Source organism: Miscanthus floridulus, chromosome 3, assembly GCF_019320115.1.
Source record: "Miscanthus floridulus cultivar M001 chromosome 3, ASM1932011v1, whole genome shotgun sequence".
In the NCBI taxonomy this organism is placed as follows: Eukaryota; Viridiplantae; Streptophyta; class Magnoliopsida; order Poales; family Poaceae; genus Miscanthus; species Miscanthus floridulus.
The window spans coordinates 106,066,614-106,134,446 of NC_089582.1; the positions used below are offsets into that span (position 1 = coordinate 106,066,614).

Below are 67,833 nucleotides of genomic sequence, written 5' to 3' on the forward strand. Positions count from 1 at the left end.
AAGCGATTAAAGAAACACGAGTACTTTAAAAGGCCTCAATGGTCACAAGCGTTACGATACAAATTTAATTCCTACTCTATTTACATGGCCGCTTGGGCCCAGGTCAAGGCTCAGGACCCCCGGCATCGGCAGACGGCGAGGGAGGGACCACCTCCTCTTCGAACAATGTTGCCAGCGCTGTGCCAGGGCCTTCCGCCGCCTCCAACAGCTTTGTCACCACCTCGTTGGCCTCATCGTCATCATCGGGCAAGACGTAGCCAACGCTGATGGCTTGAAGGTCAACACCGACGTAGTGCGAGGCGATGATGGCCAGTGCACGCTTGACGCCCGTATGCAGCGCTCCTCGAAGCTGCTCACACACTTGACCGCTCGGTGCAATCAGACGGCTCTCAAGGGAGCTGCCTGACTGAACCCCCTCGACCACCAGGGCCTCGCAGGCGGCACAGGCAGCACTTTTTAGCACCTCGTGCAACCCGATCTCGGTCTCGAGCACCGTCTGCACCGCGCTAGAAGCCTCGGCTGCCCGGGTAATCTCTGCCTCTGACTCTACACCATGGAAAATGGAATGGGGTTGAGCGAGAGAAAAAACAAGCTAAATAGGGACAGAAGCCTACGGAACTCACCCTTGGCCTTAAGCTCCCAGTGTCGGGCCTCGACCCGAAAGGCCTTGGCTTTCTCCTTCAAGCGCTGAGCCTCGACCCGAGAAGCCTCGGCCACCCTGGAAGCTTCACTCCCTAGCTCTGCGTCACACGAGGAAGTTAGGGAATGAACATAAGAAAAAGCAAATAAAACGGAGGGACTAGGACTCACTCTCGGCCTTTCCCCTCCAAACCATAGCCTCGGTTCGCGAGGCCTTAGCCGCTGCAAGGGCCTCATCCAAAGCGTCTTTCATTAGCTGGTGCGCATTCTATTCCGCCCCTAGCTGCCCGGCAAGAGCCATGGCCGAGGCCGTAGCTTCTACGGCTCGAGACCTGAAGGCATCCCGATCACTGTCCGCGCGGGTGAGCTCATCCTCTAATTTCTTGACCCGCGCCGCCAGAGGGGTGAGCTGCTCCTAGGCCATGGCCGCCTCGACCTTCGCGTCAGCACTACGAAGACAGAGGTCCTCCACCTCTGCGCTCTGCGCCGATAGGAGCTCATTGGCGCCTGCAAGAAGGCCCTTCTACCGCTGAAGCTGGTCCCAAACATCCCTCTCCCAGTGAAGGAAGACTGACTTCCCAAGAGATCAGGTCTCAAGCTCCTGGGGGAAATAGAACAGAGGTCAATCCCTACAAAGAAAGCTCAGAAAAAGACCACCGCATGGCAAAAGAAAGCACGAACTTGGGCGACTCTGGGCAAATCGTTGGCGACCACGGACAACGCTGTCCGTAGAGACCGCTCTGCCAACTGGTGGTACTGCTCAAACATGTCCTAGCGACCGCCCTCGGCCACGTCCTCGAGGGCAAACAGAGGCTCTACCTCAGGATCATCCCGGCTTTGCCACCGGACACGTGGGTGGTTCCACCCGTGGGGCTCGGGTCGTACCCGCGCGAGGGCTGAGCTTCCCTCGCCTAGGGTTGGAACCAGCTGTTCCACGACACCGGCCACCTCAGCGCTGGCCATCTCCTATGCCCAGGAAGTATCGCCGGAGGAGATCAGAAGAATCTCCACCTCCTGGGCGCTCTCCTGCATCGACGGCGGGCCTTGAACCAAGGGTGCCACCAAGGCCTCCGCCGCCTTCATCTCCACTTCCTGGGCTAGCAGCCCTACCATGATCACGTCAGCGTCAGTGGTCCCAGGGGCTTCGGCCTCCGCCATCATGGCCTCAGTGGTCTCGGGGGCTCCAGCCTCCACCATCGTGGCCTCGGCGGTCGTGAGGGCTCTGGTGCCCACCGCAGCGGCCTCGATGGTCCTGGGTGCCACAGCCTCCATCGCCCCGGCCTGTGAAACCCCGGGGACCTCGGTCCCGGTGGTCTCGGCAGCCAAGGGAACCTCAGCTGCATCTGACCCACAGGCCTCGCCATCACGAGGCGGAGGCGCTCCCTCCCCCTCCTGTGTCAAGGCCGCCTTAGTAGCCCCTCCTTGGGTGGCCGGCTCCTTCGGGTTGGCCTTCGCCGATGCCGTGCCACGTTGTAGTGCGGCTTGTGCCTCCACCACCCAGTGGGCGGTGGAGCCAGGGTTAACCTTGAGCGCTTTAAGGGGCGCCAAGGTAGGCACCTCCGTAGGCCGCTTCTGGCTAAGGACAAGATGATCACAGGGTCAGCACAAGACAAAAGAACAAACAGAAGGCACTGCGACCCCACCAAAAATACACCTACCTCGAGCGGGGCGGCAACCACTTTGCCATGGTGACCCTTATCCACAAAGGCGGTGGTGGCGGTAGAGGCATGGCCTCCGTGTCCATCGGTGCCAGTTGGTCCTCAATGGACCCCGGTGCCCCCTCGGTCCTCAGCGGGGGCAGTTGTGTCACCTCCGCCGCCACTTGCTCCACCGTCGCCGCCGAGACCACTAGGCTAACGGTGCGTTTGCCCAATGCCCGCGCCTCGGGTGTGTCGGGCTCGGCCCTGGAGCGGGCAATTGCCGACCCCAGGTCTGCTCCTCCTCCTCCTGGGAGCACCGGGCTGCTGGCCGATGCCCCGGGCACCATCTCCCCTACATTAGGGAGATGGTTCAGGGGACCCCGCCCCATCTCGCCCTCGTTGTCCCCATCCAAGGCCTTCGTTGACAGCGATGGCGATGGGGATTCCTCCAACGGGAGGCCATCCTTCGTTTGCTGCCGGTGGCGCTTATCCAATTCCTCACGCGCGAGGATCTTCTTCGTGCACTTCGCCGCCTTGGCGTCCTTCCTCTTTTTCTACGCCTCGGCGTGCGCCCGGTTGATCGCCCACCGCCTCACGTCCTCGGGAACGGGCAGCGGAGAGGCGCGCACGTCCCTCATCCCCTACAGGAATGGTGAACGCGCATAAGGGAATGAGAAGTAAGGAGAAACGGAGGAGGCTCGGGGGCTATAGCGGCGCACGACTTACTAGCGAGAGGAACCCTCGCGACAGGCGCATCGCGATGGAGGTCAGGTTGCCGCCCCTCAGCTTTGCCTCCACTACTCCCCCACCCGATGAAGAATTTCCTCATCGGAAAGGGCGGAGGAGGACATCTAGATGCCCTCATTGGGCTCACCCGGCCTCATCTCGAACAGTCGCCGCCGCCGAGCCATCAACGGCAGCACCCTCCGGCGGTGGAAGGCAGCCATAGTAAGGCCATGGCCCTGTAGCCTTTCCAACCCCTCTAGAAGCGGCTGCAGCTTGGGCTGATCCTCCCTCAGGACGCCGTACTTCCACCTCTCTGGGCAGCTCCCCATAATCCGCCCAGTGTAGGGGGGAAGTCCTCCATCGTCGTTGTGAAGATAGAACCAGCTCGTGTACCATCGGCGATTGGATGACGCGAGCTAGGCCGGGATGTAGAGGTGTTGGCGGTCCTAGTGCACTTGGAGAGTGCAGCCGCCGACCCTCATCACTTTCCTCGTGCCCGACGTGCCTGTCGGCTTAGTGGTATGCCCTGCCCGGAAGAGGTGGAGCCATAACTCCTAGTGGGGAGCAATCCCCAAGTACCCCTCACAGACAGCGACGAAGATGGCCGCTTGTGCGATGGAGTTGGGGTTGAAGTTGTGGAGCTCCACGCCATAGTAGTGCGGGAGCGCCCGCATGCACCGATCTGCTGGGATGCCGAGGCCACGCTCATGAAAGGAGACGAAGCTCACGACATAACCGTCGTGAGGCCTCGGCTCTGGCTCGCCGTACGAAGCGATCCACTCTGGCCTGTTGGGGTCCATCACCGGACGAAGAAGTCCACCGTCAACGAGCGACTGAAGCATCTCCGCGGTGACGTCAGATGGATCCCAAGGGTCTGCCTCAATGACAACGATGTCGCCGGCCCTGGATGCGGTGGAGGGATCAAATACGGCGGTGAGTTTCTCTCTCTCTCTCTCTCTTTCTCGCTCTCTCCCTGGCTCACTCTTCTCCCTTCTTCTTCCTGACACCCGCTGCTCTAGCGATGGCTCGTTGGAGGCAGAGCTAACACAGGCAAGGTAAGGTGAGGAGGGGCGAGGCTCTTTGAGTATTTATGCAGGGTGAAGGCGAAATGGACGGGCGATGAAATTGGGGAAGTTTCCCCTAGATCCAGCGCGGTTAACCCCGATCCGATTTTACCGCCCACATGCCCACCTTTTTTCTCATTAATTGCGGGAACAGTTATGTCCCATCCAGCACATCGCGCCCGACCACTACGGCAGCAGGCATTGTTCTGCCTCCCTAGAAAACCACCTCAAAAGGCGCGCCAGCCGTTGCCAAGCCAATGGGGAAGATATCCCCCCCCCGCCCCATTCCTTTCAGATGAAGGAACCGGGCTCTGAGCCTATTATGGTCTAGGGGTTCGAAGGGTGGGCCCCTAGGGGTTTCGACAGCCACCCCAGAACAATAGAGTCAGGGACAACCATGGGCGAGCCCACAAGGGGCCGAGGCCCAAGCAAGCGAAATGTTTGGGACGCCCTAAGTCGTGTCCGAGACCGGTAGGGAGGTCTCTGAATGGGATCCCACTGTAGGGAGGCGCCGAGCCACCAAGGCCCAGTGAACGGCCTTGGCACCCACTAGAGAAACCCTCCGGTACTCTTGGAGTGCGTCTCCGAACCGCTAGCCGTCCCCTAGCGAACGGGGCACGGGCCTCCACTCGGACTTACCCAATAACAGCTCACCGGAAGTGCCAACGCTCATGCCCACCGAGGGTAGCCGGCACATTCCACCCCTCCTTCTGAACGAAAAGGAAGTGTGAGGGTCGTACAAAAAGCCAGTGGAACCCCTGATGGACCTCTTGCTCCGTGCAGAGTCTAGGGGGCTCTTCCTGCAACCTTGCCGAGACCTAGCGACCCTGGCTCGCACTCGAGGGGGCTCGGCAAAACAACCCCTCCTTCTAAGCGAAAAGGAAGTGCGAGGGTCATACAAAAAGTTAGGGGAGCTCCCGACGGCCCTCTCGCTCCGTGCAGAGGCTAGGGAGCCCTTCTTGCAACCTTGCCGAGACCCCGCGACCCAGGCTCGCGCCCAAAGGGGCCTCGGCAAACAAACCCTCACGCGCGAGGGGTGTACAAAAAGCTAGGGGAACTCCCGATGGCCCTCTCGCTCCGTGCGGAGGCTAGGGGGCTCTTTCTGCAACCTTGCCGAGATCCAGCGGCTCCGGCTCGCACCTGAATGGGCTCGGCAAACAACCCCTCTGTCCGAACAAAAAGGATATGTGAGGGTCGAACAAAAAAGCCAGGGGACCCCTGACCGCCCTCTCGCTCTGGGCGAAGGCTCGGGGGCTCCTCCTGCACCCAAGACAAAGACAAACGACCTAAGCCCACGCTAGAAGTTTCGTTACAAATACGATAAAGGGCACCGAGCCCGTTATGGTCCAGGGGTTTGAAGGCTGGCCCCCCTGAGGTTTCGACATCCACCCCAGGGCAACAGAGTCAGGGACAACTATGGGCGAGCCCATGAATGGCTAAGGCCCAAGCAAACAGTCGCTCGGGGCATCCTAAGTCGTGTCCGAGATTGGTAGGGAGGTCTCCAATGGGATCCCACCGTAGGGAGACGCCGAGCCACCGAGGCCCAGCGAACGGTCTCGGCACCCACTAGAGAAACCCTCTGGTAGTCTTGGAGTATGTCTCTAGACCACTAGCCATCCCCTAGCAAATGGGGCATGGGCCTCCACTCAGACTTACCCAATAATAGCTCACTAGAAGTGCCAACGCTCGTGCCCACCGAGGGTAGCCTAGCACATTCCACCCCTCCTTCCGAGCGAAAAGAAAGCGTGAGGGTCATACAAAAAGCTAGGGGAACCCCTGACGGACCTCTTGCTCCATGCAGAGGCTAGGGGGCTCTTCCTGCAACCTTGCCAAGACCCCGCGATCTGAACTCGCACTTGTGGGCTCGGCAAATACGATAAAAACTCCACTCAAAACACAAAAAAAGCCCCCTAGAGGAATGACTCCACTCCTCCAGGGCATCGGGGGCTACACCCGGTGGGTGCACTCGCGCGCACCCACCGAAACCTCAAAAAGCAAAACACAATCCCTATAGGAGCGGCTGCAAGCCAAGTCTCGACAAACCCTCAGGGAGAGTGCACGCACTCCCCTCGAGGCTCGGGGGCTACTGTCGGGTACCATAGAACAGGGTACCCTGAGCGTACACCAAAAGAGTCACTTAAATCCCGTCAACAACGAAGCCAGAAGGTAAGCCATGGGTTCATCACCGGTCCCGTCCGAGCCCACCGGCTCTCCGCCTCGCCTGAGGCCTCACACGGGAGGTCTCGGTGCCCTGACGAAATCTCCGCCTCGCGCGAGGCCTCTCACAGAAGGCCTCGGTGAGGAGCCCAATCTATGTCTCGCCCGAGGCCCCATGCGTATAGCCTCAAATGAGACAGCTATTCTCAGTATCGCTCGAGGCTGGCTTGTCAATAACCCGTCGTTCTCGCCTCGACCGGTCTTCCCAACAACATGTCACGTCCTATTAATGCGTCAACCACTCCTGCGATCTCAGCCGGACGGTGGCTCGACACCACGGAGTGTCCGACGGGACAAGAAGTCGCATCAACACCATACCGGCTGAGACAGGGCACGGCGAGGATTACCGGCCACTGTATTCTGGCACTGTGCCCACAATCAGTGCCTGCACTGTGCCCCGCAATCCTCGCCCCAAAGACAACGCGGCATGGGAAGTCTGGCCTGGGTCATCATCGCCTCCGAACCAATGTACCAGATCGACCGCTCCCTCCAGGCTTCGGCACTCTACGCCAAGGTCTCGGCTATCTCAGGATTCACGTCTGCTGAGACCCCCCACCGTGGTTTGGCCTCGGCACCAACCGAGCCTCGACCTCACGCGCAGTCAATCCACAGTGACCTGCACGCTAACCGCCGCACCCGCTCCGAGGCAGCCCTAGAGCTCCCATGACGCATAGGATCGGATGTGACCAGCTCGTCGCCCCAGCGCTCCAAGGATGGACCACTCCGACGACCACACCGCACAGGAACAGGCTACAGGGCTTGGACACACCGCCTCTGTTCACATGATGTCGTATAGTTAGCACATGTACTACCCTTGTCCTCCCTTCAAACTATAAAAGGAAAGGACTTGGGCCATTTCTGGGGGGGAGAGAGGCACTCACGAAGAACAACACCTTGTTACACGCACATTTCCCTACCGCCTGAGAGCAACGTCTCAAGCAGCCCACATCACTTCCCGCCGAGACCTGGGACTAGCTCCCTCTCTCACAGTGCTTGTAACCCCCTACTACAAGCACTTCGGTGCAAGAAATACAAGATTGATCTCTCAGACTGGACGTAGGGCACCAATTGCCTGAACCAGTATAAACCTTGTGTCTCTTTGCATCACCATCCGGGATTGGGAACACGCAGCATAAATTCACTAGTTGGTTGAGGATCCCCCGGTCCAAAACACTGACAATGTGTTACCATCGTTTGTTCAAACACTAGTCACAACATTATTGTACATGTCCTTAATGAGGGTCACGTACTTTGATGGGACTTTATGTTTGTCCAAAGACCACCATATAACATTTCTTGGTATCTTGTCATAAGCCTTCTTCAAGTCAATGAAAACCAAGTGGAGGTCCTTCTCTCTAAACCGCTCCATAACATGTCTTATTAAGAAGATTGCTTCTGTGGTTGACCTTTTGGGCATGAAACTAAACTGGTTTGTTGATATCTGTGTCGTTCCTCGCAGGCGCTAATTGATGACTCTCTCCCATAACTTCATAGTGTGGCTCATCAACTTAATTTTCCGATAGTTAGTATAACTTTGGATATCTCCCTTGTTCTTGTAGATTGGTACCAATATGCTTCTTCTCCACTCCTCAGGCATCTTGTTCAATCGAAAGATATTGTTGAACATCTTGGTTAGTCATATTATAGCTATATCTCCAAGACATCTCCACACCTTGATTGGGATACCATCATGGCCCATTGCTTTGCCCCCTTTTATCATTTTCAAGGCTTCTCTGACCTCCGATTCTTGAATCCTCCACACAAAGTGCATGTTAGTGTCATCAAACGAGTCGTCCAGCTGAACGGTGGTGTTCTCGTTCTCACCATTGAACAATTTATCAAAATACTCTTGCCGTCTATGTCTGATCTCATCCTCCTTCACCAAGAGTTGTTCCCTCTCATCCTTTATGCACTTGACTTAGTTGAAGTCCCTTGTCTTCCTATCGCGAGCCCTAGCCATCATATAAATGTCTTTCTCTCCTTTCGTCGTACTCAAACATCAGTAAAGGGAGGCATTTCTAATAACACATCCATAAATGTTTGAAGGCCTAGTGCAGATTGCCTCTAAGAAGTTACAGAGGCAAATTCCAAAGTGCCTCTAAAAAGTATTCTAGGCACCTAGAAAATGTCTTTAAATGTTGATATTAAAAGGCATTTTAGAAAAACACCTCAAAAGACCTTTTACTTTCATGTTATAGGCGGCGTTCTAAAAAATGCCTCAAAAGGTTTTTGAAGGCGATTTGATCACTTTTGGAGGCATTTGTAAACACCTTGTATAATGAGTCATGTTGTAGTGTGAACTATTTGTCTTTGTCTTTTACCGTTTTCTCACGTGGAACCTTTTATTTTCTTAAATTACTCATGTGACTAATTTACTCTGAACTCCCGATAAAAATGTCAGATGAGAAGCGGATGCGAAGTCCCTCTTGATTGTGGAAACCTATGAGTTGTTGAGGGTATTTGGTAAATTTTTAGTTTAAGTAGTTTTTGACCAAACTATTGGAGGGGATTTTCTTTCCTTTTTGCTAAAAACTTAAAATAGAGAGTTGTTTACAAAACTCGTAGAGATGCTCTTATAGCCCTTTCCTTGTGCATCAGTGTGTGTCTGGCTGCCACCAGCATTGCTGGTTATGCAATTTTTACCGAGTCCAAATCAAGTTCGCATTTAGGACCCGATTGGTTCGCTTTCAAAATTTACCATACCAATAATATGATAAATCATGATTTTGACTAGTATTTGGTTTGCTACTAAAACTTGCCAATCTCTCACATTCGGCTTGCCAAATCTATGACAATATTACCCAACTTTTGGCTTACCAAATCTTTGGCATGACAAATTTTGGATATCAACCAAGCAGGCCCTTAGTTTTCTCTTGGTGATGAGATCTATTTTTCAAAAAAAAACACCATCAAAGTATCTCAATTTTTTAGTTCTTTGGCCTCTTATAAATTTCAAATTTGGATCACATTGTTCCCTTGCTTGAGGATCCGTAGTTGCCTTTTTTACCTATACAACTTATATCCTCTATAGCCACTGTGGCCTCAAGCAACTGTTGGACGACCCCGTCATCACGCCGACATCCATCGTTACTTCACATCTTCCCATATAAATTATGGAATCATCACTTCGGCCTGTGCTACTATATACTGTATTGTTATCAGCCATGCTGTGACCACATCACTGTTTTCACTCGTCACTGGCTTTTTACGAAGAAAATGGCATACTATGCATGTTACATTGCTCGTGAACTTATTCTCATGTATGCACATTAGGGAATTGATAGACCAATTGCATGTACGATATCAAAAATCGATAATACTTTTTTTTATTTGCTTCATAATTCTGGGCAGTGGAACATGTTACTCCCCTAGGGCACTTCCTTGAAAAGCCACCAGATCTGAGTTATGGTTGTTGGAAACGACAAATTTTATTTGGTTGTTTCCCTTTTTATCGACATCAATGGTCATGCCAAAAATTTTCAACATGAAAATGTTGAAGAGTGACTCGATGAGCTTAGGGCTATGGCGAGAGGACATGCTAAGATGGTGAGGCATATACCACTATAGGGGAAAAAGTGGCCTAGGATTGAAACTGGTCGAATGATTATTTTTATGTGCATGTCAAGACTTTCGGCCTGTTCGCTGGTTGGTTTGTGGGCTGGTTTGGGCTGGCTGGTGCTGGTTTGTTGTGAGAAGAAAACACTGATGGCTGGCTAGTTTGGGCTGGCTGAAACCAACAAGCGAACAGGATGTTTGATGTTTTGTTTGGATAGCTCTTGTGCATTTGCATAAAAGTCCAATCGTAACACAATTCTATAGCATTATCTCTTTTCCATAATTGGATTCTTTATTCATTTTCCTTCTATATATTTTTATGGACCTAGACCATCATAGTCTGGACCTATAGGATCAATATGGTATTTTATATCCCTTATATGAGTGAAAGAGTTTATTTCCTTAACGTTACTTAGAGTAACACGCCAACTTTTATTTAGCTTTTTTCCCCAACACATTGGAAACGGACTACTATTTTCTTTAATTTTAATTTTGAATTTGGTTATTCACTAACAATAATATTGGCGATATCAAATAAGATTTACTAGAAATGTTATAAAATACTATTGCCTGTCCAAACATAGATATGTTATGATGTGATTGTTTAAATTTATGATAGATCACGACGAGAAAATTTATTTTTAATTTGCCTCTTTGATGTCGTATGTGGTACTTCTTTTCTATGATTTAATTAAACTTACGATAATTTGGTTTAGGACAGATGAAAATCCCTTGGAGTATATCCTGCAGCAAGTAGTTCAACAGACTGGCGATGTGTTATCCCCAAAAAAAAAAGACTGACCATGTTCTTGAACCCGAAGCCATTGGTAGCCGCCGTGGACGAGCCACGTCACCCCAAAATCCCCATCCTGCTTTGACTTTTCTCGGAAGACTCTTCCAAGGCCTTGTTTAGATTCAAAGTTTTTTCAACATGATGAATAGTACCACTTTTGTCTTATTTGGTAAATATTGTCCAATCGTAGACCAACTAGGCTCAAAAGATTCATCTCGTGATTTTCAACTAAACTGTGTAATTAGTTATTTTTTTACCTATATTTAATACTCCATGCAAGCATCCAAAAATTAATGTGATGAAGAGAGAGTGAAAAAACTTGGAATTTTGATGGGAACTAAACAAGGCCCAACCCTCGAAATGCTGTCTATCACTCCGGTCCCTGTCACTGAGGTCAGCACTCTAGAGCATCATCTGCAACGTCAGCACCACTCCCATCGCGCTCGGGCCGCGCACTAATCGACGGCCCGCCCGTGCCCGAACCAGATTTTTTAAACATTCTAGAGCTCCTCGCATCCGCACGTTTTCCACAGCCCGGAGCTTCTAACCGGAAGTGGAAAAAGATCCATGGACCAGTCTCGTTCCGAGCTCCCACCTGGCGCAGCTCTGTATGCACCGTGTCGCCGTGTGGCTGTCGATGGCCGTCAACCTATATAAGCGCCTCCACCCGCAACTTCCCGCTTCAGTTCAAGAAGTTCAAAGTTCAAACACCCTCCAACTCCAAGCCTCAATCTCTCGAGCTCGGTAATGACCAAGAAGCTCATCTCCGCCATGGCCAGGAAGCAAGGTTTCAAGGAGCAGCACTTCAATGATCAGAGAAGACAGGCTTCGATTCATGGAGACGCCAAGAGCGTGGTGGGGTTTGGCCGCGGCAGGCTGATCTCCCATGAGCAGGAGGACGCCATCATCGTCGCGGCGCTGCGGCACGTGGTGTCCGGGTACAGCACGCCGCCGCCGGAGGTCGTCACGGTGGCGGGCGGCGAGGCGTGCGGGGTCTGCGGCATCGACGGATGCCTCGGCTGCGACTTCTTCGAGGCGCCGCCGGAGCTGACGCAGGAAGCAGCAGTGAACTGCGGCGCGGGGCAGATGGTGGCGACAGCAGCGGCGGGAGGGGGGCACCAGCAGAGGCCGCGGCGGCGTAGGAAGAAGAACATGTACCGCGGCGTGCGGCAGCGGCCGTGGGGGAAGTGGGCGGCGGAGATCCGCGACCCGCGGCGCGCGGCGCGCGTGTGGCTGGGCACGTTCGACACCGCGGAGGAGGCCGCCAGGGCCTACGACTGCGCCGCGATCGAGTTCCGCGGCGCGCGCGCGAAGCTCAATTTGCCGGGGCACGAGGCGCTGTCGTCGTTCCAGGGCCACGGCCATGGCGGCGACACTTATGCCACCGCGGCGGCGAACACCGAGACGCAGACACCGATGCTGACGCCGCCGTCGCCGTGCAGTGCAGACGGCGCCGCGGAGGCGGCGCCGGGAGAGTGGCAGCTGGGCGGCGTGGACGGCGGAGCGGGGGACGAGGTGTGGGAAGGTCTACTACAGGACCTGATGAAGCAGGACGAGGCGGACCTCTGGTTCGCGCCATTTTCTGGCGCTGCATCTACTAGTTTTTGAGCTCTTGTACTGTACACACAGGTGTGCAGCGGTTACTGACAGGATCTCAACTAGACTGACCAGCATTCTTTCGTTGTGTACTGAACTAAGCATAGCTAGGTGGATTAATTTGGAAGAGGGGTGGCATTCTTTTGTTGTGTATTGATTGGTGGATAGAGAATTTTTTTCTCTCAATGGATTTACTTGGGACACTGTGTTGATACACTGAACATTCTTGTACTCTGGCTGGTGAGATTCTTTGACGAGTTTACTGCTTGTCCACTGTACTCAGTATATGGTTAAGAAAAAATACTGAAAAAATCGTTTTTTTATAAAGAAATAAAAAATCATTGACCGAGCCATATATAACTCGTCAGAGGCCAAACCCCAGGTCAAAACAAACATGGTAAAGGAAAGTAGGAAAGTGCTGGAGTCAATTGCCCTGTTCGCTTAGCTGATAAGTTATGGTTGAAAGTACTGTTAGCTGATTTGTTGTGAGAGAAAAATACTGTTCGTTGGCTGAAAAAAGTACGGCTTATAAGCCAAGCGAACAGGGCGAATGTTAATTCATTAAATTTCTTTCTTTCATCTGGCATCCTGTACTTACCTGTCTTTTTCTTTATCTCATGCTTTGCTCTCAGAAATACGAGTATATTATATGCCAGATGGCACTCGTCTAAGCATTCCATTGTTCTCTTGCGTTGCGCCCTGAAAAATCTTGTGACGGATTACCAGTGGCGATACGCGATAGTGATAGGCTTTTGCTACTGTATTGTATCCAGAAGAAGAAGAAAGGCTGTGGTAAACAAGAAAACGACGGGCCAACCGCGAGCGCCGAGAGTGACGAGTGGAGTACTGGAGTGGCGCAGCCGAGCTGCGCGGGCGGGCGGCGTACTCGTCAACTCGTTTCCAAGGACCGAGCCAACCGCCGGCACCTACGTGCAGCGTAGGACTGCCTGCCGCTGCGCCACCAGCCCCACCAGACCAGAGAGCGGGCAGCGCGCTGCGGGCTGCGGGCTGCGGGGAGCCAGTACGGTCAAGCGCGCACGGGGGGTTTTCGCTTTCAGCCGCGGGCTCCGGATAAGCACCAGCAGCGGTAGCCGCGCGCCGCCCGCGGCTCCAGCTGCGCCGTGCTGGGTCCGCATCGTCAGACGAAACGGAGAGGAAGCGCTAGTCTTGGACCTTGGACGGGACGGGACGCCGCCGTGCTGCCCGTTCGCTGGTTAAGTTTTTGACTAGTCATTCAGCCATGCGCTACACAAGTGGCTTCTGGATTCTGGGTTAACTTTCTTTCTACGCTTCTCAATGGCACCCGTATGACTTGTCCACTAGAATAGTGGGATGGTGAGTGGCATGCATTCCCCCATCTGATATCTACCGCACTTTGCAAACGCAGTTTTTTTTTTTTGCCCTCGCATTGTGCGCCAGTGCACCACACGGTTTAGCATTGAGATGTGTGCACACCGTCCACCGCCTCGCCCAGCCCACTGGCCTGCCCTGCACCGTGCGGCGGACGACACGCACGTTGTTTCGTGTTTGTTTTCGACTCTGCACAACAACGACGACGACGCGTTTGGGTCGAAGTACTACTTTCCAGTTGAATTCTTTACGCCACGCATATATATAGGCGCTTTAACGAGGATCTGTAGTCTTTTAGTTTTGAGAATAACTCTCAAATGTTTAGGCACCGTCTTTGACGACGTTGCATACTAACTCCGTTGAAAAAAAAAAGATTCTAGTGCATTCCCGGTTAAAGTAACTAGAACTTAATTAAATATATAGATAAAAATATTAATATTGCACCAAATAAATACATTACAAAAATAAGTTTCATTACAAATCTAATGGTATCTATTTAATACTATAAATATTAATAGTTTTTATATAAATTTAATTAAACTTAACATAACTTAATATAACAGCACTGTTTTAGAATTATATCTTTTTTTAAGCAGAATTATATCTTTTTTTTAGAGGGGAGGGAGTATGTTTTTTTATCAGACCTTTCCTTGCTGTACTAGTAATTAGCGCCCTGTTCGTTTGGGCTTATTTGACTGATAAGCCATGGCTGAAAGTACTATTTGCTGGTTTGGTGTGAGAGAAAATACTATTCGTTGGCTGATAAGCCATAACTTATAAGCCAAATACGACCAAGCAAACATGCCGTAGAACAGTACGCGTGTCTTGCTATCACGTTTAGTCACAGAACTACGTGATTGAACTACGTGATTGAGATGTCTTGACGGCGGCAGTCGCAGCAAGGCATGGCATGTGTGCGTGTGGATCCAAGGCTCAAGCGCGGGCGCAAGAGCTAAGACTATCTTCAACAACGACACCCAAAATACAAGACCCATTCGTCCTTTGGGTGGCGCTATAGGCAAAATGTTTAATATCTCTTCGGTATCTTCTCCAATAACAAGACTTCTACAAATGGGTTTTCAGGAGAGATGATGCCCATATTTGGGTTGTGTCTCTCAGACAACCCAAAATAGGTCTTCCGTATAGGTACTCTGTTGAAGGTTGATTTTGAGTCTCTTATTACCCATTTTGAGTTTAGGTGCCCATATGAATTCCTTGTTGAAGACAGTCTAAGAAGATGCACGTGCATGGGCCAGGCACATGAATGCAATTGTTTTTCCTCTAAGGGCACATGCCCTGCTATTATGAACCACAAGATTCGCACTGAGATTCGTGTCCAATAAGATTCTATTATCTCTCTCCTGCTGGGCACAAATCTCGCTGGACATGAATCTCAGTACAGATCTTGGGGTCCACAGCAGCAGGGCATATGCCATTAGGGCAAAATTTACTTTAACCAGGCAAATGCAAAGCCGGTCGTAGGTGGTCTGGTTTGTATATTTTTTTGTGCAATGTCACCAAGAGTCGGATCAGACTTGTTTTTCCTTTTTTGGTGAGGGCCCGTTTAGTTGCCAAAAAATTTTGCATAGTAACTGTCACATCGAATCTTACGGCACATGCATGGAGTACTAAATGTAGATGAAAAAAAAACTAATTACACAGTTGGTCGAGAAATCGCGAGACGAAACTTTTAAACCTAATTAGTCCATAATTAGACACTAATTACCAAATACAAACGAAATGCTACAGTAAGCCAAAATCCAAAATTTTTTTGATCTAAACGCACCCTGAGATCGAGTATGCATCTCAGATGGGGACGGGACGGGACGCTACGGGCGGGAGGCGGTATGATATGACTCACCATCTGTCCGTATGAGTTGTCCACTCGAATAGTGGCATGATGAGTGGAAGTGGAGTGGTAAAGCTTCCCATCTAGAGTAAACACTAGCCACACTTTGGCGGACATTTTTTTCTCAAATGGGGATGTTTATACGAAGAAGAAAAACGCTAAAAAGCGTGAAAACATTCTGATAGAATAAAAAAAGTTTGGCATTGATGATATGGTGATTTCTTGTGCATATGCGAGGTCATAATATTCCTGCCTCTTTTACTTTGTTTCCCCCATACAATTTCAATGACATGGTTGCAAGCATAGGAGGTGGGAAGAAGCAAATAGGTCAGTGATTTGCGGACGCGAGATAGTAGGGCATACAATTTGAGGGGAGGTTGATGTGATGCATGGAGGCAGTGACTAGTAGTGACAGTGCTCGAAGAAGTAACAACAAGTGGCAAGGCTAGAGGGGGGTGTAGTGACTGGTGGTGGGGGCACACGCAGGGGCACTGGATTGTGGCAGATATTGCTCTCAAGCTCTCTAGGGTAGCACACGATTTTCTCCCCTCTAGCTTCAATTTCGGAGTGTATTTTGGGCCTATGGGTCCATATTTCTCCCTGGCTCTCCCCTAACCTAGGAGGGAGGGAATATTGCGGAGCAAAGGTGCTGCTCCATCCCAAAAATAGTCGGGGTTACCTTTGGTTTGCTCCCGTCCTTCTCCATACGGCAACGTCTAGCTACCACTTCTTTTCCTTCTCTTCCCAACTTGACCCATGTCTGATTTTTCTTCTTCCCTTACCGTCGAGAAACCACATGCCATGAAGGGAGATAACGAAAAGGGATTTCAATGAGGTATTGCACATTGCCTTTCTCCTATCTTTTTGATTGATTAGTTGAGTTGTTATATTTTGTTGTTCGAATTGACCTATCTGTATTTAGTTTGGGCAATTTTTTTGCATGGATTTATCTAGCATTATTGTGCATTACGGGTGAGGGGTGATGTGAACTTGTGTTTTGAGAAAGAAGTCAATTCTTCTCCTCCTCACAAATACAATTGTTTTAATCATAGGAAATTTACTCTAGGATGACAATTCTAAGGACAAGAGGATTGCAAACCATTATTACTACAAATTGAATGTGCACGTGATTTTCTTTCTAAACAAGAAGCACACTGTATTTCTAAACAAGAAGCACACTGTACCATTATTTTGCGCGTTGTGTGTTCAACTTTATTCAACTAGTTCCCACAAAATTTATTGTGATGATCCACGTAAATAGTTTATAAATTTATTCTACAAACACAGACCATATCAATAAAATATATGATTTTACTCGGGTATAGCCAAATAGTAGTAATCTTAGTTCAATAATGGGTGCATGACCATAAATGGCCGTAATTCTTGTCTACGGCCAGCCATTTTTTTTATCCTGGCAAGCCATAGAAGAGTAAAATTGTACATATAAAATATTTGAACTCAACTAGATAGACCATTTTTTATTAAGCAAATGGATTTTTGCCTAGTAGTAACAAAAACCCTAACAGTGCGTTTGGATGTAGATATTGAGTCTAAGGAATTGGCATTGGTATTGGATAGCTCCAAATGCCGCTGTTTGGATGGCTTGGAATTTGGAATTGGAAATCAACTTCAATGCCAAAGGGTATTCACCACGCCTGCGCCTCCTCACACTCAATACAGAGCTGTGACCCTCTGTATTGGGGGGAATTGGACATAGCCCGAGAAAACAAAGACACCCGTCTTCTTCTTCCTAGCGCTGGCGATTTCCTCTTCTTCCTCATGACCGGCACCCCTCCTCTTCTTCTTCTTTGAGGCCGGCGCCCCTCTTCATCCTCATGGACGGGCAGCGGCGTCGCGAGCTTGGGCGAGGCAGACAGGCGGACAGGAGGTGGCACGAGCTCGGATGGGCGGATGATGGCGGCACAAGCTTGGATGGCCGAGGATCCCCCATCGCCATAGCCAAGCTCCGGCGGCACAAGCTTGGACGGCCCGAGGTCTGCCCACCGCCGGCACACTTCTCCTTGGAGCTCCACTAGCAGCCGGCGAGCTCTACCCTTCCCACTCGAGCTCCACCACTGTCGGTGTTTCGAGTTACCACCGATGAGTAAATTTTTAATATTGCGCGTCTGGCTCGGATGGTGTGCTTAGAGGACATGAGGTTTATACTGGTTCGGGTAGAATGTCCCTACGTCCAGTTCATTGCTGCTGCTCGTGTTACTAGCACTAAAAGTTTGTAGTAGGGGTTACAAATGGGTGAGAGAGAGAAAGGGTCCCAAGTCTCTGGTAGAAAGAGTGAACGGGTGATGAGAGCTCGATCGCTGCTCAGCCGTGTGTTCGTGTCGTGTTCTTGTGTGTTTATCTGGCTTGAATCAGATCAGGGTGATTCAATCGGATGTGGCCTGAATCACTCCTTCCCCTTCATGGGGCACCCTACTTTCTTTTTATAGGCTAAGGGAAAGCACGGGTTACAGCGGAGGGAAAGAGAAAAACCAGAGAGAGCCGAAGGCCTTCAGGATCGCCTGGTCCTTCTCCTTTAGGTGGGTCCCACCGACCTCATAAATGTCAATAGGGACAACACCACATCACCACCCTGTCCATCACTGGTGCCATGCGTAGGCATCGTTTGCCGGTCATGGCGCTCCACTTCGTCCTAGCGGACGTCGTGGTGAATTGACATGCCTATTAGTATTCATACGAGGGGTAGGCAGAACAGCACCGGTACGCCCGACGTTGTTGTTGATGTGAACCCTCCGGTATGGCCCGTCATGGCCGTGGGTTACATCAGGGCATGTCAGTCTCCTCCCTAGTGTCAGAGCTTTTGACCCAGGCCCATACACTTGGACCTAGAATGGTTGGCGACGACATGGGTCTCCGTCGAGCGAGGCAGAGCCCACGGTTAGAGGTTGGGCGAGGCAAAGCGCAAAACCCGAGGGTTGGGCGAGACAGAGCCTATGGCCTTAGGGTCGGGCGAGGCGGGGTCCTCCCCTAGAGGCCAGGCAAGGTGGAGCCCACGGCCTTAGGGTCGAGCGAGGCGGAGCACAAACCTAAGGGTCAGGTGAGGCAGAGCTCGTGGCCTTGGGGTCAGGCGAGGCAGAGCCCTCCCCTAGAGGCCAGGCGAGGTAGAGCACAAACCCAAGGGTCGGGCAAGGCGGAGCCCATGGCCTTTGGGTCGGGCGAGGCGGTGCACACATAATCAGGGTCAGGCGAGGTAGAGCTAGCGGTCTTGGGGTCAGGCGAGGTAGAGCCCTCACCGAGAGACCGAGCGAGGCGGAGCGCAAACCCAAGGATAGGGCGAGGCAGAGCCCACGGCCAGAGGTTGGGCGAGGCGGAGCGCAAACCCAAGGGTCAGGCGAGGCGGAGCCCGTGACCTCGGGGTCAGGTGAGGTGAAGTCCTTTCTAGAGGCTCCCCAGAGGTCGGTCGAGGCAGAGCCCACACATCTTGGGGTCGGTTGAAGCCATAGGCGTGCTCTTGATTGTTTGGATGAATTAATGTTGATGACCATTGGCCCCTCTATTTTGGGTACTGTAGTATCGGTCCCCGACAGTAGGCCCTGAGCCTGTGGAGGAGTAGAATACTTCTTTGGAGGCTTTTCTGAATGGGAGGACTCTGAGGGCCTTGGCCTTCTTTTGTCACCCATGGTGTGACCTAGGGACGGTGATTCCCTTTCGTTGAGATTGTACCCCTTGGGGGTATAGCCATGAGATCTGGTAGGTCTGAAAAGGTCTTTCCCGATTTCGACCCCTATGAGGGTCTATCGTTCTACGACCGAGCATCCGACCTTTGTGCGAGTCCAACTTTCCTCGAGCCCCCGTCCATTATAGGGGTTTGGTCGAGGATCGGCTCATCTTCGTGATTGTCTTCCCTGAAGCATTTTTTCGATAAAAACGGAGGGGCCGAGCTATGTCATGATTTTCCTCTATGGATGAATCATGGTGCTCGGTGAGCCATTAATGGGCTAGTCCGAGTGGGGCCTCGACATTCTGTTCATGGGGATCCAGCTAGGGTCAGCTGGTGATCGGCTCTAGATTCTCAGCGATCAATTCATATAGTTCTCGGGTCTATTCGACTGGTCTCGAGGGCTCTCTGCCTTTCTTTAAGGAAAAACCAAGGATCGAATCTGGTCAAGACTTGAATGTGGGTCGGGATGCCTGCGACACTTGTGCGCTCGGGTACTAGCCGCTAGCAGGGCCATCTTTTTCCTCCCCTTACTCTAAAGGTACCTGGAGCGGTTGTTGAACTCGTCGGTGGGCCAACCTTTGGACTCCTAGGCCTAGATGGCCCGTAGGAGCGTCTTTAGCTCCATATCCCTTTTACCTGTGATGGGTCGTGGCCCATTCAGGAAGGTGAAACGTTCGGCGAGTTTTCTAAGGGAATAGACATATGTTACGTGTGCATGCCTCGCGGTGAGTCATGGTGGCAGGTCATGGCAGGCGCGGAGATCTAAGCAGGCAGTTGGTTTCCTCGCGCTTGTCACCCCTATAAACCAAATGGTTAGCCCCCTAGGTTCCATACGTTGCATCCTTGCCTCCGTAGCCACACCGCCACCATCGCCTAGGTTTCCTGCCTCCGCATCTTTGCCGCCGTTGAGCCCGCATCCATCTACCCTCATCTCTAATGGAACCATGGTGCCATTCTGACATCACCTTCCAGCACATGGAGGGCCTCATCTGTTGTGGTCTTCTCAGCGCGCGGACCTCATTCGTGGAGTGGCTACTGCCTGGTGAGGAGGATTTGCCATTGCCACCCAATGGCTATGTGGTGTCGTTCACCCACTTCCACGAGTGTGGGTTCACGACCTCGGCCCACAAATTTCTTTGGGAGCTACTGCACTACTACAAGATCGAGCTGCAACATCTTAATCCCAATGGGATCCAGCACATGGCAGTGTTCATCGCCCTATGTGAGTGATTCCTAGGGATTAGCCCCCACTTTGACTTGTGGAGGCACTTCTTCGCCGTCACCCTCCAAAAGAAGAGGGAAAAGAGCGACAGGCAGGAGCTGCACATGCCAATGGGGTATGCCAGCATCCAACTTCGAAACAATCGGGTCGGCGAGTACCCATCCATGCGATTATCAACGTCCAATAAGGGGTGGCACTCGTAGTGGTTCTACCTCAAGAACGACGCTGTCGGCCCTCTGTCGGAGTTCACCAGTGATCGAAGAGGCCTCAGAGCAGTGGAGGAAGTGGGTCATCCCAAAGAAGGACAAAAAGAAGATCCATGACCACATCACCTCCATCCACATCTTGAAGGATAACAGCCTAAAGGGGTCAGGCGTCATTAGGGCTTACCACGTAAGGAGGGTGGTGCCATTGATGATGTGCGTGCTCTCGCTATATGCGATGGTGCCTGAGGCGTTGTTCGACAGAATGACGCTCATCGAGGGGATACTCCCCAACTCCAAGATCACGCAATGCATCAAGGAGGTGATGGAGCCTTTGTGGGACGACATGGGTGCTGCCCTTGACTTCATCTACCCAGTGTCGGGGCATCCTCTGATGCGACCAGAGTCAGGCTACATCATCTTTGTAAGTCCCCTTTTCTTCCACCTTTTCTTCAATCAATTTCCTAACCCCTTGAGACTAACTTTGATAGGGGTGGGACCAGCCGAGGGACCTCATTCTCATGGATCATCTAGCACTACTGTCGAGGGATTCAACAGTGAGGACGGTGAATCACGTCGAGGGTGAGCGGCTGAGAAAGGCGAAGGAGGACAAGAAGAGGAAGAAGCAGCAAAAGCTATAGGCATGGGAATGGGGGGAGGACATCGACAATGATGATGATGATGACGATGATGAGGTAGCCGATGATATCGAGTAGGACAACCTGGAGAACAAGGATGCGCTAACAGGTATTGGTTCATCCTTATAGGCATTGGGACCCTTCCTGTCCCATGGAGGGAAGGGTATGTCTAGGGAGTTGATGGAGGCAGAACATACCATCGGCTTGCCCTAGGAGCCAATAGGGGCGGGAGGCTCTGCCATCGTGTCTGAGGTGCCAGCAGAGGCGAGCGGCTCCGTCGTCGTGCCTCAAGAGCTAAGGGGAGCAGCCCCCTCTGCCCAAGAGCTGGGGGTAGGCTCAAAACGACCTCATTCCAACGAGGTGGAGCGAGGGTCGGGGGGTTCGCCCCCCAAACGCATCTATCGCTCGATGGTGCTGAGGTGAGCTATCGGTTCCTCTATTTTTTCTATTTTGGTCGAATTTCATCGTGACTTATGCTTTTTGTCCCTTGTAGCATTGGCATCGTGCCTATTGTGCTCATGGCGCCGACCACAGCGGGCGTGGTGTAGCCAGTCGTGACCCTGCGATGCCGGTGGAGGTGGCGGCGGTCATGATAGATGGGTCACAGCTAGGCATAACCATAGCGGCACCAAAGGCAATGGCGTGACCCATGCCATCGACGGCCCAAGCAATGATGCCTGGCGTGGGTCACCAGAGGGGGATGCGGCTGAGGAATCCCAGGGAGTCATGGTGCTAGGAGAGAGGTCGGCATCCGCGCCGCTGATCCCTTCCATCGCTAGAGGGGGTGTCCCATTGGGGACATCATGGCGAGAGGGGTGAGCAGCGCTTGGAGCCGGTGGGGAGTCATCCCTAGCCCTGACATCGGTGGGCAGCAGATCGCCCACACGGGGCGAGCCCCTGTTCCGGTGGATGAATCCACAAGATCCGACATTGACGCTCTTCACCCTTGATGATGTCGCCGAGAGCATGGAGCGAGAGAGCCTCGACATAGGGATCATGTTCGTGCTCAAGGCCCTGAACCACACCACGGGCGCATTGCATGATGCTGTCATTCTCTTTGGTCAGGTATTGTTTCATCCTGCTCTTTACCTTTATCTTCCTTTTTTATTTTTGTATCCTGATCATCATCTTCCTACAGTCCCTCATAGTTCATAGCCAGGGAAAGTCTTGGTTCCTTCATCAATAGAAGGAGACCTAGGACCACCTCCTCGAGGAGATGCGGCTACATGGGGAGGTGACCGCTCAGCTTGTTGCCAACCAGTAGAGGGTGGCCGAGCTGAGTCCCCTCGCCGAGTCGGTGGCCAATCTTTAGTCATGAGTGGCCGAGGCCTGTCGAGATGCTGATAAGGCCAAGAAAGCGTTTGAGGTGGGACACCAAGACCCACCAGCAGATCCTTAACCTTCTGGATGAGGTAGAGAAGGAAAGGGATTTGAAGCTAGGGGCCAAGGAGAAGCTCGTGGCCCTAGAGAAGAGGGTGAGCCTGGATGCCACAACGGTCGCTTGGCTACGCAAGGAGCGGGACAAGCTGCTCCAAACCATAGAGAGGATCCACTCAGAATGTGGCGTGGCTCATGAGGAGTGTGACTAGGATTTTCAAGAGCATGACCAAGGCTACCAAGAGCGCGATGATGCACAGCATAAGGTCAGCTCCCTCTAGGCCAAGCTCAAAAGCGCGATGACCCAAAAGCTAGAGGCTGAGAGCATTTCTACCGGGCTGGCCATGGACCTCACCATAGTGAGGAGGAATCTATAGGCAGAGAGTGATGAGCTTGGTATCTTGAGCGCCGCCCTTAGAGTGGTCTGTGACGACCTTCAGGTGGTGTGGTTAGAGGGGACCAGCTCACTCATGGCTTGTGCCATCAAGATCATGGCTCGGGTGCGCTAGCTCAAAAGGAGTGCACTTCGCATCGGGGTCAATTAGTCCTTAGTGATTGCTTGTTCTCATTATGGGGACAACATCGATCTAGAGACGATGAGCCACGTCTACATGCCTGGCTATGAAGTCCATGAGCTGGAGGAGATGGAAGTGGTGGTGGCTCCTCTTTCACAGGACCTGGCAGATAGGATAGAAGACATAGTTCTCCCCTAGAGGGGCTAGTTAGTTAGATAGGTCAGACGATCATTTTTTTAATAATCGAACAAGTTCTGACCCCTGTATTTTGTTTGAACAAGTCTGTTCTTTTATTTCAGTGTGAACAAGTTTGTTTTTTCTCCTTTTTATGTGTGAAAAGGGGTTAATGCGTTTCGACCTTCCGTTTGTTAAGATCGTAGAGCTCGGGGCATGGGTGAACAAACTCTGATCACGCTGGTGAGAAAGAGTGCCATAGCCGCTAGGGCATAGGTTTCTTGCAGTCCAACCAGCCTTACTTAGTCATTTGTTTCCGCAAACCTTGCTGCTATGTTTTTAATGTGAGGAAGGGGTCAGGCACGATGATTGTTTCAGAAAGGGTATATATACCCTTATTAGCCCTCGAGTGAGACCTGACCCCTTGCCATTGCTAGGGTCGGGTATCACTAAAGATCAAGGAGAGGATAGCGAAACTAGCAGGAAAAAACATCTCTTGTTTTAGAAATGTTATTCTTAGTTTTCGCATGTACCCCCTCCTTAGGATTTGAGCCATCATTTTGCGACTGCGCATTCAGTCTCCTTACAAGTCGTCCTCGAGCCCCCATGTGTAGTGGGGGTCTGATCGAGGGTTGGCTCGTCTTTGTGATCGTCGTCCCGTCCATGGTTTTCGTAATCAAAGGGGTTGAGCTAACGTCACTTGCCTCGATGGCTCGAGCGACGTGCTCGGTGAGATCACTAACAGGCATGTCCGAGTGGAATCTAGGTCCATCGTTCATGACGGGGTTGGCATAGCCCTCATATGGCATTCCACTGCTCCTTAACCCACCTCCCGGTAGATGCCCGTGTCATTTCGGAGACCGACTCAGGTGGCCTACTGGCCTCCCCTTAATGGAGATTTTATGGGCTTGGCTCAAGGTTAGGATCGAATGAGAAGGTCAAAATGACCCTACCCACTTCTGAGTAGGTCAGGCAAAGGCCGCTGGGGCTCATATGCATTTTCTCCCCTGGCTCTGTTCGACGTGAGGCGGCCTCGAGCCCTTCGTGGTCCAGCCTTTGAACCCTGATCAGTTGGATTCCCTAGTTAGGGTCAGGCGGCTCGAGCCCCCGAGCCCCGTTGGGCTCAGTAAGGGTTGGCTGAATTTCATGCATCACCCCATCCATGGTTTCTACAACCGAAGGGGTTGAGCTAACAACACTTGCCTCAATGGATCAAGTGTCGCGCTCGGTGAGCTCGCTAGCGAGCATGTTCGAGTGGAATCTGGGTCTGTCGTTCACTGATGGGGTCAGCATAGCCCTCATGTGGTATTCCACTTCTCCTTAACACACCTCCTAGTAGATGCTCGAGTCATTCCAGAGACCGACTTAGGTGGCCCGCTGGCGTCTCCTCGATGGAGATTCTATGAGCTTGGCTTGAGGTTAGGATCAAACGAGAAGATCGAGATGTCCCTGTCTGCTTCTGAGCAAGGTCACGTAAGGGCTATTGGGGCTCATCTACATTTTTCTCCCCTAGCTCTATTTGATGCGAGGCGACCTCAAGCCCTTTGTGGGCCGACCTTCGAACCTCGGTCAGTCACCGCTCATATCGAATGAGACGACTACCGCTTCGTGATGCGACACGAAGCATTGTGATACAGCAATTGCATATGCAATGCTTGGATGTATAGGATGAATGTATGAATGCATGCATGAGAATGGATGAATGTATGAATGCATGCATGAGAATGGATAAATGAATGATCATGCACTTGAAAAGTAAAGTGGGGGTTGGTAAAGTTACCTCGATGGCTCGAGTGACGGGTTCGGGGAGCTCTTACCGGATATGTCTGTGTGGGGTCTAGATCTGTTGTTCATGATGGAGTTGGCATAACCTGCATGGGGCATACCACTGCTCCTTACCCGTCTCTCGGTAGTGGCCCGAGCTGTCAGATCGACTTAGGTGACCTGCTAGCCTCTCCTCGATGAAGATTCCAAAGGTGGGCCCCTCTAAACCCTTCCCGAGAAGGCGGAGGCTAAAGCTCAGGGTACGGGGACAAAAACTCTGATCACGTTGGTGAGCAAAAATGTCGTAGCCGCTGGGGTGTAGGTTTCTTGTAGTTCGACCAGTTTTACTCAGAGTTTGTTTTCGCACACCTTGCCTCTAGGTTTTAGCATGAGAGAAGGGTCAGGCATAGAGAATGTCTACCGAATAGACACTCTTGCCAGCCCCCATGTGAGGTCTGACCCCTTGATGTTGCTGGGGTCATGAGCTCGATAGCGAAATTAATAAGAGAAAACATGTGTAAATTAAGGGTGACCCATCTCTCGGCAGCGGCCCGAACCGTCCGATCGACTTGGGTGACCCACTGGCATAGGACTTATGTCGATGGCACAAGTGACAGGTTCGGGGAGCTCTTACTGGATATGTTCGAGTGGAATACAGGTCTGTCATTCATGACGGAGTTGGAATAACCCACATGTGGCATTCCACTGCTCCCTAACCGTCTCTCGGCAGCAGCCCGAGCTGTTTGATCAGCTTGGGTGACCCACTGGCATAGGGCTTTCCTACGGAAATAGAGGATGAGATCATTCTTCCCAAGAAATTAGTTAGGTAGATGAGCCATGTGGCAAACTCGTAACAAGTGAACAAGCTCTTAGATTTTGTTATGGCCAAACAACTGTTTAGCCCTTCTCTCCTTTTTGTATAAAAATGTTAGTGCGTTCCGACCCTTTTCATCATTAAGGCCGTAAAGCTCAGGGTGCGGGTGAACAAATTCTGATCACGCTGATGAGCAAAGACATCGTAGCCACTGGGGCGTATGTTTCTCATAGTCCAACTAGTTTTACTCAGAGTTTGTTTCCACAACCCTAGCTTCTAGGTCTCAATGTGAGAGGGGGTCAAGCATAGAGAATGTTTGCCAGGCGGATATACTCTTAGACGCATACCGACTCTATCCGTAGTTAAGGCTAAAAAGCTCGGGGTGTGGGTGAACAAACTTTGATAACGCTAGTGAGCAAAGGTGACATAGCCGCTGGGGCATAGGTTTCTCGCAGTCCGACTAGTTTTACTCAACGTTCGTTTCCACAAACCTTGCTTCTAGGTCTTAATGTGAGAAAGGGTCGGACGTAGAGAATGTCTACCGGATAGATATGCTCTTATTAGCCCCCGAGTGAGGCCTGACTCCCTGCCGTTGCTAGGGTCGGGTGTCACTACAGATCGGGGAGTCGATAGCAAAACTAATAAGAGAAAGTGTGCTTATATTAAGGGTAAAAGCAACATAGCTGCTCAATGTTTTAGGCATTGATGAAGACTTCATCGTCAATGGTCTTGAGCTTGTAGGCACCTGGTTGGAGCACCTCCATGATGACGTATGGTCTCTCCCATGGTGGAGAGAGCTTGTGGTGGTTCTTGTTGCTCTAGATGAGGCAGAGTACTAGGTCCCCAATGTTGAAGGCCTAACCCTACACTCGATGGCTATGGTACCAGTGCAATGCTTGTTGGTATTTGGCTGAGTGGAGGAGGGCGATGTCATGCGCTTCATCTAGCTAGTCCATGGCATCTTTGAGGGATGCCTCAGCTCCCTATTCATCGTACGCCTTGACCCTTGATGCTCCATAGTCGAGGTCGGTCGGGAGGATAGCCTCGAAACCATAGACCATGAAGAATGGTGTGTAGCCGGTGGCCCAGCTAGGGGTCATCCTCAGGCTCCAAAGCACCATGGGAAGTTCCGTGACCCATCGTCCACCAAACTTGTTCAATCGATTGAAGATCCTAGGCTTGAGGCCTTGTAGGACCATGCCATTCACGCGCTTGACCTACCCATTCGTGTGGGGGTGCGCTATGGCATCCCAATCGATGTGGTTGTGATATTCATCATAGAATCAAAGCAACTTCTTTCTAGTGAACTGCATGTCGTTGTCCATGATGATGGAGTTTGGGACCCAAAGCGATGGACAATGTCAAGGAAGAATGGCTTGCTTGGACTTGACCGCGGAGATCGGTCGAGCCTCTACCCACTTTCTAAACTTGTCTACTATGACAAGCAAGTGCGTATAGCCCTTGGGCACCCTCTTGAGAGGTCTAACTAGATCGAGCCCCTAGACCGTGAATGGCCATGTGATAGGGACCATCTAGAGTGCTTGGGCCAGCAGGTGGGTCTACCGAGCGTAGTACTAACACCCTTCATAGGTGCGCATAATATGTTCAGCATCGGCTACCGTGGTCAGCCAATAGAAGCCTTGTCGAAATGTGTTTCTGACCAGAGTCCTAGGTGTGGCATGGTGCCCATAGACCCCACCATGGATATAAATCAACAACTGTTTCCCTTGCTCGATGGGGATGCAGCGCTATAGGATCCCAGTGTGACTTCGCTTGTAGAGCTCACCCTCAATAAGGACAAAGGACTTGGCATGACGCACGAGCCACCGAGCATCCATCTTGTCTGTCGGTAGCACCTCATGGAGGAGGTAGTCGAGGTAAGGCATCCTCCAGTCGGCCAAAGGGTCAGGCTCTATCGATGGATCCTCGTTAAGCTCTATGACCTCGGGGTTGGATGGAGCTGACGGGTGGTTAAGCCCACCACTGGCTTGTTTCGGCTTCTCATAGCGGACCAAGGGCTTGTGATGATCTCTAGCGAAGATGCCAATTGGCACCGGCTCTCGGCCGGACGCTGCTTTCGCTAGTGCGTCGACTACCTTGTTGAGATGCATTGGGATGTGACTGAGCTCAAGGCCGTCGAACTTGTCCTCCAGCTGGTGGACTTCTCGGCAATATGCAGCCATCTTGGCGTTGTGGCAGCTTGACTCCTTTGTGACTTGGTCGATGACTAGCTGGGGGTCACCCCGGACGTCCAGGCGTTGGATAACCAACTTGATGGTGATGCGTAGGCCATTGATGACTACCTCATACTCGGCCACATTGTTGGAAGAGGGGAAATGGAGGTGAACCATGTACCTCATGTGTACCTTGAGAAGCGAAACGAAGACCAGTCCCACACCGATGCCTTTCTTCATCAGCGATCCATCAAAGTACATCATCCAGTACTCTTGGTCGATGACCGCTGGTAGCATTTGGACCTCGGTCCACTCTACAATGAAATTAGCCAGCACTTGGGACTTGATGGCCATCTGGGAGGCATATGAAATGCCTTGATCCATCAGCTCGAGTGCCTACTTCGTGATTCTTCCTGTGGCATCCTAGTTTTGGATGACCTTGTCGAGGGGGAAGGACATCATGATCATCATCAGATGTGACTCAAAGTAGTGGCGCAGCTTCCTCTTGGTGATGAGGATGGCGTACAGGAGCTTCTAGATTTGGGGGTAGCGGGTCTTGGAATCGGACAGGACTTCGCTAATGAAGTATACGGGATGCTGCACTTTGAGGGCGTGTCCCTCTTCTTCTCGCTCTACTACTAGGGCGGCACTGACCACTTGTGTGGTGGCCACGATGCAGAGTAGAAGCAGTTCCCCAATGGTCGGGGGGACTAGGATCGGGGCCTTTGTCAGAAGCTGCTTGACCATGTCAAGTGCCTCCTAGGCCTTGAGCATCGATTCGAAATGGTCGACCTTCTTTAGGAGCCAATAGAGGGGGAGACCTCGTTCATCGAGGCACGAGATGAAGCGGCTGAGCGTGGCGAGGCACCCCATAACTTGTTGTACCCCCTTTATATTCTGAATCGGGCCCATCCTTGTGATGGCTGAGATCTTCTTCGAGTTGGCATTGATGCCACGCTCGAAGATGATGAAACCCAGCAGCATACCCCTTGGGATCCCAAAAACACACTTCTCAGGGTTGAGCTTAAAGCGATTTGCTCAGAGTTTTATGAAGGTCTACTCAAGGTCGGCTATGACATGGTCAGCCTATTTGGACTTGACCATGATGTTATCCATGTAGGCCTCAATAGTTCGCCCAATGAGGCCCCTGAAACATTTGAGCATACAATGCTGGTACATGGCCCCAGTGTTCTTTAGACCGAACAGCATTGTAATGTAGCAGAACGATCCGAATGGGTGATGAAAGATGTCGCGAGCTAGTCGGACTCTTTTATCGTGATTTGATGGTACCCGGAGTACGCATCAAGGAAGCAAAGGGTTTCACACCCTGAGGTTGAGTCGACTACTTGGTCTATGCATGGCAAAGGAAACAGATCCTTTGGACACACTTTGTTGAGACCCATGTAGTCAACACACATTTTCCATTTTCCACTCTTCTTTTGTATAAGAACAGGATTGGCTAACCACTTGGGGTGATATACTTCCTTGATGAACCCAGCCGCCAAAAGCTTCATGATCTCCTCGTCGATGGCCCTGGGCTTCCCCTCGTCGAAGCGACACAGACGCTGCTTCACTAGCTTGGAGCTTGGACTGATCTTCAAGGCGTGCTCGACAACTTCTCTCGGAATGCTTGATATATCTGAGGGTTTCCACGCAAAGATATCTCTATTGGCGTGGAGGAAGTCAACGAGCGTGCTTTCCTATTTAGAGGAAAGCGTGGTGCCAATGCGTACCACTTTTCCCTTGGAGCCGCTGAGGTCTATGAGGACCTTCTTGGCGCCCTCTATAGTCTCAAAAGACCCAGACGACCGCTTAGGGTCGGGTGCTTCTTCGGCGACCTCCTTCCTGGTGGCCGTGAGCTCTTTGGAGGCGATAATTGCCATGGCGTGTTCGCAGAACTCGACCTCGCACTCATAGGTGCGTTGGAAGGAGGTGCCAATGGTGATGACCCTGCTTGGTCCTAGCATCTTCAGCTTTAGGTAGGTGTAGTTGGGGACGACCATGAACTTCACGTAGCCTGGACATCCTAGGATGGTGTGGTAGGTTCCATGGAACCCGACCACCTCGAAAGGTGAGGGTCTCCATCCTTTAATTAGATAGATCCCCAAAGGTGACGGGCAGATTGATTTGCCCGAGTGGCATAGCCTGCTTTCTAGGCACGATGCCGTGGAAAGGTGCCCTGGTCGACCGGACATGCGCTCGATCGATACCCATGGCGTTGAGCGTTTCTGCGTACATGATGTTGAGGCCACTACCTCCATCCATTAGTACCTTGGTGAGCCGCTTCATGCCGATGATCGGGTTAACCATGAGCAGATATTATCCCGGCTGCGGGACGCATTTGGCTGGTCGGTCCAATCAAAGGTTATGGTGGACTCCAACCATCGGAAGAAGATAGGCACGGATGGCTCGGTCGTATAGACCTCATGGCGTGCAAGCTTTTGGTGATGCTTGGAGTCATAGGCCACCGACCCTCCAAAGATCATAAGGCAGCCATCCTGCATTTAAAAGCCATCGTCCTTCTCCTCGATGTCATCCACGATTGGCTTGGGGTCCCCCCTATGCTCCCCCCTATTGGTGCCTTTGGACAAGAATCGCTTCATGAGGCCGTAGTCTTTTTAGAGATGATTGATGGGGAAGGCATGGTTCGGGCATGGCCCTTCGAGCAGCTTCTTGAAGTGGTTCAGGGTATCCTCGATGGGTTTTCGACCCCCCTTGCGGTCCGCGGTGGCCATGAGTGAGCCCTCGCGCCGCTGCTTGTTCTTCCTATTACTGGGATGGTTGGAGGCGCCTTCACCGATGTCCTCGTCCCACTTTGCCTTGCCCTTGAGGCGATCGAAGATCGCTCCGACCGCCTCCTCGCCCGTGGCATGGCTGGTTGCGATGTCGAGGAGCTCCTTGGTCGTTCACGGGCCCTTATGTCCCACCTTGTGAACTAGGGACTCGCAGGTGGTCCCAGATAGGAAGACCCCTATGACATCAGCATCGGCGACGTTGGGCAGCTCGTTGCACTACCAGGAAAAGCACCAGATGTACCCATGAAGGGTTTGCCCGGCCTTCTGTCGGTAGTTTTTGCGATCCCATGGATTCTTAGGATGCTTATATGTGCCCTAGAAGTTTCCCACGAAGATCTCTTTTAGGTCCAACCAACTTTGGATTCTGTTGGGCGGAAGGTGCTCCAACCATGTTCACGCTGAATCAGCCATGAACAATAAAAGGTTGCAGATAATGAAATGGTCATTATCCGCTCCACCGGCTTGGTAAGCAAGCCAATAATCCTTGAGCCAAAGTCCGGGGTTCATTTGCCCGGAGTACTTAGGATGTTGGTCGGTGGTCGGTATCGTGGTGGAAAGACGGCGTTGAGGACGTGTCAGCCGAAGGTCTGAGGTCCCAAAAGGCTGGGGCTCAGGCTTCAGTCCTTGCCGCTATCGTAGCGTCTGCCATGACGAGGGTGGTAGCCATGGTTAGCCCCCTCCCTTGCACCACCGTAGGTATGTCTGTGAGCATCGAGGGTGCTGCACGCATCATGGTGGTAGCCAAGATGCTCATGCACCAGGACCATGGTGCGTGGCCTACTGCCTTACGGTGCTTGGTGGACTGATGCGTCCTTGTCGAGTCACTTTGAGGGCGTGCGCTGGCTGGCGTCGAGCTCACATCGTCAGGACAGTGAGCTCTCGGCCTACTGTGCCGCCGCACGCTCGAGTAGCGTACAAATCTCATGATGGGCCCGATGATCCTCGGGTGTTGTAGGCCCCTGAAGCCCCTGGAGCAATGCCGCCGTAGCAGCGATGTTTTGGCTTGCCTAAGAGAAGTGTGGGAGCGCTTCATCATCCTCGATGATCCTTTGGTTCATGTCGCTGGCCATGGCACGCGCGCCCACCGTCTCAGTTGCGCTCGATCTCTCACTCGAGCTCCATGCATTCCTGCTCGAGCTGGAGTCGCACTTCCTCGAGCTCTTGGTGCTGGGCCTTCAGCTGCTCCACCCACAGGAATGGTGGGGCCCCTGCATCTCTCTCGACCTCGTCGTTGAGGTCATTCATTGGGGTAGCCTCTTCCTCGTGGATGCTTTTGATGTGTCCCTCGGGGTACCTACCATGAAACATTCATGAGAGGGGTGATGGCTCTCCCCTGCTAGAGTTAGAGGTGGAGGGTGACTCCATTTCTCTCACAAGGAGGTCGTGGAAAGATTCTATGACATATTCAGTCATCCCCATGAACTCATCATTCGTGGGGATGGAGGCATGCGTTGTGCCACAAGGTGGCCAACAGTCTCTACAGCATTGCGGAGACTGAACGAGAGCATTGTCGGGGCGCTCTAGATGAGGTATTCTAGGGAGAGGGGCTCTCCTCTGGCAAGTTGTGCCATGATATTGGTGAACGAGAAGGTGAGGTGGCGTAGGTCCTCCCGGGTTGGTCAAGGTCTTAGGAAGGCACCAAGCTGGTGCTCTAACCTCCCATAGTCAAAGCCGAGGAGCTGGTCGCTCTAGGGGGCGTGAGCCTCCGGTCCGTGCAGCTGTAGATCCTCAAGCACCTCAGTGATCGCGTCGAGGTCGGTGAAGTGGAGAGGTTGGACGGTGATGGGAGGCCACACCAACTCTCCCTCCATTGTGACGATGAAGTCCATGCTCCTAAAGCGCACGTGTGTGCCCGGGACCTAGCTGACGTTGTGACTAGCCATCCAAAGCCTGGTATGGATGTCGAGACGGGCAAAAGGCCCCTACCTAGCATGCCAACTATTGGTGTTTCGAGTTACCACCGATGAGTAAATTTCTAATATTGTGCGTATGGCTCGGATGGTGTGCTTAGAGGACACGAGGCTTATACTGGTTCGGGCAGAATGTCCCTACGTCCAGTTCATTGTTGTTGCTCATGTTACTAGCACTGAAAGTTTGTAGTAGGGGTTACAAACGGGTGAGAGAGGGAAAGGGTCCCAAGTCTCTGGTGGAAAGAGTAAATGAGTGCTGAGAGCTCAATTGCTGCTCAGCCGTGTGTTCGTGTTGTGTTCTTGTGTGTTTATCTGGCTTGAATCAGATCGGGGTGATTCGATCAGATCTGGCCTGAATCCCTCCTTCTCTTTCGTGGGGCGCCCTGCTTTCCCTTTTATATGCCAAGAAAAAGCATGGGTTACAGTGGAGGGAAAGAGAAGAACCAGAGAGAGCCGAAGGCCTTTAGAATTGCTAGGTCCTTCTCCTTCAGGTGGGTCCCACCGACCCCATAAATGTCAATAGGGATGGTGCCACATCGCGACCCTGTCCATCATTGGTGCAATGCGTAGGCATCGTATGCCAGTCATGGCGCTCCACTCCGTCCTAGCGGACGTCGTGGTGAACTGATGCGCCTATCAGTATTCGTACGAGGGGTAGGCAGAACAGCATCGGAACACCTGACGCTGTTCTTGATGTGAACCCTTGGGTATGGCCCGTCGTGGCCGTAGGATACATTGGGGCATGCTGGTCTCCTCCCTGGTGTCAGAGCTTTTGACCTAGGCCCATACACTTTGGACCTAGAGTGGTTAGCGGCGGCATGGGTCTTCGTCGAGCGAGGCAGAGCCGCGGTCAGAGGTCAGGCGAGGCAGAGCACAAACCCGAGGGTCGGGCGAGATAGAGCCCGTGGCCTTGGGGTCAGGCGAGGTGGAGCCCTCCGCTAGAGGCCGAGCAAGGCGGAGCCCGTGGCCTCAGGGTCGGGCAAGGTGGAGCCCTCCCCCAGAGGCCGAGCGAGGTGGAGCGCAAACCCAAGGGTCGAGCGGGGCGGAGCCCACGACCTCAGGGTTGGGCGAGGCGGAGCTCGCGGCCTTGGGGTCAGGTGAGGCAGAGCCCTCCCCCAGAGGCCGAGGGAGGTGGAGCCCGTGGCCTTGGGGTCGGGCAAGGCGGAGCCTTCTCCCAGAGGCCGGGCGAGGCAGAGCGTAAACCCAAGGGTTGGGCGAAGGCAGAGCGCAAGGACTTGGGGTCGGGCGAGCCGGAGTCCTTCCCCAGAGGTCCCCAGTGGTCAGTCAAGGCAGAGCCCGTGCACCTGGGGGTCGGTTGGAGCCGTAATTGCGCTCTTGACTGTTAGGATGAATTAATGTTGATGACTATTAGCCCCTCCTCTTTGGGTACCCTAGTATTGGTCCCTGATAGCCACCATCTAGGTCTATCTGATGCCAAGATCCGCCTTCCCAAGGCCATGGCCACCACCGCCAGTGCCAGGATAGGAGTTTTTTTACACCTCCAGGAGGTAGCACATGGACAGGGAAGAGAAGATGCGTCAATTTTGGTTTATGCATATCCAAACAACAATTGGTATTTGCCATCTCATTGGATTCCAACTAGTAATTCCATGACATCCAAACAACAGGTTTGGTATTGTAAGCCAATGTCAAAGCTAGCCTGATTTGGTATTGTAACAAATTCAATTCCAGCTCCTCCAATACCAACATCCAAACAGACCCTAAGAATAATCGTTTAAAGACATGGCGTGTGACTCATGTTGTTCGTGTGGATATCATAGTTTCAATACAAATGTGTGACCCTCAATCTTGGAGGGTCAAGTAGTCGCAGCTATCAACTAGTTCTTTAGCTTTACACCTATGTTCATGAGAATGAAACACGCTACACAGCTCATATTGACGCCTTCTACATCAAATCAACCTACATGGTTACAATTGAATAAACCTTCAAACACATTTTGAGCAAACTAAATCTTATCTTCTACTCTTATAAAGCAAAATCCCACTAGCTATTTATCTCAATATGCAAGTTGTCCAACTAAACAATGCACTATCACGTATAATTAAAATCCATTAAGCAAACCCCACTAGCTATTTATCTCGACGTGCAAACTGTCTAACTACGCAATGCAATGTCATATACAATTAAAATCCACTAGCACATGCAACTGGTACATGCAACTGTAATGTCCACGTCGACAAGACACATAAGCATTTTGTTGTCTACATCATCATACAACGCAATCCACTAATCCGCAATTCCCGCAGCACCGCGCGCGGTATGCTTCTAGTCAATTACTATTAGAAAACATGGTAACGTTCAGCTTACCTTAGTGATTTTCATGTTGAAGGAAGCATTAACAACAAAAGATGGATCAGGTTCCTCACTATCGATCAAGCACATCTCCTTGCACCGTAGACAGGCACTGTACTCGTCTCTTGATTTAATCTATGATGGGATAGGTGGATCATCTTTACAAAAGTGTTTGTTGAACAATTCAATGAGGTACTTACGGAATTCTCCGTGAACAAAAGACAATAGCCAATATGTCTGGTAGATGTGTATATGTAGGTTTGTGTAGCTTGGACTATATAAATGATACATATATGTATATGTAGGTTTGTGCAGCTTGGACTGGCATATTTTGAAACCAAAGAATTGAATGCTTGGTTATTAGCTGGTTTATCTTTAGTTGTACATTTGGAATATTAGGATATGACTGATTAGGTTTTCAAAAAACAAAAATAATCGTTTGGTGATATATGCGTATCAACATTGACGCAGGTGTTAGTGTCTTATAAATCCACAAAAATATCATATGCTATGTACATAATGCATCAATTTGAGTGGAATCGATCTGACATAGATTAAGAATCGCAACAGAAGAGCGAACTATATTGTATATGGGGGATTAATTTAGTTCCTAAATCAAATAAAGGACTACATGTAGTCAAAATCAAGGGATATGCTCAGAGCGGAACAATGGCGATACAAATTCATAGTTAGGGTGTTTCTCCGTGAGAGGTTAGGGGAGACTCCTACGGCGTGTAGTTGAACAGAGGAGATTCCACTAGCGGGTGGAGTTGACAACTCGAGGCAACCATGACGAGCTATAGGGCTACGGAAATGGTGCGCTGAGGTGCGCCGAACTAGATGACTATTGGGGTAGCAGCAAAGACGGGGTCCACCGGGGCGTGGTGGAGCCCGCATGGTATGAGATCCATGATGAGAACTCCATTGAATGTGGGGATCATATGTGGCATTATGATGATACTCCAGTTGCCCTAAGTCAAGTATATTCATGGTTGTGGGAGAGAATGTCCATTTAGAAATGCTTACTATTTTTGAATGATGAAATTTACTCTGATGTACAAGGAGTAGTGTTTCTGTCATTTTAATGCGGTGACCTTTTCGCATAGAGGATTTAGTAAATAAGGATATTTATAAACCGTTAGGTGGATGTGGTTTTAAGTTTGAGAGGTGTCGTCGAAGGATAGCAGCGCTTTGCTGGCGTATTGAATACTATTCAACGTGCAAGGCGTAGAATAGTGTGTGTAGGGGGTGGGGGGTTGCTCAGATTTGTCCTAGTGTGGGGGGAGGGCTGCTCAGATTTGTCCTTCCTTCTTACTTCGCTCATGAATTGTAGAATTTTCAAAAAGCGGCATCCTAAAGCAATCTCAAACATATATCATTTCCGTTTTAATGAAAAATGCATGTTCCCAATAACTTTAGTAGGTGAAATTGCAACTGATTTGATCAGCCTTATTTTTCTTGTTGTTAGAGTCAGTGCCCATGGACTATTTTGACAGAGTTACTGTACTTTCTTAACAAAAAATATACAATTATATATATGGTAAATTTGAAGAGGACTTTACTCACAAAATTATTCAAAATATTTTCTTTATAAAGCAACCCATTTCTTTTTTATTGTTGGGGAAACATTGTGAGACTACTTATTATAAAAGTAATTTTCTCGAACCATGAGTCGGAATTGTGAAAACACTTCCTTTTATAATGTAACATGGTGATTACTTTCCAGGTACCCTATGTCAAGTATATCCATGATAAATTTCTGAATCGACCACTCAGTGAGCTCCTGCATCGTGCATAATGGATGAAGTGAATGTGGAAAATGTGCCACAGATATCTGTTCCTTCTGAATCTATTGATTTAGTGGCAAGTTTGATTGATTTGGAACCTCCTGTATCCTGCACAATGAATGAAGTGAATGTGGAAAATGTACCACATATATCTGTTCCTTCTGAATCTGTCGATTTAGTGGCAAGTTTGATTGATTCAGAACCTCCCGCTTCCTTTGATTTCACTAAAAGTGTCCCGGTTGTTCATAGTAGACATTTAAGTGAGGATTTAAGTGCCCTTTCAATTAATGATTTGCGTTTGAACAATGGAGAGCAAAATTGCAATGACCAGATTGAACGGAAGGGCATAAGTAGTCACTCTAGACATTTTAGTGAAGATTTAAGTCGCCTTGCAATTAATGATTTAGCAAACAAAGGAGAGGGGAATGGCCATTACTTGGGTGAACCAAAGGTAGAAAGTCGCCCTAACTCTGCTGAAAGAAATATTTATAAGGCGGCAGAGATTGCTGAGCGGTTCATTCAATCTATAGATAATAGGGTGCTTGTTGACACTGGAGCACCAATAGAATCTGTTAAAGAGGCTGTAAGCAAATTTGGAGGCATTCTTGATTGGAAAGAGGTAATGTCTATTCTCCTAATATGTTCTTTGTATGTCTCAACACCATTGTTTTCCTTTTCGTGTTAACTTATGAAATTAGCATGTCTTTTCATTCCATTTGTTTTGTGTAGAGACGTAAGAATGTCCAAAATGAGCTTGACAAGGCACTGAAAGATGCTCCTAAGTACAAAAGAAGAGCGGAAGCTGCAGAAGTTGAGAAAAACAAAGTTGTCATGGAATTGTGTACCACTAGGAGAACCATAGAAGGGTTGAAGCTAAATTTGGAGAAGACGCAAACTGAGGCAATACAAGCACAGCAAGACTCAGAGTTGGTTGATATACGGTTCAAAGAGATTCAACAGGGAATTGCCTGTAGAGAGAGTGCTGCAGCAAGAGCAGAAATTGAGCTTGCAAGATATCGCTATGCTAGTGCGTTGGCAGAACTACATTTAGTGAAGGATGAGCTACAACAACTTCAGAAAGAGTACACATCCATAAACACTAAAAGGGATAATGCTGAAACAAAAGCATGCGAATCCAGTGTTGCATCTCAGAAGATTGAGAAAACTGTGGATGACCTTACCCTCGAAATTATCAGATTGAAAGAGTTGCTCACCTCTTCACAAGCTACTCATATTATAGCAGAGGAACAAAAATTGAATGTTGCTTTGGCATATCAACAAGAAAAGGAGAATTGGCAAAATGAACTGAGGCAAGTTGATGAGGAGGTTCAAAGTATGCGTGATGCAGCTTCAGCCAACAAAGATCTCGAGTCTAAGCTGAAAGCTGCCTCTACACTACTCGTGAAGTTGCAAGATGAGTTTTCTAGTTATTTGAAAGGGGAATGTCCCCAAGAGGTTAGTGTAGATGGAGATGCAGAGAGACCGATGGTTATTACCAAGATGAAGCTAGCAAATGCTAGGAAGGAGCTTGAGGACATGAGGGCGGACATTAAAAAAGCCAAGGATGATGCCAGAATACTTTGGAATGTTGCTGCTACATTACGAGCTGAAATAGAGAGGGAGGAGGCAGATCTGTTGGCATTGAAACACAAAGAGCACCTCGCTTCGCTTTCTGTGTCATCACTCCAGGAAGAGCAAAGCAACATGACATGCGAGCTCAACATCGTCCATGAAAGAACAAAAGCATCTAAGATGCCTGCAGAGCTACAACAAGCAACTGAAGTAGTGGAACAAGCACAGGCTAAGGCTCAGATGGCACGTTATGAGGTGGCAAAAGCTAGGGAAGAGGTGGATCAAGTCAAGGCACAATTTAATGTCATCAAATTGAGGCTAGAAGCGGCATCAAGGGAGATACTTGCAGTGAACGCATCTAAAGAAATTGCGACCGCCTCAGCAAATGCATTGCAAGAATACAAAGATGAAGCACAAATAGAGCCCCAAGATGAACGGATAAGCGACAACTATATGACATTATCACTTGAAGAGTATGATGCCTTAAGCAAGAAAGCCCAAGATGCTGAAGGACTCGCCAAGAAGCGGGTCATCAAGGCTGTTGAGAAAATCAAAGAATCCAAGGATGCAGAGGTGAGGAGCTTGAATCAACTAGAGCAGTCGACCAAGAAGATCTATGAGAGGAAGTTGGAGCTAAGGGCTGCGCAGGAGAAAGCCAATTCAGCGCAATATGGCAAGCTCACCATGGAGAACGAGCTGAGGAAGCGGAGGGCCAAGCATGAGCAGCAAAGGAAAGCGGGCGAGTCAGGCCATGCTATTTCTGACATCCCCAATTTGAAGAGCGCTTCATTGTCTTTTGATGCAGCATCGTCAACCTCCAATCCTCAAATGGTTGGAACATTGTCTAGAGCTGACACTACAGGAGCAACTAGGATGAAAGAGCCAAAGCCACGGAAGTCACTCTTTCCACGGTCCATAGTGGCCATGTTCGTGTCTAGTAAGAAGACACATTGAAAGTTACATTCCTTTCCAATGATAATATTGTGTGAAATGCTTTGGCATGATTTATTTGTAGATGTACTCCTGTAGAAAATAGGTTACGATTCGAACATAACTGTAGAAGTGTTTCTAAAATTTACTCTGATTGTGTTGTAGATTATATCGAAGACCATTGAGTTGCCCCTCTGACCACTGTGCTAATATTGTTAGGAGCATGCAACATGACTTATTGACGCTGTAATCTAGCTAGCTTGGGCAATCTTACTTTCCTTTCCAGACATGACAAAATTGTTGTTTGTTTGTTTTGAAAGGCAGTTCAAGAAATTGCATAAGCTGTATAAGAAACACAAAAATTTTAGACCGTGGAGTTGCATATACCCAACTTCCTCCCAAGTCCCAAGCAAAAAAAAAACAATTTAAGAAAAGAAGATAAGTTATTCTGAAATTTCTTTCAAATCTGACTTCTGGAAAAAAAAATGATATGTTACGTGCTTGATCGGATCTGATCAAACTTCATCAAAATAAATCAAACAATTTAAGGCCATCATCCACGTCCTCGCAACGCTTGAGATACCGGAGAACGGCACCGAGGTCGCCGTTTGTCTTGGCCCTGCAGTCATAACTCGGCGGCGCGTGGAAGCACGGCTCCATGGACATTGCCCGGACACAGGGCGGGTGTGCCACCGTCTGGTTCCTCGGCGGCAGTAGCAGCCATGGGCTCAACCCGGCGAGGCCGTGGCCGACGTAGCCCACCGTTGACCACCCGCTCACCACGGACACGTCGCAGTAGCTCTGCAGGAACATTTCCACCAGCACCTTGTGGTTCTGCGGCTGGTTTCCGGCTCCCGGTGGCTGCAGCACGCTGACATGCTCGCCGGTCACCGTGGCCTGCTCGTAGTACATGGACTTGAGCCTCTCGGCGTATTCCGGCTGCGCCGAGATGACGAGCACCGCCTTGGACGATGTCGCAGCCGCCTCGTGCTCACTTGACGCCACTTTGGGATCTACCTCGGGTAGGATCTTCTCCTGGCTCGAGCACGCCGCGATCTGGTTGAAGTACACCTCCGTCGACACGGGGTTCCTGGCGAGGGTCGTGATCTGAAGCCCAATCTTCTCATCGAACTTGGCCATGTACGACGTGTAGTACCCCTGGATCATCTTCCACACCTTGTTGGACGGGTGGAACAGGTACCTTCCGATGTGGTGGAACACCGTGTCCGTGGCCGGGAACATCCACCGGAGCTCGTCCTCGAACTGCGGCACGAGGAACAGCCCCGGCGCGAAGTAGAGGTCGGAGCGCAGCAGCAGCCAGTTCACCTTCCCCAGCACGGTCTGGTCGTCGTCGCAGAAGAAGCGCTGGTCGGGCAGCTGGTAGTCGTGCGCCAGGTGGAGGTACGCGTACGACGGCAGCGACTCGGACCGCACGCCGACGGGGTCGTCGTTGCTGATCTTCTTGGCGCCCAGCAGGCTCCCGTAGCTATGCTCGCTGCCGCGGCGGAGCTGCGTGAGGTTGTGCACGGGGAAGCCCGGGGGCAGCTCCCAGGACGCGCCCGGGAAGGGCTCGCAGAAGAGGCCTGCCATGTCCTTGGCCATGTCGACGAGGAAGACGCGGCGGGTGAGCAGCGCGTAGAGGAAGGCGGACGCCATGGAGACCATGCGGTCGCCGAGGTGGTTGCCGGGCGTCCACACGAGGTAGCTGCACTCGGCGAGGCCCATACTGTTGTGGGCGGAGGCGAGCTGCCTCACGGACTTGTCGTACAAGGGCGTGCCAGGCCCGCACCTGCGGTGGAGCGCCTCGTACTTGCGCAGCCGCGACACGAGGTACGGCGACGGCGAGTGCGGTGACGCCTTGCGGTACAGCAAGGAGAGGTACCGGCTCAGGCAGGTGCTCTCGCTGACGTCCAGCGAGAGCAGACCGCCGAGGAGGATGTCGCGGCTCTCCAGCGGCGAATCCGAAGGCTCCGACGACGGCTTCGGCTCATCATCTGCATGGATCGGGCGGGTCGTGTAAGCGAACAAGCGTTGCTGTCTGCGTTTGATAATGCTGCGTGCGGCACGCGAGGCAGACAAGCACGCACGTAACGTACCGTAGTGCACGGCTACTCTGATGCCGATCTGCTGCCACAGGTCGAGCAGGGTTGGCCGCCCGGGTGACAGCGCGAGGAAGAGCGGCAGCGTCGTGAAGCATAGCGCGACGAGCAGGCCGACGGGCCACGCGGCCCTCCTCACCGCCGGCTGCGGCAGCGGCCTCGGCTTCCTGTCCATTCCGAGAAGAGAAGCCTGCCTTGGCGCACCGCACGACGGAAGCAGAGGACTCTGATGTCTGGTCTCCGCTTCAACCAGATGAACAATCTGCAGAGACTTGGGAATTGGGATTCGGGGAGAGCGCACTTTTTCGCCGCTCGAAGTAACGGCGAGTCGGCGGCATGGTGTAAGATGCAAACTTTCATTGTTTATGCAAGTACGCTGTACCCGGTACCCCTCGAGATTTCTTTCCCCGAGCTGCTGCGTCGGGGTTTGGAGTGAATCCAGTGGTGAATCGTGAGTATCGCGCCCAAGTAGTGTGAGCTCTGAAGTCTGAACCCATCATCGGACATGCGTGCGTATCAATAAGATCGGAAAATGCAGGCCAACTGTTTTCCAACAGGCTGCCGAGAAACGAACGGCCCATTTCCCTCACTAGTGCCCTGGCCATCATCATCCGTTGACTAAATGTGATGGCCATAGAGCCCAAACGAACGGCATAGCAGACCCGACGAACAAGATTGACGATCCAAAGGAGTTAATCTTAGCTCCTCAACTATGGTTATTGCGGTTTGGTCTTTCTCCTTTACTCTACAATCAAATATATTATCCCCAAACTTTCAAAACTGTTCAAATTACTTCCCAACCCTGGATTGAAGTCGTTTTGAAGGTGGTTTTATCCTTTTTTTTTGTTAACAAAGAAATTATAAATACTTGATGAGATTTTTAAACCAACAAAAAATGTCTCTATGGTTCTAAAAATTTGAAGAAAAATTTTAGAGATAGATTGGGACACCGAAAACCCAACAAAATATTTAGAGCTTGTGACAATATCTCTACAAACTTCAAAAAAATAAATCTGGCTCTCAGAAAATGCAAAAATATCAAAAAAAAAAAACAGGAAACCTCCCAAAACATTCTATTCGACACCTAAATGTGTTTTAAAAACTTTTCGCAACAAAGACATGAGATGTAACCATGCTATGCATTCATGCTAGTTATGTCATATGTTTTTGTTCCGAAAAGTTTTCGAAATGTGTTTAGATATCAATTAAAATGCTTTGGTAATTTTTCTCTCTACATATTTTCCATTCTCCTAGAATTTAATTTATGTTTCAGAGTTTCTAGAGATATTTTCACGAGCTCTATTTTATTTGGATTTTGTGTATCATAATCTACATCTATGTTTTTATTGGAATTTTAGAAGTATTTTCTATGTATTAAAAATTTTTATCAAGTTTTAAACTAGAATTCTAGAAATGATAAAACTATCTTCAGAACCCATTCAAACCGTATAGTGAGGTCATTTGAACAATGTTCAGAAGAATCTATTATGGGGGTAAAATGTCTCGTTTTGAAGTTTGAGGAGAAAATTCGCTCGATGATAGTTTGCGTAGGGAAAATGTACTCTTTTCCATAAAGGTTCGAGAAAATCTCAAGCCTAGATGGTGGCTCAGCCCACATAGTGTTAGAGGCCCTACCTCTGACGTACTCCATCCGTTTCATAAAAAAAGTCATTCTTACTTCTTAAAAAGTCATCTATCTTCAAATTTGACTAAATATATATATCACAAAAAATAATATTTATTTATGATACATAATTAGTATTATTAGATAGATCTTTGAATATATTTTCATAATATACTTATTTGTAAATACAAATGTTGTTAATACTTTTTACAAATCTAATCAAACTTTGACCAGCACGAGTCTCATAACGACTAATTTTATGAGAGGGAGGGAGTAGGTAGCTTATGACCCAACTTGCAAGGGCAGAATGCAGATCATGCCAATCTCGCCGCGCCGGCGTGTTCGACTTTGAGGCACCTCTCAATCTCCATCCCATGCAATCATTGGCGGATCGGTAATGCTACCTACCAGACGTCTGACCCGTCGTACGCAGCTCCTCCACTTATTCGCCCGCTATTAAAAAAATCCACCACTACGCTTATCCTCCACTCATCCGCTGGCCCGCTCATCTCTCACGCCCTCCATCGCGTGCGCCGCCCGCTCCCTCCATGGCCGGCAGCAGCGCCCTCATCCACCCCGACGCGTGGCCATGGCTGCCTCCCTTGCCGGTGGCGGTGCCCTCACCCACCCCAACAGCTCCTTCCTGCACCCCGGCGGCGCCCCTCCCCCACCCCGGCGTCCTCCCTCATACCGACGTCCTTCCCCACCGGGAGCCCCCAACACTCGTAGATCCGGCGGCCCTCTCCCCCACACCGATGAGATCCATAGAGCACGAGCGAGATCCTTTGGAGGTGACACGGCGGTGTTGTAGGGGAGTCGACGGCGCTCCTCCACCCGGGTGAGACGCCCTCCCTACCCCTAGAGGCGCCCTCTCTCACCCCCGACGACCGTGCTTCCGCTACCCCGGCGGCCATGGCGCGCCCTGTGCCAGGCTCTCTCCCCCCTATGCTGCATATGTATGTTTTAGGCGTTTCAGACGTTTCAGATGTATGTTGCATTTGTTTTATATATGGATGTTGCAAAAGTAGATCAAGCGACGTTGCACATGTTGCATATGTTGTAATTGTTTCAGAGGCATGTTGCACGCGTATGTTCGAGAGTTCCAGATGTTTCAGAGGTATGTTTTCTGGACGTATGTTTAATGTGTTTATTTGGATGTTGCATATGTTTTACGCATATGTCGCATGTGTTTTATTTTGATATTTGCGTATGGTTGTAATGGTTTTTAAGTGTGCCTTCATATGTATGTTGCAACTATTGTATTTGGATATTTCAAAAGTAGATCGGGTGTTGCATCTCTCGTCCTCACCTTCTGCTGCATCGTCTCTCACAGCGCCGGGAGGGCATCCACACGACGCCGTTGCCAGGTCCTTCCGAATCGGAGGTGCCGCACGCCCTTCTTCTCTTATCGCTTGGGCAGCGCGGGCTCCACGTGGAGCGCGAAACGGAGTGTAGTGCACGGGCGTTCGTAAAGACGTCCAAACGCTGGCACTTCCATTGACGGATTGGCCTGTCCTTTTTTTTTAGCAAATAGAAACAAAACCTAACCCGTTTTCAGGTTGGAGTTGAACCAATCACGTCGACGCCTGAGTCGCTGATAGATAGCGGATAGGATCACATGTTACATCAAGGGACGGCATATACAGTCACGTTGGCTGATACAAACGCCGTGTCCTGGCTAACAGCGAGCCCAGCCGTCGATGACCACGCTTATAAAATCTACGCCAAAAGGTCTCTAGTTCGCGAGGCGTGGAACGGGACTGCGACGGCGGCCAACGTGTCGCTTCAGCTGCAAGTTAGTTGGCTAGTTGATCCCAGCACGTCCTGCACGGGGGTGTCGGGGTGATCGATCAAAAGCCACAAGCCAGCCATGAACCATCTGATGCGAAGCTACCGCCGATTCAGCTGGACCTGGACTGGTCTGGCGCAAGCAAGGAACAAACGCCCCAACACGTCCGCGGAGAAGGCGAGACGCAACGAATCATGGCATCCAGGCATGATCGAGCCCGAGCGCCCGCTGCATGCATGACCCGGCCGTCTTCTCTCCTGCCCGCGCCAAATATTTTATTAGGAGCAGTAGTTCCATTCTTCTTCTGCAACCAACCACTGTAGACTTTAAAAATTAATTATTATCTGCCCCCTAACGAATCGCAGCAACGAGACATGGAACGGGTCCGGCGTTTCAGAGGAACGTGTGGGTGCACCAACCACTGCAGAGTTTCAAAATCAATTCCTGAACACGCTGCCGCCCGGGCAAAACAAAACAAAAGTCGCGAGCCGGCGGCAACCGCAGCCGCAGCTGTACTTCAAGTCTTGGCTTCCATCTCGTCGCCGTTGTACCACCCTCCCATTCCGCTCGCGCTCTGTCCGGGTCCAAATCCGCGTCTTTGTCGCGCATTGCATTATTGGAGGATCGATCGAACTGGCGCCACCGCACTAATGATCCCCTTCCCCCTCCTCCTCGCCGGCGCCCTCGTCCTGCTCGGCGTCGGCGTCGCCGATGCCCTGTCCGGTGAACCTCGCATCACTTCCGCCATTATTATTCTCTCGTTTCCTCCTGCGTAGGTATAGTACTTGATGAGCTGTTCGTCGCGTCTTATTATTCCCTGATGAGTTGGCTCGCTCACCTCGCACGCAGGGTACCAGATAAGCTGCGGCGCGACGTCGGCCAAGGTCGCCGGGAACGTGACATGGGTCCCCGACGGGGCGTTCATCCACGTCGGCAAGGCCGCGGAGCTCACCGGCTCCCTGGGCGTGATGCCCATGCTCTCCTTGCTCCGGTACTTCCCGGCGTACGAGTCGTCGGCAGCCACGACGAAGTACTGCTACGTGGTCCCGGCGGCGATGCACGCCAGGTACCTGGTCCGCACGACGTACTACTACGGCGGGTTCGACGGCGGCGGGGCGCCGCCGGTGTTCGACCAGATCATCGACGGCACGCGGTGGAGCGCCGTGGACACGGCGGGGGGCTACGCCCGGGGCCTCGCCACGTACTACGAGGCCGTGGTGGAGGCGGCCGGGAAGGAGGTCAGCGTCTGCCTCGCCAGGAGCGCAGCCACCGCGCCCGGACGGAGCCCCTTCATCAACGCGCTCGAGGTGGTGCCGCTGGAGGGATCCGTGTACAGCGCCGTCAACTTCACCGCCTACGCGCTGAGCACCGTCGCGCGCCACAGCTTCGGCTACGACGGCTCCATCATTGGGTATGCAAAAGAATAAAGAACCGGCCGGTGGCGGCCGGTGGGCGCCATTAATTCATGGATGTCTCGGCGAGAACGAAGATACGGCGGCCAACTGACTGACCATGTCTCGTGCGAAATGTGCGATCTAGCTATCCAGGTGACCGGTTCAACCGGTACTGGGAGCCGTACAGCGACGGGAGCATCCCGGTGGTGGAGAGCCAGGCGAGCGCGGCGACGGAGGCGTTCTGGAACAAGCCTCCGGAGGCCGTGTTCCGGCGAGGCCTGACGGCGAGCCGAGGCAAGAGCCTGGACCTCCAGTGGCCGCCGGCGCCGCTCCCGGCCGCGACCTACTATCTAGCGCTCTACTTCCAGGACAACCGGGGGCCAAGCGCGCTCAGCTGGAGGGTATTCGACGTCGCGGTCAACGGCCAGCCGTTCTTCACCGGCCTCAACGTCTCCACGGCGGGGTCCATGGTGTACGGCGCCCAGTGGCCGCTGTCCGGGCAGACGAGGATCACGCTGACGCCGGCGCCGGGGTCCCCCGTCGGGCCGTTGATCAACGCGGCAGAGCTCATGATGGTCGTTCCGCTCGGAGGGAGGACGCATCCCAGAGACGGTAACCTCCTGTCCTGATCGGTGCACTTCTCGGTGTCATCCATGGCTGATAGATACACGGACACTGTTTGCTCACGTCACACATCTCCTTGCTGCTGCAGTAATCGGCATGCAGGAGCTGGCCAGAGGATTCATGAACCCGCCGTCGGACTGGAGAGGTGATCCTTGCTTACCCAAAGGGAACTCGTGGACTGGTGTCACCTGCAACCAAGATCCACTCGCAAGAGTAACAGGGCTGTAAGTTTGCAGCACCAGTCATATGACAACGGATTGTCCTCTTGTATATACTTCTGTTGAACAATGAATAATGGTCAGTTTGGTCATTGCAGTAACCTCACAAATTTCAGAGTTGGAGGATCGATATCTGACAACATTGCCAACCTGACTGCAATTTCGAGCATGTAAGCTTCTGGAATTAAGTGATGTAGATTTGCTTGCTAAGTGAAAAAAATTGATTGCTGAAATTGAAGCGATAACTGTTGCAGTTGGCTTGTTGGGAACAATCTGACCGGATCGATTCCAGATTTGAGCCCCCTGCATCATCTAGTCTCTTTGTAAGTATAATAACGACGATGGGTAATATAATCACCAACGGCTAAATATCCCTTTCTGGTCCTGGATAATCGGACGTTGAAGATATTGGTTGCTTGTTTTACCTAATCCCGTTGCATTCCTGATTGGAAATTTGAAGGCACCTGGAGGACAACGGACTGACAGGCCCGCTGCCTGAATCGCTCGGAAACCTTACAAGACTTGAGGAACTGTAAGTGCCTCTAATGTTTATTAATCCACTCTACTGTACGTAGGACAAATAGTTGCTCTATTACTCAGTGATAATCCTTGGTTCTTATTAACCTACTGACCACTCGAATTACTTCCTGTTTCGCAGGTCTGTGTAGAACAATAACCTACAAGGAACAATCCAAAGCAGCATCAGGAACAGAGCGATGGTAGACTTCCGGTATAGGTTCCAGTAAGTGACTACATTTGGCGCTTGTGGTTTTCGTAGCATCCTGGGGTGAATGACGAATTACTTGCTGTACGCTGACAGGTACACACCTGGGAACAACCTTAGCTAACAAGGGCATTACAAGAAGGCAAAATCATTTGACTGGTGGTCTTTTATCATGGTGTTGTTTTTCTTACCTAATTTCGGGTGCTTGGGACCCTTTTCCTATTCTTTTTGGAATCATGGTATTTTTTTGTACTATTAAATGTAACCTAATTTTTTCTGTAAAGATGCATTTTGTCAAAGAAAAAAGGGACAATTGTCTGTTGGACATCCCAAGTGATGGTCCTTTGCTGGCGGACATCCACTTTGGAGCATTTTGTCAGAAAGACACTCTGGTTCGGTGAAATTAGGCCACAGGACACCGCGGACCGGTTGCAGCCGGTTGAGGAGAGAGAACAGCGCCGCGGTGAAATGACATTCTTGCCCCTGCAGCGACGTGGCCATGGGAGGCGGTGGCGCCTCGCTGGAGTTCGGCGAAGACGGCGCTGAGGGGTTCGGCCGGGCGTGCGAAGGGCACAGGGGCGCGGAGGGCGGCCTCGTGAACTCGGCCGCATAGTTTGGGTCGCCGGAGCAGCACCGCGCGTGGCGGCGCGCCATGGGTGGCCGACGTGAGCTCATCGGAGATCGGCGTCGCAGGAGTACGGTGCACGGCGGGCCAAGGCAAGGGCATGGGCAGGTGCAGCTCGGTCTCGCGATCTCACTGCGAGGGTTTACGGCTGCCGAGGCTAGCAGAGACGGCAGCTCACGCGGTGGAGCGGAGCAGTGGTGGCGGCGCTACAACGACGAGGGCGCACGGGCACGCGGAAGCGAGGGAGAGGGCGGGAAGGGCACTAGCGGATAGCTGACCTCGGGGCGAAGCTCGCGGTGGTAGTCTCGTCGGTGGAGACACGGTGGCCACGGAGATCGACGGTGGCGGCTCCGAGCTTGGGGCGGCGGCTATGGCGGCGCGGCTAGGGTTAGGGGGCGGCGGCAGCAACTCTGCTGAGGTTCCAAAGCGACACGGTGCTTAGGGGCAAGCCCTTTATAGGCCGCAGCCATCCTCGGGGTGTGCGCACGGGCGGATCGATGGCGGCGCGGGCGTCCGCGCGATGCGGAGCGAGGAAGACGACGACCTCCCGCTGACGCGTGGGACCGAGGCATCAGCGGCTCGGCGTGGCTGGGCTTCGGCCCATCAAGGCAAGGGCGCATGCGAGTCCAATGTTGCGCTCGGCCCATCAAGGCAAGGAGAGAGGAAGAAGAAAGCGGCAGGAGCAAGAATGTCATTTCACCGCTGTTCTCTCTCCTCAACTGGCTGCAACCAGTCCGTGGTGTACTGTGGCCTAATTTAATCGAACCAGAGTGTCTTCTGGTAAAATGCTCCAAAGTGGGTGTCCAGCAGCAAAGGACCATCAGTTGGGATGTCCAACAGACAATTGTCCCCAGAAAAAACAAACTATATTTTCTTGAATGAGAAAAATAAGAAGGCAAGTTACTTGCTTGGAAAAATTCATAAGAGCGATGCGTGTACAACCCATCCGAACAACTTCTTTGTCACCAGAATGTCAATCGTTGAGTGATCGCTCACTTAGGGCCTCTTTGGCGCGGCTTATGTCGGCTTCGGCTTCATCTTTTTTGCGCAAATCGAGGCACTGTAGCGTGAAGCCGTTTTGTAAGCCGGGGTTAAAATGAACTAGAAGCCGGAAAAAGCCAGTTTTTCTAGCTTCACCAGCTTTGGCTTCACCGGTGAAGCCGTTTTGGATGAGCTGTGCCAAAGAAGGCTTTATTATTACAAAAATAAAAAATGTGAAGCATTTCTCAGTTCAGAAATGCTTCTATGGCAGGCCATGCAATCCAGCCCGGAGTTATTCTGCAGCCCATGAAGCTCAGCCCAGCCCATTGTCCCAATAGGCCCGTACTGTCCCAAGATATCGAGTCAAGATATCTCCCCCGTGTCTTACTCTTGTCGGCTCAATTATCTCCTCATTCCTCGCGCTCATCGCCCACTTTGCCGTCGCTGCAACTCCCACTCCCGCCTCTTCGCCGGCGATGCCCGCCGCTTCCCACACCCAAACCTCCCCCGCGTCTCCATGACGACTCCCCCGAACCCCTCCCTGCTCCTCTCCTCTCGCCCCAACCCCTCCCTTCCTCTCCACCGCTGCCCCCGGTTCCCCCACTCTCCGGCCGCCGCCAACACAACCGGCGCCGCCTCGGCGCCGGACTGGTTCCGCCCTCGCCGTCCTCCGGACACGGACCCGCCCACCTCCCCCGGCGGCCGCGTCGCCACGCGCGATCCTGGCGTTCGCCTCAAGGCCAAGGAGGGCGCCGAGGAGGAGAAAGGTAAGAAGGGTAAGAGGAGGAGATGGTGGGAGCGGTGGTCGGGAAACAAGGAGAGCTACCTGGTGGATGATGTGGAGCCGCTCCCCATCCCCTTGACCGTGCCAGAGACCGAGCCCATGTCGCGGGAGGAGCTCAACCGCCGGCTTAGCTGCGACATCGGGATCGAGGTGAGTGCGGCAGGCCGAGGCGAAAGCTTCAATTTCTGTGTTCTTTTTGGCGGCTTGGGTTTGGGCGAGGTGATGAGTTTGGGATGTGTGAATTTGGGCTGTAGGATTGCAAGACGGTTTCGTACGAGTGGACGGGCAAGTGCCGGAGCTGCCAGGGGACGGGGCTGGTCAGCTACTTCAGGAAGAAGGGCAAGGAGACCATCTGCAAGTGTGTGCCATGCGCCGGCATTGGTAAGATGAGATTTTCTCGAACTTGATTTCCTTACATGGTACAATATTGATGCTTTTAATAAGAGTAAAACATTTAGAGAGATCAAGGACAAAGGTGCCTAGAACATCTTACTGGTAGACCTACCATAAATCAAGACTTGAGCTTTGTGAAGATGTGATGTCATTGTGATGAACTACTAGCTGGATAGATAATATACTTTGTCCAGTAGAGCCGTTGCTGGTGGAGGTGCAATTCTATTATGGATCACATCATAATTTTAAAATTACAACACTAGGGTGGTCTGAACTTTGAACCCCATGGCTAAGTTATTTGCTGCACCTTGAGGTAACCTTGGGCACTAGAACTTTTTTGAGAAGAACCTTAGATTGTCATAAATTGAACTGTATGTTTAGGAATAAACAGCCAATTGCCAGTGGCTCTAATTCCTAAGAGCTTCAGCATTCACTATTTTTGCCATACGGCGTATTTGTTTCTGTTTGCATTTGTGTATTGATACTTATTGATTATAATACACCATAGGTGTTTGTATTGGAAATCTGTTCAGCAGTAAGTCTGAGAATTGACTAAATTGTCTTGTGAAATGGTGCTTATTCAGTCACAGAAAATATAACTCAGGTTTGTTTGCAAAGTTTGAGATCCTTATAATCTTTTGCTAGTGGAGTTGCGCTGGTGTATCATCTCCCTGGTATTGTCTGAAGTAATATATAGTTAATGGTTAATGTCCTACAGAAAATATGTACATGAGAATAGTTCTGGGGATATTCATATCAATGGTTCTCTGTGTTGTTCTAACAGACTGTCTTTGGTTTATACAAGTATATCATGGATGCTAATCACACAAGAAACTAGAATGGACATGGTTGCAAGTTTTAGTTGGTAGGCATGATGACAAATTATCGATGTCATAGTAATAAATTGCTGAATAAACTGTAGATTTCTTGGTTCTCAGGACAATTCAGTGGTGATTGAATATGAGATTTCTAGTTTATGCATTGAACAGCGATACAGGATAGTCCCTCAGCTCTTGTCCTCGTGGGTTTACATACGGGACATCTGAACTGAGCTAACCCTGTTAATTAGCAGCATGCATATGAATGATATAGTATATACTAATGATCTGAAGACAGTAAATGTGCAGCAGTTCTTTTTTAAACAGGATTGTATTATAACATTAATATATATAGCAGTACATTAGCACCTTCCATGAAGGTGTAGAATGCATCCTCAACAAGCAAAACCTTACACCACGCACAAAGATGCAGACACCTGAACAGGAAGATCCTGGAGGACGCGAAGTGTAGAATGGTGTGGTCGAGTTGACCGCACCGAGGTCACCAATATTTGTGTCATAGGACTGAAACTGACTCCGATGGCGTTGAGGTGACAGGGCCTCTGCAACGGAGGATTGGGCAGACCCAGCTCACTGGCTTGACAATGCACCTACCCTGGAAGATTTTTTATGTGATTGCCGGCGAAGTGTAGGAAATGGAGAAGACAGAACCCTTGATGAAGGGCGCGCGGATCAATGAATGATGGCATGGGCAAATGCGGTGAAGACTGATGTTGAGAACTGTTCTCAGGCGCAGAAAGTCGAGAGGAGCTCACCAGGCGTCGAGGCACTACCCAGCAAGCAGATCCGGCGGTGGGGTGGTTGAACTGGCTGCCTGTCAGAGGGGAAGGGGGGGGGGGGGGATTTCTGGAGATGTGTTCAGTGGTGATCGGCAGCAGCTTTTTAGTGTTAGTCGCTGAATTCTCATTCTTGGAAGTAGCAGAATTCTTACTCTCATCGAGAGAGAATGACACTAGGAGTTGGGACAATTTTCTGGTTTACTTCTCAATGCCATGCCAACCCAAGGGGTTGGGGATACATATTTATAGGCTGCTAGCCAGCCAAGCATATGCCAAGATGCTAGTCTAAGATGCTGTCCTAGATGCTAAGATGCTGTCCTCTAGATGCTAGTCTAAGATGCTGTCCTAAATGCTGTCCTCTAGTCTAAGATGCTGTCCTATGCTGTCTTAAAAACACAAATACCACAACAGCCTCACAAAGACCACAACAGCCCCACAAAGACCATAGCAGCCAGACTTATCCATCATTCTCCCCTAAGTCTTGTGCGTCGTCTTGTGTGAAAGTTGAACCATCCCGGTCCTGGAGCAGAGCTCAAGGAACTTGATCCTCCCAAGGGGCTTGGTGAGCAGGTCCGCAAGCTGGTCCTTGGTGTTGATGTAGCTCGCCTTGATGCTCCCTTCCTCAAGACAGCCTCGGATGAAGTGGTACCTCACCCGGATGTGCTTGCTGCGTTCATGGAAGACAGGGTTCTTTGCCAGGGCCAGAGCGGACTTGCTGTCCACCCTGAGCTCCACCGCTCTAGTGTCTCTGCCGAGGAGATCACCAAGCAGTCAAGCGAGCCAGAGCGCCTGAGTCGAAGCGGTGGAGGCCGATATGTACTCAGCCTCGCAGCTGGACAGGGCCACCACCTGCTGCTTGATCGACTGCCAGCTAACGAGGCACTTGCCGAGGAAGAAGAGGATCCCGCTCGTGCTCTTGCTGGTGTCGATGTCGCCGGCGTGGTCGCTGTCGCTGTACCCGACGAAGTGTGCCGCCCCAGGGCACCTAGGGTAGTAGAGGCCGTGGTCGAGAGTCCCCGCAACATAGCGGATGATCCTCTTCACAGCCTACTGGTGCTCCGTTGTCGGTCGCTGCATGAACCGACTAACGTAGCCGACGGAGAATGCCAGGTCTGGCCGTGTGTGGGCGAGGTAGCGAAGGCTCCCCACAAGACGCCGGTACTGCGTAGCGTCCACCTCCTCCGTCGTGCTGTCGCGGCTCAGCTTCAGCCTCTCCTCCATCGGAGTGAGAGCTGGGTTGCAGTCGGTGAGCCCAGCTAGCTCAACGACGCGCTTGGCGTAGGCGGTCTGTTGAAGCGTGATCCCAGAGTCATCCTGGTGCACCTCGATTCCCAGGTAGAAGGAGTGAGGCCCCAGGTCACTCATCTGGAAGGTGGCCTTCATCTCTTCCTTGAATGCCGCTACCTCCGCATCCTTGGTGCCGGTGATCAGCAAGTCGTCGACGTAGACACCCACCAGCAGAGCATTACCTCCACTGCCCCGTCGGTAGATGGCCGCCTCGTGCGGGCTTTGCTCGAAGCCCATCCCCTTTAGCGTGGAATCCAGCTTGGCATTCCACGCCCTCGGTGCCTGCCGCAAGCCATAGAGGGCCTTGCGCAGGCGGAGCACCTTGCCCTCCTTGCCGGAGATCGCAAATCCCGGCGGCTGGTGCACGTAGACCTCCTCCTTCAAGTCGCCGTTAAGGAACGTCGACTTGACGTCCATGTGATGAACACGCCAGTCCTCCTGGGCAGCTAGCGCAAGGAGTCGCACGGACTCCATCCGTGCCACGGGAGCAAAGGCGTCGTCGAAGTCGACCCCCTCCTGCTGCACGAAACCTCGTGCCACCAAGCGAGCCTTGTGCTTGACGATGGCACCGGCTTCATCCCTCTTCAGCTTGTACACCCACTTAAGGGTGATCGCGCGATGACCACGAGGAAGGTCAGCAAGCTCCTAGGTGCGGTTCTTCTCAACCGCATCCATCTCCAACTGCATCGCGACACTCCATGCTGCGTGTCTCTCGGCCTCTGCAAACGACCGAGGCTCGCCGTCGTCACACGTAAGGTGCAACTGCGCCTCCAGGTCGTGAGGCACCGGTCCCGGCACCGGCTGGTCGCCGAGAAGGTTCTCCATCGTACGGTACCGCAACGGCTCGCCGTCGTGGTACGCGTCGACGCGCTCCTCGTCGTGAGAGAGTGGAGTAGCGAGCTCAACCGGGCCGTGCTCGACACGAGCTGGTGGTGGAGTAGACGTGCCCGGAGTGGTGCCTGTCGGTGCTGGAGTGCGTGGCGTTGCCGGCTGTGGTGGAGCCGGCGAAGAACTCATCACAGCCGAGGTCCTGGCTGGAGAGCGTGGTGCTGTCGGAGTAGCAGGCGCCAGGGTCGGTGGAGGCTCGGGGACTGGGGTAGACGCGCTCGCTGAAGAAGAGCCGCCTACTCCCCCAGCTCCCTCGAAGTGGACGTACTCGACAGAGAAGTCGTCGTACGTCGGAGCCGAGCCGTCGTCCACTGCCTTGTCCCACGCCCATCCTCGCCCTTCGTCGAACACAACGTCGCGCGCCGTGCGCACACGCTGTGTCTTCGGGTCGAGGATGCGGTAGGCCTTCGAGCCCTCCGCGTAGCCGATGAACACTCCCGGAGTGCTCCTGTCGTCGAGCTTGCTGATGTGGCCAAGCTCCTTGGCGAACGCGAGGCAGCCGAAAACCCGCAAGTGGGAGACCGTCGGCTTGCGCCCATGCCAAGCCTCGTACGGCGTCCTGCCGTCGAGCGTCTTGGTAGGTGAGCGGTTGAGGATGTAGACAGCCGTCACCACCGCCTCTCCCCAGAAGACAGCCGGCATCCCCCTCTGCTTGAGGAGGGCTCGAGCCATCTCCACAACTGTCTGGTTGCGCCGCTCGACGACGCCGTTCTGCTGCGGGCTGTACGGCGCGGAGTAGTGGCGCTGAATGCCCTCGTCAGCGCAGTACGACGCGAATTCAGCCGCCGTGAATTCGCCGCCGTTGTCGGTGCGCAGCACGCGCAGCTTGCGGCCGCACTCCGCCTCCGCAGCAGCCTGCGCGCGCCTGATGGCGTCTGCAGCCTCTCCCTTGCCGCCGAGGACCATCACCCACATGTAGCGGGAGAGGTCGTCGACGAGCAGCAGGAAGTAGCGTCGTCCTTCCGGTGTGGCCGGTGTCACCGGGCCACACAAGTCTCCGTGCACAAGCTCGAGCCTCTCCTTGGCTCGAAAGCTAGCCCGCTGTGGAAAGGGGAGTCGCCTCTGCTTCGTCAACACGCAGACGTCGCAGAGCTGCTCCACATGGTCGAGGCACGGCAGGCCTCGCACCATCTCCGTGGCACTGAGCCGCTTCAGGGCCTCAAAGTGAAGGTGCCCGAAACGCTCGTGCCACTGCCACGCCTCGTCGTCCCGACGAGCAGCGAGACAGAGGGGTTGTGCCACCTGCACGTTAAGGACGTAGAGTCGATTTGTGCTTCTGGATACCTTGGCAAGAAGGCGACGACGACGATCCCAAATCCTCATGACTTCGTCCTCAACCACCACGCGCGAACCGTTCTCATCTAGCTGTCCCAAGCTGATGATGGAGTTCCTCAACGCGGGGATGTAGTAGACTCCGGTGAGCAGCCTGTGCTCACCAGACACGGTGGTGAAGATGACGGAGCCGGCACCCTTGATTTCCATGCCGGAGGCATCCCCAAACTTGACGGAGCCTCGGATGCTAGAGTCAAGCTCGGTGAAGAACTCCCGTCGACCGGTCATGTGATGCGTAGCGCCGGTGTCGAGGCACCACCCGTCAGTCTTGTCGTTGCCGGAGCTGTCGCCGAGGAGGGCGTGTGCTTTTGGCTCGTCGAGGTGGAGGAGAGCCGTTGCGGCCGGTGCCGCTGGAGGTAGCTCAATGCTTGCATGTGCCATGAACAGAGCCGGCTCCTCCGCCTGTGCGACGTGGGCCTGGCCGCGTCGTGGCTGTCGGCAGTCCTTGGCCCAATGGCCGAGCTGGCCGCAGTTGCGGCATGCGTTGTCTCGTGTCGGCTTGTGCCTGCCGGCGGCGCCGCCCTGGGCGCCTCCGCGGGCATCACCCTCGGCACGTCCTCGCGCCCCGGCTTGGGCGTCTCTGCGCGCCTTGCGTGGCTTGCCACGCTTGCGGCCGCCTGTCGCGGAAGAAGGCTCCCCCTTCTTCCGATCACCTTGGCTGGCAAGCCACTGCTCCCGAGTGAGAAGGAGCTTCCCGCCAGTGGTGATGGGCCCCGAGAGAGACTGTGGCTCATCGTTGTCGACGACCTTGAGGCGACCTATCGCCTCCTCGATCGACATCGTGGAGAGATCCAGCAGAGACTCGATCGAGCGAGCCATCTGCTTGTACTTCTCGGGGACGCAGCGAAAGAGCTCTCTCTCCTCGCCGTAGGTGTCATCGCCGAACTGCACCATCTTCTGCAACAGAGTGTTGAGACGGAGAGCAAAGTCATCAACGTCCTCATCTGGCTTGAAGGCCAGGTTCTCCCACTCCTTGTGAAGTGCCTGCAGTGTGGACTTGCGGGCGCGGTCGCTGCCGATGCGTGCCGCAGCGATGGCGTCCCAAGCCTCCTTGGCAGTCCGCTTGTTGGTAAGCGAGAACTGCATCTCGGGCAGGACTGCAGCGATGAGGGCATCCAACGCCCGTCGATCTAGGTCGTAGTCGACGTTGCCGTATCGGACTGCCTCCCACATGTGCCGCACCTGGAGCTTTACCCTCATCACCGCAGCCCACTCGACGTAGTTGGTCTTGGTGAGGGTAGGCCACTCACCGCCGGGACCGACGTCCCTGACAACAGCCTGGAGCCCGTGGTAACCACGGTACCGATCCGGGGAGAGAGAGCCACGCTGCCTGTGAAGGCCGCGCTCTCCATCGACCCGTCGGTACCGATCTGGGGAGAGAGAGCCACGCTGCCTGTGAAGGCCGCGCTCTCCATCGACCCGTCCGCCATCGTTGCCGTGCGCGCCTCCTCCAGGAGCGCCGCCAGCGCGTCCGCGCCTGTCTGGGCTGCCGCCGCGCTGGTGGGCGTGCGCGGCTGCCCCAGGAGCGCCACCGCCGTGTGCGCCTCCTCCAGGAGCGCCGCCAGCGCGTCCGCGCCTGTCTGGGCTGCCGCCACGCTCGTGGGCGTGTGCGGCTGCCCACTGCGCCGCCCGCGCTCGCGCTGCCTCCCTCTCTAGCAGCTCGAGGTCCGCGTCGGCAGTGTCGTCAGCGGAAATGGAGCTGCCGATGCTGCCGCGCAGAGCCTCGACCTCCGCTGCCGCCGCACGCGCTGCATTCGCTGCCGCCGCTGCTTCCACCTCCGCTCTGGCTGCTGCCAGCTCCGCCGCTGCCAGCCTCGACGCCCTTGCTGCCGCTGCAACGGTCTCTGCCGCCGCTCGCTCGCGTTCCTCTGCCGCGGCAAGTTTGGCCTCCTGCCGACGCCGCGTGCTCGAGGCGACCGAGCGCTGAGACTACCCTGCGGATATGACGCGCTACCGGGGGGTTGCTGCGTGGGGAGAGGGCTGCTTTAGACGGGGGAGGAGTGAGCAGGAGCGGCCGGAGCTGCTGCTCGCAACTGGGGCTGTTGTGTGGCTGGGAGAGGAGATGAGCAGGAGATGCTCAGGCTACAGGATAATACGGCTCTGATACCTCTTGTTAGTCGCTGAATTCTCACTCTTGGAAGTAGCAGAATTCTTACTCTCAACGAGAGAGGATGACACTAGGAGTTGGGACAATTTTCTGGTTTACCTCTCAATGCCATGCCAACCCAAGGGGTTGGGGATACATATTTATAGGCTGCTAGCCAGCCAAGCATATGCCAAGATGCTAGTCTAAGATGCTGTCCTAGATGCTAAGATGCTGTCCTCTAGATGCTAGTCCTAGATGCTGTCCTCTAGTCTAAGATGCTGTCCTATGCTGTCCAAAAAACACAAAGACCACAATAGCCCCACAAAGACCACAACAGCCCCATAAAGACCATAGCAGCCAGACTTATCCATCATTTAGTGTGTCTAAGATGAGATACTAATGATAGTACATAAACTACAGAGTACAGACAACTCTTTATTATGTAGCGATAGATATATTGCTCGACTATTTGCTTTAATTGTGTTGTCCTATACTTTTCACTGTTTCAAATGTTCCCAATTTTTATTGTTATACTAGTCAGAAAAGGTTGTATCCTATGCAACAGGTGTTTAGGTGGAACCTTTGAAAGTTACCCATGGCCATTCAGTTTTAGAGCAATAGATGACGTTGATCAATTAGGTGTCTTATTCACAGCAAACTTTTGACTGTAGGGGTTTGCCTTGTATCATGAACACTACACAAGCTCCTATCATCACCATGAATTCATGTTAGTGATACTTTACTGAACACAAGGTGCAAGGTCCATGTATCTAGTGGCTGCAGCCACATTTTCGTTGGAACTGGACCCTAGTAGACCCTAAGTTCATGTCCTATGTCCTTTTCTAGGCTAGCCACCACTCAATTCACACTCTTAAACATTACCTGAAATAAACTTTGAAGTACTAGATTCAAATATCAACAGTTGATCGATTTGCTTGTTTCAGTAGGGATTTCCATCTCACAGGACCGGTTCAGTGGTTTTCTTTTTAACTTCTACAGAACATGTACCATGGTAGACACTACATATAACCTCGCAGGGGATTTGAGAAATAAGGGAATGATATGTAGTACTGAAACACAAAGTACTGCCACCTTACCTGAGATAAAACCTAGATGAATACCTTTCCTGATAGATGAAACCCCTGATGAGATTGGTATATTAGTTTGTGAGTGTAGTTGTCACTTGTCAGTGCCTCAATGGTCGTCATATAACTGTAATTCATTTGTCTAGCAATAGTTTCACACTAGGATGTTCTGCTGATGCTTCCTCATTTTGTTTGTTTTTATGCCATGGAAAAGTAAAATTAGAATTAGATTCCTGTAGAGCTTGAGGGCATTTGACATGCCAAAGTGTTGGGCTTTCTTTCTAACAGCTTACTGCTCTATTATTTTCTTCTACGAGATTATACGCTGACTTCTTCCCATACCTGTGGAATGGGAACATTATTTGTTGTGCAGGTTATGTGAGGAAAATTACATATCGTGAGGACATTCAAAAGATAGATGAGCTAGACAATGACAAGCTACCATAGTTTGAAAGGTCTGAAGTCATTCGGCTGCTGTAATTTTGTAACTGCTGCCGAATAGCTTGTGCTCGCAACCTACAAATTGACCAATGATTCTTTCCACTGCACATTCTACTGTTCAGGCACGATACATAGAGGGGTTGTTCGTTAAGCATTGTAAACATTACGTTAAAAAAAACATTGTAAACTTAGCAATGGTGCCTAGTAATTGTACCCCTTTTACCTTTGTTGGTTGCTGATATATATATATATATATATATATATATATATATATATATATATATATATATATATATATATATATATGATAACGACCGATACGTAAAAGAAAATAATAAATGTCAAGGGGATTCTTTTCTCGGCTGTATAGAACCTTTTTGGTTTGCTGTACGTTCGTTCCCAAGCAGCTTCGTATTAGAATCTTATTATACTTCGCGCGTTGGCATGGTCCATCTGTTGCCGTCATTTCTGGTTTGAGATTGCCTACACTGCAAGCTCTGGAAGAATCCCACATTCTGAAACTTTCTGCAGCTCTCAGGCATATGTATTCTCTCAAACTTTGCTGATGGCAGGCGACATATAAACTTTGATGGAGGGCCATCACCTCTAGCTAGCCGCAGCAGAACAATTATTCATCGAAAAAAAAAATGTCTCATCTGAGAATTCTATCCTTCAAGTACAATCTCGCGAAGCTCCGCTCCAAGGCCGGCCGGCCAATGGGGCGGCCGCTGTCGGCCAGGGACCGGCAGTTCTCCGACCTGAGCACCTACAAGCCCGACGACGAGGAGATGAAGAAAGTTTTCAACATGATAGCTAGCCAGCCCCACGGGATCAGCAAGAAAGACCTCCAGCTGCTCCTGGAGAGGTTCGGGAAGGCGGACGCCGCCGCCGAGGCGCGGCGGATGATGTGCGTCGCGGACCACAACAAGGACGGGTACATGGACCTGGAGGAGTTCATGGAGGTGCACCGGAACGGCGTGCAGCTCGGGGACATCCGGCGGGCCTTCTTCGTGTTCGACATGAACGAGGACGGCAGGATCAGCGCGGAGGAGGTCATGACGGTCCTGCGCAAACTCGGGCAAAGCTGCAGCCTGGATGACTGCCGGAAGATGGTCAGGGAGATCGACAGGGACGGCGATGGCTTCGTGAACATGGACGATTTTATGATCATGATGACTCGCCCGCGGAGGAAGCCGTGAGCACCGAGCTAGCTTCCGTGCACGTCCTGATGTAAATAATATGCAATGCAAATCATATCCTGTATAAGATGATCAGATTCAAACCAACGCTCATTTAGCTTTATCTTCTCTTCTGCTGTTTATCTCTCTGCAGCTTGCTGATGACACGCTATTAGGAATTTAGGATTGGTGAAACAATATTTGCTGTTAACAAATTGACCATCGTCTTTCACTGCTCTTTGCAGTTGCTCCTTTGCTCTGCACGAAGCAAACGCCATTACAGTCTTGTCAATGACCTGCAGTGTCTGACGTAGTAGAGACGAATCCAATAAAGCCACCGAAAGTACTGACACGAATAATCGGTGCCCATGAAACTTTACCAAAATTTCAAAGTCAATGGAAGCTTGTAGCGCATGCATCAAGTTGAAATCTAACACGGGCTGTCGTCCCGATTATCCTCTTTTTCCTTGCCGGGGTTGTCGTCATGCTCTTTTTCGCGTTTTTTGTTGGGTTCGTTTCAACTTTGCATCTCACATTTTCTTCTTATTAAAATATGTACTCCATGTTAAAAAAAAATCTAATACATCTGTTCTGAGATTGTAAATCATATAGATATACATTATATCTAATAGTCTATCTAAATATATATGCTACACAGCGGTGGCGTGGGGGCTCAAGCCCCCTACCCATTTCGCAGTAGTGGAACTTCTGTGAAGCCTTCATGAATTTTTAGGCAAAATTCTATAGTGTAGAGGGGCTGAGACTTAAAATCGAACAGCAGTGTTATTCAGTCCTCCTGAAATATTTTCTGGGTCCACCGCTGCTAATCACGAGAATGGAGGGAGCACGCTACTTTCTTCATGCCACCACGAGAAAAACGAAGCGTGTATGGTTGCAGAGTTTAGACGAGAGAGCAATAATGCAGGGCATCATTTCAGCATCCTATTCCATCTCCTTTTAACAAGATAGCACTATACAGTATACAGTATGCCCGATTTTCCTCTCTTTGCAGATTCCCACATTGTGCGGCTGCCCCGTGGTTACCTCTTGCATTCAGCTTACACGATTCTCTTCCACGATCGACACAATCAATCAGCATTCAGCTGGATGATGAATGCAGAAGCTCATATCTTCAGCTTTTAATTTTGTTCTTTTTCGGCCACTTGGGTGCAGATATATTCTTGCTCCATTCAACGAGTAGTGCACGAGGATCTAGACGGCTCGATCTGATCGGCGCGCGATAGATGCCGTTGTGCTCTTGGACCTGGCAGTGGCCTATTTGTCGACAACCAAATCTGCGTAGAGAATAAGCTAAGCTGCAAAAGGTCACAACAAGGCAGGGGTAGATACAATACAAGCCGTGATAAACGACGTTACTCCTGAAAAAGTGACGGCAGCAGGCGTTGTATTGCATGCGACAGCCTTGCCAAATTGGCTTGCTTATATAAGGAACAATAGGTCTCAACAAGTTGCTTCACACACACACACACACATACAGGAAGAAAGGGTATAGGTCATTTGCAGAGGAGCTAGCTTTCTGTGCTGGTAGTGTTGTGAGGTGCTGCTCCTCCTGCTGCTGCTGCGCTCGACCGACCGATGGCGATCAAGAACATGACGGTGGCGGCGACGACGACGCGGTCGCTGGACGCTGACATGACGGTGGACGAGTTCAAGGAGTGGCTGCGGCGGTTCGACACGGACCGGGACGGGCGCATCAGCCGCGACGAGCTGCGGCGCGCCATGCGCGCCATCCGCGCCCGCTTCACGGGGTGGAGGAGCAAGCAGGGCATCAGCTACGCCGACACGGACGGCGATGGCTACATCGACGACAGCGAGGTGGACGGCCTCATCGAGTTCGCGCAGAAGAACCTCGGCCTCAAGATCGTCGCCTACTAATCTCGCATCTCGCAGGGGGCGCGCGCGGCGGGCCGCGGGTGGCGGGCGCTGGCTCACCATGAGCTAGCTATAGCGACAACTCATCATCACTATCCCCAGCTAAAATAAGAAGGGGTTGATCTATCGCTTGTCTTCTGTTAAAAAATGCTTTTCATGTACTTAGTCAATTCGAGTTCGAGATCATGCACTAGCTCTCTGTGTTGTTGTTGTCGTTGTTGTTGTGTGATCTATGTACGGTGTGTATGGTACTCATGGGTGTTGTGGATGTTAATTTGCCCTAGTGAAATTGACGGTATAATGCTTGACCATCCCGCTACAACTATATTGAGGATATCTTCGAGTTACCCGTTTTGCTACTTGGTTAAAGTTGTGTGTGCAAGCTCCGGTCGATGCTCCTTAGACCTCGTTTGTCAGAGCTCAACTTTGCTAGTGAAGTTTTTTTTTCAGCTTCACGAGCAGTTTTCTTGGTGAAGTTAAAGCTATTTTAGAGACATGTTTAGCAAAATAGCTCTCCATGTAGATTTTCTTAAAACATGCTCTCACATAATCCCACACACACAACTCACAAGTGGAAGGTGAAGCTATGAAAAGTTATTTTCAACTTCAACCCACCCCATTCCCATGTCAGACCCTGCCACCGCCAAGTTATTCAGGCTACAATCGCCGTCTCTTACAATATGGTGTTCCACCGCTCGAGCCGCACCTTGCCGGAGATGTACGCAGTAGCCCTGCGTTGACCACTGACCTGAACGCTTGGGATCCACTTCAGTGTCGACCAAGCCCATTTCTCAGTGTAAATCTATCTTTTTACGACAAAAGACCCCCTAGGCAAGGCATCATTGTCATGTTACCTGAACTTATATAAATAAATGAAAACAAGAACAAAACAGGCTACGTAAAAGAGAAAATTATAACTAGATTTGATGAAGCCCTCACTTCCACTGCTTCCATTCCAAATGCAACCATGATAGCAGAAATATGGTCCAACACGAGAGGGATGCGTTCTCAAGAGTTGGACTCCTCACGATTGTCAGTTATAACTAAATTTGATGAAGTCATCACTTCAACTGCTATCATTGCAATTGCAACCATGATAGCAAAAAATCTGGTCCCACACGAGAGCTCCTTTTTTGCCTTCATTTTTCACAAGGCGAGTCCCTTGCAAAGAATCCTTCCACCATCCATCTCTTTTTCTTTGTCTTGTGTGGTGTGTCTCACACCCATTTTCATCATGCGGTCTCCTACCTCTCGCACGATGACTCATTTCCCTCGTTATGGTAGTAGAGTGGCCTAATCTTTCCGTTGAGATGAATATATCGATTGGAGGATGAAGACGACATTAAGGCCCTCTCGCATGATGACTCATTTCCCTCGTCATGAGAGTAGGGTGGCCTAATCTTTCGGTTGAGATGACTTTCTTGATTGGTGGATGAAGATGACGTTAAAGGCCCCAGTACAACTGACTAATGACGCTACGTCCTAGCGACAGATACACCACCTCTAATGGTTGCTCATGATCTTGTGCAGGACAATCAATCGGCCAAGAGCACTCATCCTGCAACTACAAGCAACCAAAGAACCGACAGGAAAAAATAAAACATGCACTTGAATTGCTAGATTAATATAAAGGTTTCCATCTAAAAACACAAGATGGTTGGGTTCCGAAGACAAGTAGACATACAGTCTAACCAACTGCTAAGCAAAATAGCAATGGCTAAATCGAAATAAACAAACCCAATCTATTCCTGGTGGCCAGAGACCTATCAATATATGGGTGGATGACCACACAGAGTGTTGGGGTCATGCCCCAACCTTAGGGTGCGTCTTTAACAGACTCAACTTGATACATAGTCCATCGACATAAAATAGACTGACGTAGCACCGTGGCAGAATAGGTCTAGACATCGAAACGATGCTTGCAATCGAATCTGATTAGATATGAACACAAGTCCGAATCTATTGGAAAGTAGACTTGATTTTTTTTTCATGAAGTACGAAAACTCCCAAACCCAAATATGTGTGAATCCGTGATGACTGTCACAAATTGGTGTTGTCCTATAGTCCTAATCTAGCCTACGCGAATCCATTTCCTTTTAATCTTCTCCATTTGTTTTTGAGCAATACAAAAGTGCTCAGATCTGTATGTTCTAGATAAGGTCGGTACAAGCTTAAGAACGAACTCATATAATAATTGAGTTGTCTCCTTCTATTTCTCCTGTGCCAATTTTGTTTTCAAATTTTTGTAAATTTTATTTGTTTTCTTTGCATTTATACATTTATGTCACTTAGGAAGCATCACCTAAAAAAATCAGAACCAGCATTGTAAGTCTCTTGCTCTCTTCTATGCATATATTTGGAACTATATATCATAATGGTATTTGAATTATTGTATTACTGTAATAATTCATTAAACTTTCCAACTTAATTTTTGAATTTAAGACATATATATTATTATTTAGTACATATATACGGAATTACATTATGAATTTTTATCAAATTTATAAATGATCTTTATCGAATTGTATATGAATTTTTTTTGTACGACTTACCCTGAGATGAAATCATGGATCCACCGCTTCTGGTCCGTGACTCCGTTCTGGACGTGTACTCGAGGTCTCGAGCAAGGTAAGCGGTGGAACGTAGGGGAGGAGTTACGAGGAGGATGGTCGGCTGATCGATGCGGTGCTGTGGACCCATGTTCAGTGGGAGTGGGAAAGATAGATAGATGCTCGCTCAGGCCAGCCTTTAGGTAGGACGCCAGGTGTTGTGTGTGTGTGTGTGTGTTGGGACCGCAAGAAAATTGATTTTCTGTATAAGCTTAAGAACGAACTCACAATTTTTGAATTGTTTCTCGATGTCGACATGAACGAGGACGGCAGGATCAGCGCGGAGGAGGTCATGACGGTCCTGCGCAAACTCGGGCAAAGCTGCAGCCTGGATGACTGCCGGAAGATGGTCAGGGAGATCGACAGGGACGGCGATGGCTTCGTGAACATGGACGATTTTATGATCATGATGACTCGCCCGCGGAGGAAGCCGTGAGCACCGAGCTAGCTTCCGTGCACGTCCTGATGTAAATAATATGCAATGCAAATCATATCCTGTATAAGATGATCAGATTCAAACCAACGCTCATTTAGCTTTATCTTCTCTTCTGCTGTTTATCTCTCTGCAGCTTGCTGATGACACGCTATTAGGAATTTAGGATTGGTGAAACAATATTTGCTGTTAACAAATTGACCATCGTCTTTCACTGCTCTTTGCAGTTGCTCCTTTGCTCTGCACGAAGCAAACGCCATTACAGTCTTGTCAATGACCTGCAGTGTCTGACGTAGTAGAGACGAATCCAATAAAGCCACCGAAAGTACTGACACGAATAATCGGTGCCCATGAAACTTTACCAAAATTTCAAAGTCAATGGAAGCTTGTAGCGCATGCATCAAGTTGAAATCTAACACGGGCTGTCGTCCCGATTATCCTCTTTTTCCTTGCCGGGGTTGTCGTCATGCTCTTTTTCGCGTTTTTTGTTGGGTTCGTTTCAACTTTGCATCTCACATTTTCTTCTTATTAAAATATGTACTCCATGTTAAAAAAAAATCTAATACATCTGTTCTGAGATTGTAAATCATATAGATATACATTATATCTAATAGTCTATCTAAATATATATGCTACACAGCGGTGGCGTGGGGGCTCAAGCCCCCTACCCATTTCGCAGTAGTGGAACTTCTGTGAAGCCTTCATGAATTTTTAGGCAAAATTCTATAGTGTAGAGGGGCTGAGACTTAAAATCGAACAGCAGTGTTATTCAGTCCTCCTGAAATATTTTCTGGGTCCACCGCTGCTAATCACGAGAATGGAGGGAGCACGCTACTTTCTTCATGCCACCACGAGAAAAACGAAGCGTGTATGGTTGCAGAGTTTAGACGAGAGAGCAATAATGCAGGGCATCATTTCAGCATCCTATTCCATCTCCTTTTAACAAGATAGCACTATACAGTATACAGTATGCCCGATTTTCCTCTCTTTGCAGATTCCCACATTGTGCGGCTGCCCCGTGGTTACCTCTTGCATTCAGCTTACACGATTCTCTTCCACGATCGACACAATCAATCAGCATTCAGCTGGATGATGAATGCAGAAGCTCATATCTTCAGCTTTTAATTTTGTTCTTTTTCGGCCACTTGGGTGCAGATATATTCTTGCTCCATTCAACGAGTAGTGCACGAGGATCTAGACGGCTCGATCTGATCGGCGCGCGATAGATGCCGTTGTGCTCTTGGACCTGGCAGTGGCCTATTTGTCGACAACCAAATCTGCGTAGAGAATAAGCTAAGCTGCAAAAGGTCACAACAAGGCAGGGGTAGATACAATACAAGCCGTGATAAACGACGTTACTCCTGAAAAAGTGACGGCAGCAGGCGTTGTATTGCATGCGACAGCCTTGCCAAATTGGCTTGCTTATATAAGGAACAATAGGTCTCAACAAGTTGCTTCACACACACACACACACATACAGGAAGAAAGGGTATAGGTCATTTGCAGAGGAGCTAGCTTTCTGTGCTGGTAGTGTTGTGAGGTGCTGCTCCTCCTGCTGCTGCTGCGCTCGACCGACCGATGGCGATCAAGAACATGACGGTGGCGGCGACGACGACGCGGTCGCTGGACGCTGACATGACGGTGGACGAGTTCAAGGAGTGGCTGCGGCGGTTCGACACGGACCGGGACGGGCGCATCAGCCGCGACGAGCTGCGGCGCGCCATGCGCGCCATCCGCGCCCGCTTCACGGGGTGGAGGAGCAAGCAGGGCATCAGCTACGCCGACACGGACGGCGATGGCTACATCGACGACAGCGAGGTGGACGGCCTCATCGAGTTCGCGCAGAAGAACCTCGGCCTCAAGATCGTCGCCTACTAATCTCGCATCTCGCAGGGGGCGCGCGCGGCGGGCCGCGGGTGGCGGGCGCTGGCTCACCATGAGCTAGCTATAGCGACAACTCATCATCACTATCCCCAGCTAAAATAAGAAGGGGTTGATCTATCGCTTGTCTTCTGTTAAAAAATGCTTTTCATGTACTTAGTCAATTCGAGTTCGAGATCATGCACTAGCTCTCTGTGTTGTTGTTGTCGTTGTTGTTGTGTGATCTATGTACGGTGTGTATGGTACTCATGGGTGTTGTGGATGTTAATTTGCCCTAGTGAAATTGACGGTATAATGCTTGACCATCCCGCTACAACTATATTGAGGATATCTTCGAGTTACCCGTTTTGCTACTTGGTTAAAGTTGTGTGTGCAAGCTCCGGTCGATGCTCCTTAGACCTCGTTTGTCAGAGCTCAACTTTGCTAGTGAAGTTTTTTTTTCAGCTTCACGAGCAGTTTTCTTGGTGAAGTTAAAGCTATTTTAGAGACATGTTTAGCAAAATAGCTCTCCATGTAGATTTTCTTAAAACATGCTCTCACATAATCCCAC

At 51.2% G+C, this 67,833-nt stretch overlaps 11 protein-coding genes across 12 annotated transcripts; 7 read left to right on the top strand and 4 right to left on the bottom strand.

The window, feature by feature from the left end:
* Positions 1-1,605: 1,605 nt before the first annotated feature.
* Positions 1,606-2,626, bottom strand: LOC136544169 (uncharacterized). Its single transcript, XM_066536416.1, has 2 exons — positions 2,298-2,626; positions 1,606-2,215 (listed from the first exon to the last, which is right to left on the bottom strand). The coding sequence occupies exons 1-2, from the start codon at positions 2,624-2,626 to the stop codon at positions 1,606-1,608; spliced, it is 939 nt and encodes a 312-aa protein (XP_066392513.1).
* Positions 2,627-11,309: 8,683 nt separating this feature from the next.
* LOC136546362 (ethylene-responsive transcription factor ERF109-like) lies at positions 11,310-12,567 on the top strand. Its single transcript, XM_066538338.1, has one exon. The coding sequence runs from the start codon at positions 11,382-11,384 to the stop codon at positions 12,240-12,242; it is 861 nt and encodes a 286-aa protein (XP_066394435.1). The 5' UTR covers positions 11,310-11,381; the 3' UTR covers positions 12,243-12,567.
* A 3,586-nt stretch (positions 12,568-16,153) lies between these two features.
* On the top strand, positions 16,154-39,475 carry LOC136546363 (protein WEAK CHLOROPLAST MOVEMENT UNDER BLUE LIGHT 1-like). 2 transcript variants are annotated; one of them, XM_066538340.1, is made up of 3 exons: positions 16,154-16,264; positions 36,735-37,414; positions 37,525-39,475. In XM_066538340.1, the coding sequence occupies exons 2-3, from the start codon at positions 36,806-36,808 to the stop codon at positions 39,319-39,321; spliced, it is 2,406 nt and encodes an 801-aa protein (XP_066394437.1). In that variant the 5' UTR covers positions 16,154-16,264; positions 36,735-36,805; the 3' UTR covers positions 39,322-39,475. The 2 variants fall into 2 exon arrangements, with proteins under 2 accessions (XP_066394437.1, XP_066394436.1); XM_066538339.1 differs by lacking the exon at positions 16,154-16,264 and adding an exon at positions 22,129-22,236.
* LOC136544170 (uncharacterized) lies at positions 27,564-28,175 on the bottom strand. Its single transcript, XM_066536419.1, has one exon. The coding sequence runs from the start codon at positions 28,173-28,175 to the stop codon at positions 27,564-27,566; it is 612 nt and encodes a 203-aa protein (XP_066392516.1).
* On the bottom strand, positions 28,749-29,872 carry LOC136544171 (uncharacterized). The gene is made up of 2 exons (XM_066536420.1): positions 29,723-29,872; positions 28,749-29,012 (listed from the first exon to the last, which is right to left on the bottom strand). The coding sequence occupies exons 1-2, from the start codon at positions 29,870-29,872 to the stop codon at positions 28,749-28,751; spliced, it is 414 nt and encodes a 137-aa protein (XP_066392517.1).
* Positions 39,476-39,822: 347 nt separating the features above from the next.
* On the bottom strand, positions 39,823-41,571 carry LOC136544172 (galactoside 2-alpha-L-fucosyltransferase-like). Its single transcript, XM_066536421.1, has 2 exons — positions 41,394-41,571; positions 39,823-41,291 (listed from the first exon to the last, which is right to left on the bottom strand). The coding sequence occupies exons 1-2, from the start codon at positions 41,569-41,571 to the stop codon at positions 39,823-39,825; spliced, it is 1,647 nt and encodes a 548-aa protein (XP_066392518.1).
* A 3,871-nt stretch (positions 41,572-45,442) lies between these two features.
* On the top strand, positions 45,443-48,050 carry LOC136546365 (receptor-like protein kinase At3g21340). The gene is made up of 9 exons (XM_066538342.1): positions 45,443-45,532; positions 45,659-46,220; positions 46,349-46,815; positions 46,916-47,051; positions 47,144-47,215; positions 47,300-47,368; positions 47,506-47,577; positions 47,704-47,787; positions 47,866-48,050. Exons 1-8 carry the CDS (start codon positions 45,460-45,462, stop codon positions 47,711-47,713), a joined length of 1,461 nt encoding a protein of 486 aa, XP_066394439.1. The 5' UTR covers positions 45,443-45,459; the 3' UTR covers positions 47,714-47,787; positions 47,866-48,050.
* A 1,725-nt stretch (positions 48,051-49,775) lies between these two features.
* LOC136542018 (protein disulfide-isomerase SCO2-like) lies at positions 49,776-59,504 on the top strand. The gene is made up of 3 exons (XM_066534248.1): positions 49,776-50,309; positions 50,414-50,540; positions 59,222-59,504. The coding sequence occupies exons 1-3, from the start codon at positions 49,893-49,895 to the stop codon at positions 59,293-59,295; spliced, it is 618 nt and encodes a 205-aa protein (XP_066390345.1). The 5' UTR covers positions 49,776-49,892; the 3' UTR covers positions 59,296-59,504.
* Positions 59,505-59,645: 141 nt separating this feature from the next.
* Positions 59,646-60,642, top strand: LOC136542019 (calmodulin-like protein 30). Its single transcript, XM_066534250.1, has one exon. The coding sequence runs from the start codon at positions 59,937-59,939 to the stop codon at positions 60,486-60,488; it is 552 nt and encodes a 183-aa protein (XP_066390347.1). The 5' UTR covers positions 59,646-59,936; the 3' UTR covers positions 60,489-60,642.
* A 1,290-nt stretch (positions 60,643-61,932) lies between these two features.
* Positions 61,933-62,671, top strand: LOC136546366 (polcalcin Phl p 7-like). Its single transcript, XM_066538343.1, has one exon. The coding sequence runs from the start codon at positions 62,064-62,066 to the stop codon at positions 62,361-62,363; it is 300 nt and encodes a 99-aa protein (XP_066394440.1). The 5' UTR covers positions 61,933-62,063; the 3' UTR covers positions 62,364-62,671.
* A 4,178-nt stretch (positions 62,672-66,849) lies between these two features.
* Positions 66,850-67,588, top strand: LOC136546367 (polcalcin Phl p 7-like). Its single transcript, XM_066538344.1, has one exon. It carries the CDS (start codon positions 66,981-66,983, stop codon positions 67,278-67,280), a length of 300 nt encoding a protein of 99 aa, XP_066394441.1. The 5' UTR covers positions 66,850-66,980; the 3' UTR covers positions 67,281-67,588.
* Positions 67,589-67,833: the final 245 nt, after the last annotated feature.

Coding starts and splice junctions, on each gene's coding strand:
- LOC136544169 (XM_066536416.1), bottom strand. CDS start 2,626: ATGGTGCCCGGGGCATCGGCCAGCAGCCCGGTGCTCCCAGGAGGAGGA. Junction 2,216..2,297: donor TGGTTGCCGCCCCGCTCGAG/GTAGGTGTATTT, acceptor TCTTGTCCTTAG/CCAGAAGCGGCCTACGGAGG.
- LOC136546362 (XM_066538338.1), top strand. CDS start 11,382: ATGACCAAGAAGCTCATCTCCGCCATGGCCAGGAAGCAAGGTTTCAAG.
- LOC136544170 (XM_066536419.1), bottom strand. CDS start 28,175: ATGAGGTACATGGTTCACCTCCATTTCCCCTCTTCCAACAATGTGGCC.
- LOC136544171 (XM_066536420.1), bottom strand. CDS start 29,872: ATGGCAATTATCGCCTCCAAAGAGCTCACGGCCACCAGGAAGGAGGTC. Junction 29,013..29,722: donor GCGGCTCCAAGGGAAAAGTG/GTACGCATTGGC, acceptor AATCGCTTTAAG/CTCAACCCTGAGAAGTGTGT.
- LOC136546363 (XM_066538340.1), top strand. CDS start 36,806: ATGGATGAAGTGAATGTGGAAAATGTGCCACAGATATCTGTTCCTTCT. Junction 37,415..37,524: donor GCATTCTTGATTGGAAAGAG/GTAATGTCTATT, acceptor TGTTTTGTGTAG/AGACGTAAGAATGTCCAAAA.
- LOC136544172 (XM_066536421.1), bottom strand. CDS start 41,571: ATGGACAGGAAGCCGAGGCCGCTGCCGCAGCCGGCGGTGAGGAGGGCC. Junction 41,292..41,393: donor CAGAGTAGCCGTGCACTACG/GTACGTTACGTG, acceptor CGATCCATGCAG/ATGATGAGCCGAAGCCGTCG.
- LOC136546365 (XM_066538342.1), top strand. CDS start 45,460: ATGATCCCCTTCCCCCTCCTCCTCGCCGGCGCCCTCGTCCTGCTCGGC. Junction 45,533..45,658: donor CGTCGCCGATGCCCTGTCCG/GTGAACCTCGCA, acceptor CCTCGCACGCAG/GGTACCAGATAAGCTGCGGC. Junction 47,369..47,505: donor CTGCATCATCTAGTCTCTTT/GTAAGTATAATA, acceptor GGAAATTTGAAG/GCACCTGGAGGACAACGGAC.
- LOC136542018 (XM_066534248.1), top strand. CDS start 49,893: ATGACGACTCCCCCGAACCCCTCCCTGCTCCTCTCCTCTCGCCCCAAC. Junction 50,310..50,413: donor GCTGCGACATCGGGATCGAG/GTGAGTGCGGCA, acceptor TTTGGGCTGTAG/GATTGCAAGACGGTTTCGTA. Junction 50,541..59,221: donor TGTGCCATGCGCCGGCATTG/GTAAGATGAGAT, acceptor TTTGTTGTGCAG/GTTATGTGAGGAAAATTACA.
- LOC136542019 (XM_066534250.1), top strand. CDS start 59,937: ATGTCTCATCTGAGAATTCTATCCTTCAAGTACAATCTCGCGAAGCTC.
- LOC136546366 (XM_066538343.1), top strand. CDS start 62,064: ATGGCGATCAAGAACATGACGGTGGCGGCGACGACGACGCGGTCGCTG.
- LOC136546367 (XM_066538344.1), top strand. CDS start 66,981: ATGGCGATCAAGAACATGACGGTGGCGGCGACGACGACGCGGTCGCTG.